Source organism: Poeciliopsis prolifica, unplaced genomic scaffold (genome assembly GCF_027474105.1).
Source record: "Poeciliopsis prolifica strain line A6 unplaced genomic scaffold, Auburn_PproV2 SCAFFOLD025, whole genome shotgun sequence".
Taxonomy (NCBI): Eukaryota; Metazoa; Chordata; class Actinopteri; order Cyprinodontiformes; family Poeciliidae; genus Poeciliopsis; species Poeciliopsis prolifica.
Window position 1 is genome coordinate 2,791,079 of NW_026562400.1, and position 60,948 is coordinate 2,852,026.

Sequence of the window (60,948 nt, forward strand, 5' to 3'; positions counted from 1 at the left end):
CAATTTTATTATTTCAACAAGTAGAGAAATTCTTGTAGCAAATACTGTAGAAGTACTGACTCATAAAACATTTCTTAGACTTTTATATGCAAAACATTTCAAAAGTCATGCATATTTTTTCTTCGTTTTCCACTACTTTGTGTTGATCTGTTATGTAAAATTTGCACTTACGTTAAAAGATATGAACACTTTTCGTTACTTTCACATTTTCCAGGTGACATTACATTCAGAAATAGATTTCAACTAACAGCTTCAAGTTGAGTTACTCAAGTAAAGTATGAGAGTTAATGTTCCTCATGAAACACTAAATTTGCAGATGACCATCCAACCTGGTTTTTAATTTGTAAAAGTAAGTCATAAATACTATGAAATCCAACAAATGAAGCTAAATTTCCTGACACACAAACATGTATGGATAGGAACTGTTTCTAAAGGCTGATAAGCTCTCAGTCAAATAAAATCCTTTGTCTTGATAATTTGGAAATTAAATACATAAATGTAGTTACCATCAAATTGGAGTCCACAGCAGCATTGAGGCCTTAATCTGAGTGAAATTTCCCAGGCCTGACCTCTGTGCTAAAAGTGCTCTAAAGTAGTTGGCAGAAACAGCCGCTCTGTGATAAACTGTAAATGACCGAGAGTTGGCTTAACCTAATCCTCTCTTGGAGCGGGTCGGTAAGTTGCTCCGGAGACCTCGCGAAGCAGTGTTCTGAGATCTCCACACCTCTGCACTTATCAAAGACTCATATATCAGTCTGTCTGTCAAACCCTCAGCTGAACTGCCCTGCATCAGAAAATGAATGATAAATAGTGGGCTCTGTGCACGCAAGCTCCTGCGGCAGGCCGGATTTGGTATAAAGTCCATTAATTCATCACACTTTTTGGTTTTGTATGCACGTGCCAAACACGGTATGATACAGATGTTAAGTGTTGGAAAAGGACAACAATTAAGAGGTAAATAAAACAATTTGTAAAATATTTAAACCGCTAGCTGTGCTAACTGTATGGAAGCTGAACTGAGTGAAAATTTGATTTTAGATACATATCTTTTTTCTTTTTTCATCATTTTGCAAAGATTAGCTTATGAAAAACAAACTTGTTCTTTGCTGCTACTTTTCTAAATTCCTGTTGTAGCTTGTTGTGCTGCAGTTCTTGCACCAGCTTGCGTGTAAATCGAAACAAGCAGAGATTTTGTTTTAGAAGTTCTTTTTTTATTTCTATGACATTTCTTTAATTAGTAAATCAGTTTTAGAAGCTTTCTGAGTGAAATGTGATGTGATGAAAAGGAAGAGAATCAGTGTTATGGCTCAAAAGCAGCTACCATTTCAAGAATATTCTCGTATAGGTGTGTATTTCTGCATACTCGAGTGAGAGTCTGTATAGAAAGTAGTTAAAGGTTCAAATAGAGTTTAATGCCACTTCTAAGTTTTGTCCTTATTTTTATCACAAATGCACAGGTTTTGTTTTGAAAATGTGAAGGAAAAAGTGAGTTGTTCATGAAAATAGTGGCTCCAGCTGCAGAGAGAGTGTGTGGCCCTCTGAGTTGAGCTGATTCTCTTCTGACTGTTGATTAACTGTGTTGTTTATTAGGAAAACACTGCAGCATCCAGGTATTGTGCTGCAGGATCGACACCAACGCTGATGGACGTTTCCAAGTGTGTGGTCGCAAAGTGTTTTGTTGGGAAAAGAAAGAAATATTATTTTAGTGTAATGTATAGTTTCTCCACTTCATGAGTTAGAAAAAAAATCCTAATTATATGCGGAGGAAACAAAATTGATTTTCAACTTTACTTGTTTGAAATTAAATTGATTGTTTTTGCTTTAGATTCGCCATCTTTAAGTCCATTTACTAATAATCTCCTTAGGGATGCAAGTTAGTTGATCTAAAATTGATTGATCTTATTGATGAAATAACAATTAATTGATAAGCGGCTGTTTCTTTCCATGACATGAAGGCGAAAATATTTCATCATATGCTGAATTAAAAAAAAATCTTCAAATTTTAACATTATTTTGTGTTAGTTGTATGAAGTTCTGACTGAATAAACAGAAATTGTGATTTCTCATATTAATAAACTTAGGCATATTTATAAAATACAGCAAAATAGGAACCTGTTAGGTTTATAAAATACAGCAAATTCACCCTGTTAGGTTGCTGAATTAAAAAGAAAAAATTAAACAACAAAAATATGTGAAATTATTCATAGAGAAGTGGTTGCTCTTAATCTTAAAACTTTTTCCCATGAATTTCATCAAGCCCTCAAAGTCAATCTTGTTTCCTGGCATCATATTTTTTCCCATCATATTATCACATTCATGTCTTTGTGGCACATCAGTAACTTTTGGTTGAGAATCTGACGCTGCTCCATCATGCAGCACCTCATCTGAATGAATGAATGAATGAATGAATGAATGAATGAATGAATGAATGAATGAATGAATGAATGAATGCTATAAGGTGAAACTTAAGGAGCTTCTAAGGTGTTTATAATTCAAAGCAGAACTGCATAAAGTTCATTTTGCATTCTCAATCAGGCCGTTTCTCTTCCTGTTCTAGTATGGTCCCCACCATCTTTGTTTCTGTATCAACTGGCTCCACAAAAAAATATGACCAGTGTCGCCCTCTTCTGAATGGCTGCCAAATTACAACAGTTGAAGAAGGTCAAAGTGGACATTATTAAATAACCAATTCAAACTTATTTCAATCTAATAAACCAGTAATTGACTATTAGCCACAAGTCAATCAATTGTTTCCATCTCTGCTTCTTAGCTTTTCAAGACTAAGTGTAATTAATCCATATTTTTCATAGCTGTTGTTTCAGATTTTCTCATGGGACTCAAGATAATTAATAAACGTTTAATTCTGTTATCAGAACAAAAATAAGAGTTATTAAGCATGGATGTCTTTTAGAGCATATGTCACATGTATTTAACTTTTGCTCTTGATCTGTAAATATATAGGAACAGTCAACATTTTGTGGTCTAGAAGAACTGAACCCCCCATGGGTAACTGGGTTACTGGGCCTGTATTTGTAAGTAATCTGAGTTATCCTGGAGGAGGGCACACAGATATGGGTCAGGAAATGTTTTTTAGCAGAATAGGCCATGAGGGGGGATTCGGAGAGGCCCTCCACTTCAATCGTGGTAAACGGAGACAAACAGGATTAAGGAGGAGGCGGTGGGCTGGGAGAGAGCGTGAGCTTGCCTCTCGACTTTCAACAGCTCTGAGCCAATGCTGCCAAAGCGCCGAGGAAGAATGGTCGGCCTTTCTCATTTCTTTAACTGTTGTACGTCCAACATCACTTTATTTTCATTGGTGGAGAGCTGGGAAGAGGCTGCAGCAGCAGCAGCAGGGGGTTTTAGGAACAATTGCGTCTGAGATTTATTTCTATTACCTGGATATACATGTAAATGTGGCCAAAAGATTTCATTTTGTGACATTAAGGAGGGTCTTGAAAAGTAAATTAAAAGCAAATGTGACTCAAGCAAGATGGCTGTTTCCCCTACAGGGTGACATCACATTTTTTAAAGCAGTGACTTTACTTAAATACGACCTCACACAACCTTTTCTAACACTGCTGCTGCTTCAAATGCGTGAGTGCAATGTAATCAGTGAGCCGGGGTTGAAATTCATGTCGTATCTCCAAAAAAAAAAAAAAACTACATGCATGGATTTATTGAGAGAAGTAAAAACACTTTAAGAGTATTTTAATAACTATTAGTTTGCAAAGGTTGATCACAATTATTAACTCCTCTGTACTTATTAACCTTTAAAATGTTTATTAAAAAAAAAAATCCATTGTCTTTACAAAGAAAAGTCAAAGTTTGAATGCCAGAAAAAATATGTGGAAAAAGAAAATATACCAAATATGTAAACAATTTTACAAAACTGCAGCATTAAAGTGTAAAGATAAAGGATAAACCTAAAAGAAAATGTCTTATAAATGGGTGTGTCAAAGATCTCTCCTATAATATGTAAAATCTAACCAGCTGCAAAAAACAATTTGATGATTTTACCATAAATTAGAAATTTTAAACATTTTTTGCAGTGTGCCTAATCAGTGGGACAGAGAATGTCATAGAGAAATATTAACTATTCAACACACTCTGACTAGACGGAAAATGTAAAACTCTGCTTACAAAAAGTGTTTAAAAAAAACTAAACATGATATTCTAATTTATTGAACTGCGACTGGCCACCAGTTTATTTTGCATGTTTTGCTGCTGTAAATGTTCAAATAATCTCATCTAGAGCTAAAATTACACCATTTGAAGCAAAAAGGAAAAAAAAAAAAAAAAAAACTACTTCCCAGTAACTTCACCCTTTGGTTGCATTTTATAAAGATGTTATAAAAATGGCCGATCTGGAAATTGTGTCCGGCCAGCTTACCGTTATAGCAACATTTTACTGCAGGAGCTTATAAATTGAATAACTCCCTGCCGATAAAAGCAATTGTACAGTTATTATCTTCTTAGGGTCCCATTTGTGTGGAGTGCCACTTAGAGCAGGATGGTCAGAGGGACTAATCTCATAGTTGGAATTCTTAGTCATCAGATTCGCCTCCGACGACCAATGTCACTGCGGCGCTGCAGCCCATTCCAGCCAGCGTGATGATGATGGGGTCGCTGTGACCTCCTGACTGATGGGTTTCTGTGTGTGTGTTCATCAATGGAGGTCACCATGGAGTGTGTGTGCAGGGACGCTGCCGTTGTGGGAGGTCATTTGGCACATTCTCAGGGTATGGAGATGTCAGAGGGAGAAGTAAATATGGATGAGATTAAAGTGCCGCCTGTTAAAACGCTGTGATTTGATTAGGCCTCAGCAGTCAGCCGATTTCATGTTACGAACACACAAAGAAGCCTTTACTGAAGTTAAAATACAATAATCAAAGTGTAAATCAATCTAGGATCAAATGGATAAAGTAATAAAGTAAATACATGTAAACAAAAAGTTTTGGTGACTTAAGAGACAAATGTTTAGACAGACTGATTTTACATTGTTTACATAATTGTAAATCAGAAAATAAGAAGTTTTTAATAACATTCAGTTAAAAGTTAAATTGCCAGAAAATACTTGAAGTAAGCAGTGGGCTGATTAGAGGAAACCAATGACAAAAGTTAAAAGCTTTCGTCTTCTTCTTTGTCATTTTTTCAGATCATCTTTCAGATTGTTGTTTCAGGTTTACACCCAGACGCATGGTTTTGACCGGAGGATCTAAAAACAATTGTTTACAACTTTTAGTCTTCAACTGATGATCCTCAAACTCTTTGTGTGAGTAACCAAATATGCACTCATTGTGTACATTGTTGTCTTTGTAAAGTAACACCAACATTTTAAACATGTTAAACTGCTGCTCAAACCTAATGAACCTAAAGTAAGGGTCTTCTAATCTGGGCCTCAAGGTTCAGTGTCAAGCAACAGAGGTCATTATCAGGATCCTGGAGAACCTGACTGCATATTCTGGATTTATTCAGTTCTCTTGTGTTGGACTTAAACATACTAAAATTGCAGGATAAGGACCTCGCTCAGTTCGGCTGAATAAAACAGCCCACACCACACTTGACATCTTTCCACGTCTGTGTGTGTTTTTTTTTTTATCTCACAACATTGTATAAAATTTAATGATCTAAAGTGTGAATAAGCGTATGAGTCATTTTGCAGGGAATTTGCACTACATTTTGGCAGCTCAACTATTCTGCTCTTCTTGGGTGTTAAAGATGAATCGGGGTGCGCTGTGCAGACGGTGGGTGTCAGACTAAATAAATGCAGGATGGCCGGGTTTATTTTCTCTTCAGCGTCCACAGTAGAGCCTTTTGTTTTTGATGTCGCTCTGCCAAAGACGAGTAGAACAGCAAACAACTCTGGCAAACTGAGAGATTAATGGTTAAAACATGGATTCCTTTAAGGAAAATGAAACAAACTTCCACACAGTGTGGGTGGGAGGTTTTTTGTTTGTTTTTTGTTTTTTAAATGGACACACAAAAACAAACTATGAAAAGCGCTCACGTGGGTTCCAGCCAGTATTGATCTTTTAACATAGGATTATACAGTCTGGCTCTATAGGCTCAGCGGCCTTTAATTCCCTCACAGGATAGATAGACTGACTTTGGCTCTATACATATCTGGATCAATGCAAATCTACTTTTGTCCCAGTGGTTCAATTTTAAGCGAATTCCATTAGCCATAAGTAAAATTTTTCTGGGGTAATGTGATTAGGACGGGCGGTGGAGGTCCTCACCGATGGAGTCTCTCTGAAAGCGGTGAAACGTTCCTGTTTTTCCTCTTCCTCCTCTTCTTCCATTTCACTCCCTCTTTGTCTTCTTCGCTGTCACAGGTCATGGTGGGGGTGGAGGTTTAGGGAGAGCAGACGGGGAAGTGACGATAACACAGAGAGACTAACAGGTTGTGATGCAAGGATGCGCGCTCGTTTGCAAGCGGACGCAGAACGGTTGATTGATCCTCATGCAGGAGGATTTACATTTTCCTGTCAGTAAAACTGCACTTTTAGACAGGCCAAATTTTATGATCTATTTGCATTTTTGTCTTATTTTTGAAGATTTTATGCTTCTTTGCGTTTGTTGCACAGTTAAATGTGATTTACAAAACAAATGAACCACTGAGGTCCAAAAAGCAAAGTAAGGATTCATTGGAAAAGCCATTAACATACAGACGGCTTGTAGCTTTAGCTTTAGTAATGCATTACTCTGCACATTTTGGTAAAAAAAAAAAATGTAAAAACTCTTCTTCAAATCTTTACATTTGTGATGGTAGGACAGATTATGTTGGAGTTTTTGTTGTTTTTTGTGGCACTCTTTCTAAATCACCTCTTAGCATGTATATAGTGTGTAATGGTTGGTTTCAATATTTTATTTTTTGCTTTTTCTACTCCTTGTACCTTCTTCCTCATCGTGTGTGGTGGTAAAGCAACTCTGCTGTGTTGACAGGACAGAGTAGCTGCTGTCTATCTGTCATTGTTCTCTTGTCAAGTTTAGAGACTAACAGCTAAAAGTAATGAACCAATGTGTAACGTCATGTTTATACATCCAAGGGGGAATGTATTGGATTCCTAACCAGAAGTTCCCAGAAGCTCTGATCGGATTCAGAAAGTAAAGTATAACTTAAAAATGCTTTAGTGTTAGGATTAGATTATTAATTCAAAAAGTAATGAATCGAATATAATAAAAAGAATAATAAAGCATGCACAAATATGTTATTAATAGCCTATGTTAACACTTAAAAGAAAAGTGTTAAAACTACAAAATGGTTATATTTTACCTATTATTATTATTACCATGTACCTGATATTGAAATAAAGTTCAATACTCTGGGTTAATCTTGTTCCTTTCTATGTTGCACGCAGAAGTAGATTGTTTGATCCTAATGCCTCCAGGAGATGCACAAGGCAAAACAACACAGAAACATCATCCCATCATCCGGAGCTATAAATACAGACTGAGCTCCCAGCAGGCCCAGCGTCCCACAATAACCCGGCTAATATTAGAACTGAGATTGCTCGTCTCTTTCACTCTCTGCCCTAAAGTGATTTTCTTTTCTTCACTGTGATTTGCTGCTTTCAGTGCTGTGTTTGGAGCAGCAGCTGTCTGCAAACACGCAGCCGACGTCTTTGTTGTGTTGACAGGCAGGAAGGAGAGGTCGCTGTCTGTCAGTCATTGGCTTTTGTTCTGCTGCTTTGACATGTTGGTGAAAGTGGAGCTCCACGCGCTGCTGATGGCTGAGTTTTCTTCCTGGTTTGAAAATCCCGTCAATTACAGCATAAAAACGTGTTTCCTCCATATGGCCTGCATTGACTCGTACAGCCGTTTCATTTGTTGTTTTAGATTTTTTTTTCCTTCATGAAAATCTCCTCTAAACATTTCTTTTTATCATTTCTCCTTTAACATTTTTGTCTGTTTGATTTTCTCCTTCTCAGCATTCATCTAAAGAGTAAAAAATAAATAAATAAATGTCTAACAAGCTGCTGACAGAGCACTGAATCAGGAGAAGAAGCTAAGAAAATTGTGGAGATGGATTTAAGTATGCCCCTCGTCATTAGCCTCAACATAATCAAATCATTTTACTCATTCAGAAGTTCTCGGGGCCGGCCGGGATGACGATCTCCGTTGAGAAGGCTTTGTTCCCCCTCAGTCTGCTGTGCCAGGAGAGCTGCCTCCTGTCACTGCTGCCAAACTGGGTCACTTAACGGCTTCTAATTGGTCCTGTCTGCAAAAACTGGAGGGAGAAAACTTGGTCAATCAGTCTGCTAGAGATTGAAAAGTAGATTTATTGTTCAAATTCTAAAAAGTTGAGGAAAAATGTTCAAAAGATCAGGAATCTGTCTCCAAAATCCTTTATCTTTTCAGCTTTTACCAGGAGTAAAATAATTTACTTTTTAGTCAATTTTTCACTGGTTTTGCATGTAGATGCTTCAAAGATACTGTTAAGTTCTGTGTAAATGTCCAATGAAGCCTAAGCCATCACTTGCAAGATTTACATTTTTATGAAAAACACCTAAAAAAAAAATTCCTTCTGCAATGCGTGCTATTGTACTTGAAGACTGAGAAATCATTTAATCTGTTTTATTTCTGTAACATTTTCCTAAAGTTCAGGAAAATCCAAAAACGTTTGCAACACCTGCATGAAATACATACAAGTACAGGAGAAATATCAATGTAAGCATCTAAATAAATGAGAAATAAGAAAGGGGATTTATCTAGATAAAATAGTAAATACCAAGTAAAAAAAAGTATTTTGGGATTTTTTTTACATGGATTAGAAACTTTTTCTAAAGTCATTTTGAGTAATTTCACAGGACAGTCTGGCTAGTAGTTTTTCCAAAAAGGTTAATTTCTTAAGATAATTTCTGTCTGTCATACTCTGAGGTTGCCGGGTAACATGTGTCTCTTACTCACAAGCAAGTTTATAATATTTTTTTAACAATATGCGTGCAATTTTTGTTCATTTATGTGCAGCATTTTGCAGAAATATCAAAGCTAAATAATAGAGAACCAGTTTGAACAACGTTTAAAATTGCTTAGTCGTTTAACTTTATTGAGGATGAAACACAAAAACACTTTTTTCTCTTGTGATTCCTCTATAAACTCATGTATTTTTCCTTTTTTGTGCAGAACTTTTTCCCCTGAAGGTCAGAGTGCTGTTAACGCTCTTATCTCCCCCTGGAGGTCAAGAGGAGAACAACACAAGTAGAAGTGCCAAACTGAAACTTTAACTTGAGAGCTTAACATAATTGTGTTTATTATTATTATTATTTTGGGATTAAAATGTGCAGTTTTGGGACATTTCAAGAAACTTGAAATGTCCTCAGCAGATGTCAACTACTGTGTTTATTCTTATATGTTGTGTTGAGGTTCACTGAGCTCAAAAAAAAGCCAAGTTTCATAGCCGTCTCTTTATCAATCAATCAACTTTATTTGTATAGCACATTTCAGCAACAAGGCTGTTAAAGGTGTTTTACATGATAAAAACACAAAAATACAAAGTAAAAGAAACACAGTCAACAATTGAAGCATTATATTATGTTTCAAATTAAACTCTGAACAGGTGGGTTTTTAGTTTAGATTTAAAGACACTCAGTGTTTTGGCACAAATCCTGTAAGAAACTATGGGATGACTCTGGAAGATTTACGAAGGTTGTGCAAAGAGGAATGGTCAAACTTCTCCATCTTTATGCACCAAAGACAGGGTGATATGTTTGTGTGTGTGTGTGTGTGTGTGTGGGTGTGTGTGTGTGTGTCTAAGGTCTCTGGGCCCAGCTGTTGGAGTTTGTTTGTGTTTGGTCTGAGGCCCCGGGGCCCGCAGCCAGCACAGTGACAGACATGCGCAGCTCTTTAACACTCCAGCCACCCAGCAATCCGTCCTTCCTCCTTCCCACCCCATCAGCCTCTGAGAGATATACGCTCCATCGCTGTTTGGTTCTCCTGAATTCAACTGTGTCGTGAGCCGCATCAATGTATCAACACTGGCAGCTGGCCGCCTCACATGTGGCGTCGCCTCAGAGCTCAGAGTGAGCTTGAGCTGTGTGCCTTCACAGAGGCATGGCTCTGCTGCCCTCTGTTCATTGTGCACATCATAAATCCTCCAAGTCCAGGACGCACGGCAGACTTCACATGAAAGGTTGCACATTGAAACTTAAATTATGGATTTTGTAGGCCTTGAAACTGAAACACAGCATCGAAAGTCTTCAAATCTTGATAAATAGAAGCAAAATAAAATGTTTCAGTCCTGCAAAAACAGGACTGAAACACCTGAGGCTTGTCAGGTGTGAATGGGCCACCAAGTGTCAAATTTAAATCCAAAAGATTTTGTCTCACATTTACTGCATTTCTCATCACAAAAAAACCCTGTCATATATTTGAAAATCTGTTATATATTAGCAAGTTTACACTTCTCAAAATTTTCACAAATCTAAATATCAAATCTACATGTTAAATCTCAATCCTAAATAATAAATCAATATCCTAAATATAAATATAAAACATTTAAATAAATTCTAGATATTAAATCTCTATGATAACTCTAAATCTAAATCTGAATGTTTTATTTTAGAGGTAAATGTTTAGAAGATATGCAATTTAGCCACAACTCTTAAAACAACTAATGTTGTTTTTTGACCTGAAAACTGCTTATAATCAATTAAATATTTATTTCAGATTAGAGCTTAAGTCTTTGATGGGATTTCTGTAGCTGCACAGACCACGTCATGTTACAACTTTCACCATTTTAAGGTAATATTTAGTGATTTAATGAAATAAAAAAATCTTATATTGCATTTGTCCAAAGACGTCTGGACCAAAATCTGACTGATGGTAATCCATTCTTGTTTTCTTGTTGCACTTTAACCCACAGCAGAGCTCCGGCATGCTGAAGAGTGAAAAAGCTGCAGAAGCTCAGATTTATTAGGATCACAGCTGCGATGAAACCGTATCCAAGATATAAATCTGTGTTAAAATAAATGTTCAATTATTAGTTGTCCAGCTCTGATATATTCATATTTCTTTGACACAGATGTTTACTGTAAAGCGGTGATTTGTCCAGCAAACAGTGGACAGTAGGGCCACATAATGAGACACAAATCATATGGGACAGCAAAGCTCGGCGTCGTTTCCACAGAAAAAGACTGATTATATAAAGAAAAGGAGAAGAAATGACATCAGTTAAGATCTCCGCTGATGATTCTGGTAAATACGCCCATTTTCCAGACAGCCAGTGATAAACTGATAAAGCAACACATCATTTGTTTCGCTGAGCCACAAGTCAGCAAATTCTTTACCGCCATGCTTTTGTAATCTTCAGGAGTCCTACCCGCATCATTTGTTCTGGAGCGGCTAAAAGCCAGTGATGGCAGCGTTTGATTTTTGGCCCATTTTCCTGATTAAAATCCAACCCAATGAAGGTTAGCATAGCCTTTGTTTTATTTATACAGATATATCTGTAAATATGTAATTATTTATTCAGATTAAGGCCTGAGACTTGGCCCTGTTGGTTAAATTTGGTTGTTATTTTTCTCTGAATTTATGGTTTTGTCATGTTTAACCTTTTTAGGCCTCATTTGTGTTCACAGTGTACAGCCGCAGATGTCACTAATTTCCCTAAGCTATCCTAAATTATTAATTGAACTGTCCAATTTTGCAACAAGAATCCAGTGACCGTAAGGAAACTAATTGTGAGGAGTTGGAACCAGTGTTTAATTGAAACCTAATGATGCTTCATTGTCCTTTTTTTGCTTTGTTACAATAAGGTTTTAACCAGAGATGCATTTTTTATCCAGAGAAAAAAGATTGCACTTTCATTCAACTCACTCTAATTACAAATGTACTAATATAACTCAGAAAAATAATTAACTTTAAAAATGTGAATTGTTGCAGATTGAATACAAATGGCTTGATTAAACTAATCTTAAAGAATCAGCCAAAACAAAATCCTTTCCAAAACATTAATGATCATTTGGGCCTCGTGTTTGTTATGAATGAAAGCTGTTTAATATCCATTTTAATATATTAATAGATTGTGTGCAGTGATGATTTGTCAAGTTGCTCTTTAGCTAAAACTGGGAGTCAATGAAGTTAATCCAGTGGATCCATCCTTCTCCATTAGCTTCCTGATCCATCCGTCACAGGGACCAAAAGCCTCCAAACTGAGATTTCCCGACAGTTTTTCAGCTTCTGCTTCTGCCTTCACTCAAAACAATCATCAGAGAAGATAAATATGCACCGCTATGAAACAGAAAAAAAAAAAAAAAAGCTGCCACTGTTCCAGGAAAGGCCACACTGATCAGTTGTGCTCCATCAGTCGCCTAGTTGACAGAGGAGCATTCGGTGGGTGGAGAGCTGAGCCACACCCACCGGCTTCATGTCTTGATGTCTTCCTGGACTCTCGGGGGGCCGCAGCTGCTCGTCAGGCCTCTCCATGCCTCCATTCTGTCAGTATCGGCAGCCAAAACTAAATAAAGATGTTTACTGACAGCCTAATGAACGGATGGGCCCTGGTGATTTAACCTTGATGAATGGTCCGCCCAGGTGTTTTCAATAACGACAATAAGCACTGCAAGCCGCAGGCCCACTGATACTGGTATAATGCATTATTAGGCCATTAGAGGCAGGCCAAGAGAGACCACTTATGCACTGGCCTATCAATAATGTGGTGTCCCAGTCCACATTTGGGCCGGGGGAATTAGTCATACTGATATTCTATTTAATAAAAAAATCACAAGACGACGCATAAAGAATCTCATTACATTTTAACAGGGTTACAGTAACCCAGGAGGACTGCGAGTTTAATTTTCATAAGAGCATCCATTCCTCAATTATGTCAAGCAGAGAAAATGTAAATGGCAAATGGAATGCTAACAATATCTAACCAGCGGCGTATTGGCAGGAAAGGAGACTAAGCGAGCAGCAGATCTGTCTGTGTGCTTGCAGAGTTTCTGATCATGCACAAAAAAAGGAAAAAAGAGACAACCTCACAATTTGCTGCATTAAACCAGCAACAAGCTTAGAAACAGATTCAGGAGTAAAGAGAACTTCATCTGCAGCGCAAAACATGCAAAAGTAAGAAAGTAATTTCAAAATCCCCTCATGAAAATTATTAACTGTAACATAAAAAAAACTGAAAAGTATCCTCGTTTTACCACAAAATATAAACACACACTTCCTTTGACAGAAGCCCCAAAATTGTAGAACAGCCTCCTACTGTCCCTCTTTTTATATCAATATTTAATTAATACAATAAGATCTGCTTAAATTGTTTCTCTGTCTATTTTTTTTATGTCATAGCATAAAATTTAGACAAAATATGTTCTATCTTACTCTGCTTTTGTGATTCGTTAAATTTTCTTTGCTTGTTTTTGTTGCAACCTGCGGCTCCAGAGCCACTTATGGCTGTTTGAGTCTTCAAAACTGGCTAAAAGTGATAAAGAACAAACTGATGTTCTTAAATACCAATTTCACTTTTTACGATGCAAGACAAACTGAAAACTGCTCTGTAAAAAAAGCCTTTAATTTAAGGTGACATACCAGCAGCTGTAGTAGCCAGAATTATATCCTATAAATTGGGTAACATTTGGTATAAACATGGCTATTACAGTAAATACACAAATTCTGAAGGCTAGAGGATTTTACTGTAAACAACAAAATACATTATACTGTTGCCAGAATTTTACTGTAAATTAGTGATGTTTCTTTTTTTAGTGTAATCATTAAATCTTTATGCAAATGTATAGATCTGAATGTTGTTTTCTACCAACATATGCATAAGAAAGGAAGGAAAATACATAAAACACATTTTATCCACTGACACGCTAAGAAAGAGAATATTTAAGTGATTTAGGGCACAAAGTACTGAAACACACACATGCATCAAAACTCAAACAAATGCAAATATCATTTTTGGTCAAATTATTCCGAGTCTTGTCTATAACGCCAAAGACTATTGTTGAAATGTGTCACTCTGCACTCTGGCACTCCATCTCTCTCACACTCACAAACACACACACAACTCATACACTGTCAGTTATTGTATTGGCATGCGGCTTTCAGCACCGGGGGGAGGGGACAGGGGGTGGAGGCTTGTGAAGCCGCGGGCCCCTGTAATAATAAACTGCTAATTGAAGGACTGCAGTAAGCAGAGAGGTGTGAGCGGGGCTTCCAGCTGCTGAAAGATCACTGCAGCACGCCAGCCTGCCAAGGCGTTGAAAGAGCCTATTAGAGCTCACCTCTGTACCTGGATCTCATAGTGAGGGGAACACACACTCACACATGAAGGCTGGAGGAAACATAAACATCATTCACCGGACCTCACGTGCTGCATAGGAATACTGTAAACAGGCAGCTGACTGTTGCGAGAGTCTTGGCTTTCAGCTCCGGACTATAACTCAAGCTCTCTATTCAAATTTATTTTTTTCACGTTTTTGTATTTCATTTGCATCTCAACAGCTTCTAAAAACAGTCCAGGTGCTTAAAAACACACTTATATGTTTGTAGCAGTCAGTTAATGCTTTTTGGTGTCTGGAAACTGAGTCGTTTCAAAAACCTCCCGGTTGTTGAATCACATGGCGCCATTAATTAGCAACCCTGCCAATCACCTAGCAACCAAAGCAGATCGTTAGCATTTGAGTAAATTATGTGATGAGCCAGAGAAGGCCTTCAACTAATGCAGAAGAAAAATAATAATGTTCTCAAAACTGCATTAGACATCACTTAATCAGTAAACAGAATCCAATTTAGATTCATTATAAATGAAAAAACTCATTTTAAGGTTTCAGATGGTTTGTTAGTGACCATTAGTGATCATCATTAAGAATCACTCATTTTTATGGTCGAAATACATTCACGTTAAAATGGCCCAGTCAAAGTACACACCTAGAAAATTTGGCAAAACTTGAAAATGGCCGCTTATGGATTCTCTTAATGCAATCTGACAGAAATTTCAACCTCTAACTGCAAATTTGGCAGGAGATTCTCCAGAAGATTTCCAGCAATGAAAAATATTTCTGTAAAGTACTGATTTGGGAAGGCAGAACACAAGCACACCACACTTTTCAGATTTTTATTATTATTTAAAAAAAAAAAACTGAATAAAATAACATGCTCATTTACTTTCACCCCCTAATCATTGTCCTCCTTTATGTTGCTCTTTCACATATTGTGCCAGTAAAATTCATGTTTGTGATTTCACTTTGATTAAAATTGAAAACGTTTAAGATGCTAAAACACTTTTTCAAGGCAATATGCAGATATAGTTGTTTCTGCTGTATCAAGTGCAACAGTGAAAATCTCAAAAACACAAGAAACAAACACAGCAGCCGCTCTGATTTTCCTTCACATCGCAGTAAATTTTTGAAAAAGTACTTCTGACACCAACATCCCCTGCACATCTGCATCCCCTCTGTGTGCCTCTCTTCCAGTCAGCCTTCACCTCATCCCCTTTGAGAATTGACCAAGTTGCCACTAGTGAACAAACCCCTTATGCTGTGTGCAAGAAGCCATGAAGAACACTAGTAACCTTTTAATACTCGCACAAGGCGGAAAAGATTAAACCGTCAAGGTGTTGACAAGCGACAGGGGAAGCTTGCCGCGGTTGCACGAACGCGTACACTCACATAAAGAATCGCAGGGCATCTTCCACCGTTATTAATTTATCATTCGTCCTTTTGGTTTTTCTTCTTTTTGTTTTAAACATTTAGTTTTCTTATATTTAACAAAGAATCTTAATGGGTGAAAATGTAATTCTAGACATTTTCTCCCCCAAAAGGAATCTTTCATCATTAATTTACAGCTCATGCTATGTGTTATGATAATAATTGGGGTTGGAAATTATGAGAAAAATACATTTTGGATGTTTAAATACACTTTATGTAGGACTGATATGTTGTGAGTTGTGTGAGATATTTGGAACTAAACTTCCGATTCAGCACCTTGCAGGTTTTTGGTTTTGTTTTTTCTTTGTGCTTCTGTCTGACCACAGATCGGACATCATGAACTGGTCCATTATCTACAGAGTCCCAGCTGTGTGACTCTTTTTCTGTTATTGAAACAGCTTGAGGGTGTGTATGTGTGCATGTGTGAGAGAAAGAGTATGTGAGAGGGTACTGCAAAGGGAGAGCTGGGCCTCTTCAGCATCGTGTCGGCTCTTTATAGAACGCCACTGATTTAGGCTAATATAAACCCAGTTCAGAGTTGCTTAGGTTGACTCATATCTGTATACACATTTGTACAAGTTTCAAACCTTGCAAGTGAGATGGATATAAAAAAAAATAAACGAGTTTTTTTTGTTACCTAAAGCTGAGAAATGAAATGCATGAACTCTTGTTACCAACAGCTCTCAGTCCTACGAGCAGCCTCAGTAGCTAAAGCCCTCGTGTATTTTCCTCGTTGCAGCAGCTAATCCGCTCTGTGTTGGCCTGCCAACTTTGTCATTGCTCTGCTTCATTTATCTGCGCAGCCAGCATGTGACTGCACGCCCTGCACATCGCCTAATCATATGGAATAGATGATCACAGGACAGGAAATCGCAGCACAGCACCAAAGGAAACAACCTTTCTGCACCGACTTAAGCCAATCATGTCCTCTCTCTCAACTCACTGCTTGGCCTCTCGCTTGCCCTCCCTCTCCTCTTTAGTCTGTAAGATCACTTAGTTAACTCTGCTTTCAGTCGCAGCTTTGATTACCTTTGTTTTTAACTTAAGCATCTAGATTATTTTAGGTTTTTAGAGCAAAATGTTTCAGACTTGAAGCCATCAGGATGTTCCGCTAACTGCAACTTCTGCCAGATCTGATTGATGATTTGGCGGCCATGGAAGGACGCCGCTGCCCTAGAAAATCTGCAAAAACATTTTAGGAAACAATGCTGCTGTGTGTGATGTGGAAGGTACTGGAAGAAAAAAATGTCTTAATAATCAGCTGAGAAAAGGTCAGAAATACATTTCAGAAGAAAATCATTTATCCCACTAGGAGTTTTGGAATCAAAGTGATATTTGTTAATCCAGAAAGTTTATTTTAAATAAAATAAATAATAAATCATAATGAAAATACAGAAGTAAATTTGTAAAAAAAAAAATAAATAAATAAGTTTTCACATCTTAATAGAAAATCTCATGTAGAAAATTAAATAGGTGAAAAAAACTGGAGCCAAACTTTTACATTTGCTTTCTAAGTTTCCACTGGTATTTTGGAAACGATGGGGAACGAATTTGGAAGTGATGGGGTGAAAGTATTATATTAAATTATTATACTCAAGTTCAAACTCAACTCCAAATATTAACATTATTATCAGTCATAAAGATTTACCAGAGGGCTTAATTTCAGGCTTAATTATTATCTCTAAATATGAATACAGTTCTGCTATAAACATTCAAGAACAATTAAAAGTGAAAGCAATGGATTTTCAGTCAAAGGATTATTACAGCTTTAAAGCTTTCAGAGAAGAGGTCACATCGCTTTTTTATGTTTTTAGTAAACATTTTATAGCTGATTAATTTACACAAAGACAAAATGAAAATAATTCTCAATTAACTTGACATGCAGCCACATGAAGAAATTCACCCCAGGGGGAATAAATCTCTTTCCTGCGGGTTTTAGTCATCGCTTGTTAAAATACAGAAGAATCTGACGTTCTGCCTGGTTCCTCGTCCTCCGTTTATCTCTCCATCGCGGCGCGGCAGGTGAGTCTGGCTGTCAGCTTTGTCCCAGGAAGAGGGGGATTCAAACGCACCAGGTCGAGGTGCGCCGGTAATCCAGGCAGCTGTGTTACTGGGATTAAGATCGGTCCAAGGCCATCAGTGTGTCCAAGTAAAACAGTGTTTCCATCACAACGACCAAAGGGTGAAGGAAAGGTCCTGGAGCACCTGTAGGAGCTGAAGACAAAACATCCAACCAGGAGAGAAAAAGTCAGTCATGCAGTAAAGATAATAAAATGCTACTTACTGCTCATTTAAAGATTTAAGATTTGTTACATGAGAAGCTTTATAACCTATAAACTATTAACTATAAATGCAGAAGAATCTTTTTTGCCCATTTTTTTAGTTTTTTTAAATCAGAATGTCAAAGAAACTTATAATTTATTAAGTGTTGAGTTTACCCAGGATGCAAATATGACCTAACACTGAGGTTCATGTCGATGGCCACGTTAGGAAACCCCGTTTTTAAAAAGTTGTGTTCTGTTCCACCAGCTTTATTTGTGAAGATACTCCAAGATGGATATGTTGAGTCACAAATATTGTATTTAAGTTTAAACTGTTGCGTTATTTTACCCATTAACTGGTTAGTTTTATGATTAAGGCGATACTTTTTTACATTGTAAGTAAAAAAAATGTTCTTTCAAAATGGTAAAGACAAGAGAACATGCCTTTCAATTTTGACAAATTATGAAATATTTCCTAAATTTGCTCACAAATCTGCTACAACAAACATCTTTATTATCTGTTTAGGAGGCAAAATCATTTGCATACTACCATCACAAATAGAAACATGTAAAGTTTACTTTAATAGAAGCCCTTTAAGCTTTGAGCAACAAACACTCAATGTTGGTTCAGATTAATTAGGATTACAGGAATGTGATGATAGGCTGGGTAAAATTATCATCAAAGCATATTGCAAAAGTGCAACAAAAAGTCACATGTCAAAGTCAACAAGTCTATAAAAATAACCTTCTATTTTATTTTTATCTGTAGACAAAAGAAAGTTTTTTTTCTTTCTTATGCCATAAACGGTTAAAAAAATAATAAAAAAATAATTTTATAGGGTAAAAAAATGTCAGGCTAGGTAGAAAAAAAGATGCTTTCTTTCTTTGCATGACACTTCTTTTGCATAAATAGCTATGTAGTTTTATAATAATGAAGCAAAAGACACGTCAGACATGTAAATGTAAAGAAAAATTTAAAAAATATTGTCTATCTGCTACATTGCTTTATAATGAATAGTTGAATAAAACGCAAATATAATCTTAGAAATTCACTGAAGATATCTCAAAGTTAAATGTAATCATTTGAAGTTTAGCCTACTAGATAACATCAACACTAGAAGAAGTTGATATTCTGTCTAATCAGCACACAGGACTCTGAAGAGATGGCCGCTCAGTCCTGTGGCCTCAGTGAGGTGGAGCTGAGGGCCCCGGGGCCCCGTGGCCCCTGGAGATCTCTAATTGAATTGCTTTCCAGACAATACTGATGGGCCGTAACGTTGGGATAACTGACACTCAGACAACAAGCGAGCATTGGCAACATATGTTCCTGCTTCATAATGAACATGTCACAGCGACAGGAGCGGCCAGCTGGCATGAAAATTGATTCACACATCCTGACTCTGCCTCAGAAACACACACAGACGGCATTACATCAACCTTGCTACTCAGTTGAGATTTACAAAGGCAGCGGGAGACATCGGCTTTTCAATAAATTAGAAGATGATCCAATGAAGCACTGATCCCAGCAACAGTCCACAGCTGGTGAATCTTCTCCAACCTTTTGAATAGGCTTTGGTTCTATTATTGAATGCTCTGATTTTGGCTGTTGTTTTGTGCAACATTTTCTACTATACTTTTTCTTTCCGCCAAACTTTTCATTTATATGATTGCATGCAGCACTCTGTGCATTGACCTTCTGCGACTTACTCACCGCAGCTGAATGGGCTTTGCTTCAGTCCTTTGACACGGCGATAATTCCTGTTGCTTTGTGAAACTTTCTCCTTCCACTAAACTTTCTTTTATATGACTGAAGGCAGCACCTTGTGCAATGACCCTTTATGACTTACTCCTCATTGTTCAGTGTGCAGGTGACTGTCCTCTGGTCTGAAATAAACTCCTGTTAATGATGTTGTGATTTATGTAGAAGTTTGTCTGAGTTTGATGTCAGGCTATTTTTAGACAAAATCTCTAGTTTGACCAACATATTTCATGTGCATTGATAATTTTAACAAGGGCACTTGACAATATGTAATGTCTACCACTGGTTTTCATAACTGCTGCCATAAAAATACATTTGACTGATAGATTTTGATTGATAGCTGTCTTAAAAAGTATTTTTTAAGGCACAATTTTTTTCAGTTTTTTTTTTTTTTTACTTTTGTCGAAATGTAAGTGTTTCAAATGTCTTAGATTATAAAACAAACATTAAAGTAGGAAAAAAACTGAATTGAAATCAGGAGTTTTCTAATGTTGATTTCATTCTTTAAGCGAAAATTGCAATCCAAACCAAGAACTGTTTGGACAAGATCATTTTCACCTTGCTAAACAATGAATTATCTGTAACTAAACTACTTTTTTTAATATTATGTGGACTAATTTGACTAAAGTTGAACTTTTGGGAATGTTACTTAAAACTATTTCAGAAATATAACATCATTCTGCCTGTCCAACATGCTGGTGAAAATATGGGGTTTCCTCAAGACCAGGATGTTTAGTTGTGATTTTTGCTCTGTGCACCGCAGAACCTTAAACCCAATTACAGTTTTTTTCTACAGCAGGACATTGATCCAAAACAGAAGGACCAATACTGAATGATTAAAAAAATATCACATTTTGTCGTGATTTAGATAAAATCTGGATGTAAATCATCCAATAGAAGAATGACTTACATAGCGTTGTTCACACTACTGACAGAACTAGAAACCGGTGACAGTACCCGCCCTGCCATTCTATGTTTTCTGTCAAAACAAATCTCATCAGTGTAATCCCAATCTGAGCGAACGGCTAGCAATATCTCATCCCTCACCAGAGTCCCGTCCAATGACACCTCCTGTTTCTGACAGCCACGGCAACCACTCAGCCACAGTTATTGTGTTTCTGTTTGAGCTGGCTGTTTTGATTCTGTGGGGAGTTTGAGAAAATAGTGTTGTGGTAGCAAAAAGCGGCGAGGAATCAGCCTCCTGGTGGGATGGAATTAGGGCTGGATGATGAGAGATGTGGCATGCAGGGAAAGATTTTTTTCCCATGCGATGTCTACATGTGTTGGTGGTTTTGTAGGGTTGGCTTTGGACAGAGGGAGCGGCGAAAGGCACAGCGCCTGCTGCTCCAACAACAACTGCAGAGGGTGTAACAATAAGCAAAGAGTCAGATGTGTGTGGGCTGAGGGAGCGCCTGTTTGACCACGGCAATGATACTAAAACAGTGGAAGAGACAGTACAGTCTCAGGGAATGCAGAACAGTGAGACAGATCAAATTAGTCAGGGAATAAAAACCATTTGTTTGCATGTACATTTTCCCACTTTATCAAAAAGATTTATACTTTTAGCTTTCCCGTTAAAAAGTGTGAAAATGTCTTGAGACTAGAGACGATGACTGAAGCTGATGATTTTCTTTTTCCTTGGCCTTGACTTGACTGACAGAAACCCAAATATCGGGAATTTTTCAACCCATCAGTGAACCCGCCACATGCAAATGCTAACAGGTTGTGCTAAAACAATACTCTGTGGAGAGGACAAAGTTAGAGAGTGAAAACTTAAAGTTATGGGTTTTTTTTATTCTAAATTAGATATTTAAAGAGGAACTAAAAGGAAGACTATCATATAAGCATATAACTAAATAAGTACCGGTATTTGCTTTCTCTGACTCCCTTTTGGATAAAAAATTATAAACTTTTATTTTATTCTACTGCACATAATTTGAATGACAGAGAATTTGAATTATTTTACTTTGTTTCTGTTTCTTGCTCTGTTTCCACATATTCACTAACACATACTGCATGCTTTACTCATTCGTCTAAGAGGAAACTGTTTTTTTCACTACCTGTCCAGCTTGTGGCTCATTTAAGCTGCAACGGAGTGAAAGAGAGTGAGACTTTCAGCAGGTAACAGGAAGGTGTGAGAATTATCCATATTTGCTCCTTTCATGTTAGATTTGGAAATGTTGGAAGATTTTTGGAAATCTTTGTTGATATAAGACGCTAATAACATTTTGAGTAGAGAAACACCATTTTGCTTTGACAGCTCACTCAATGTGCAGAATGAGAGAATATCTTAGCATGAAGGCTCAGAAAAAACACTCTAAATATTGCTGTTTTAGCTCTTAAAGGGGATTCTGAAATTACTTAATACTGTCATGAAGACTTATCAAAAATTTATAAATAAATAAACATTGGAAATCTCAAAGAAACAAGCTCAGAAAAACTATTTTTAGTTTTCATCTTCCTTCTTTGATTTCTTGCTATTTATGGAGATAAAAAAATCTATCTGTGCCTGATGTTTGAAAAGTAAAACATTTGTTCAAATTAATTTGCATTAAATGGTTCGTTGCTTGATAAACAAGTTCATCTGCACTGTATATACACATGCATGCAAGAAAAAAAACGTTGGCATTTATAATAAGGAGTTTGTTGACAAATCTTAGGTAGGCTATCAACATGAATTTTCTATTCTGTCTTTAGTTTGACATCAAATTAAGCTTCAAGGCTGTAACAAATGACAGCCTTGTGAATGAAATCTGATATCCAATTTCAGCACAAAATTTTATCCTATGACCATTAGTAAAACAATCTATTTTAACACTTTTTCAGTCACATTACCACTCCAGTATGTGGAGTTTTTATGCCAAAATTCCACGTACCGTTCTCCAAGATAATGAAAAAAATCAGATGAACTCATATTTTCTGATCTAAGTCTGAGACCAAATAGAACAATTTCTAAAAATCCCAGCAGTCTCAAAAAAAAATTTTTATTTTATTTTGTATTTTTATAAAAAGAAAAATATCAAATCCTGTCAACTTAACTAACGTACAATCACAACTATTGCAGAACAGATTGTTATTCTGCAGCGACACCTACTGGTCAGATTTGCTACTGCCTCGTGTTTTAGTTTCTTTTTTCTTTTTTTTTTTTTACAAGTGGAAACGTTTTATATTCTTCCTAGATTGTAATAAATGCTCTCACGAGGAGAGACATTTACTAGTCAGAAATCTTCATTCGCTCCTTTAAAACGTAATTTTTCACATTATTTTTAACAGTTTTTGGAGGTTACTTTTTCTGCCTTTTCTTTCATACCTCTGCTCTCCTATGTGTTATTTTATTTTGTTTGTAGTGTTCTTCGCTTGGTTTCTAAATGTAACCTGCAGAAAGATGCACAGCATTTATCCAGGAGCCTGCGCCTTTGCGTTGCCATAGCTACACCTAAAAGCTTATGTAGTACGACTGAACCACCAACAGGGGGCGCGGTGTAATAACACTTGTACGAGGAGTCAGTCACAGCATCACTCAGGTAGTAAACCAGATTGGAGGGGCAGATAGGAGCGACGGTGGAGCTGTTCAGCGCTCACACCCCTCGGCTCTTTCAGCTCGCTCCCCGAAGCTCCTCTCCTCACAGTCATGGTGGCTAAAACCAGGAAACAGACCGGGAAGAGTCCCGGTCAGACCCAGACTCTTCATAATATTTCGCCCCACAGCAAAAGTAACATTAGGCGACCCGGCAGGGACGTCAAGGCTTTCTCTCACGCGGACGGGCTGTCGATAATCGGACACAAGCTCGGGCTAACTTCGCCGTCGGTCTGCAGCCTGGCTGTCACGGTCCTTCTGGGTAAGTTCGGAGCTGTATCCCGCTAGCATGCCGATAAAACCCAAGCTAACGGGGGCTAACGCTGTTAGTAACTGGTGCCGTTACAGTGGGAAATCAGGGACATTATCTCGGTTCACCATCACAAGGCTAACCGTTAGCTTACACAAGCGCTAGCTCTCCGGTAGTCTGTGTGGTTAAACTCATATAAATAACTTCCGCTCCGTTATAGTTGCGTTAGTCGCCGGTTGGACACGTGTTAACAGCTTTCCGCATTAACTTCACTGCTGGATACCCATTTATAACAAACCACCAGTAAACTGATGGTTCAGCGATCACATTTGAGTCGTGACCTGTGCGGTTTTACTGGTGTTTGTGTGTTTGCTGTTTACTGCCCCATTTTCACCAGGTTCACAAAGTTTTCGATCTCTCTGTCCGCAGCTGGGCTGACTGGATATCTGCACTGGTGAGCTGCAGCAACAACACTGCTGTGTTACACACACACACACGGTTTGCTTACTTTCTGCTTGTTTACACACTTCTCCTCCTCCTGTGACCAGGTATCATCTGTCTCAGCTCTTTGAGAATGACAGACACTTTTCACATCTGTCCAACCTGGAGAAAGAAATGGCTTTCCGAACAGAAATGGTAAGCAGTTGCTTTCTTTTTATCATAAATGCTTTAACAGCTGATGATGACTTTTTCCACAGTTTTGTAGAACATGCTACTGTTTGAATAAGTGAGGAACGTTGTTTTTTTAATCCAGTTTAAAGGTGCATTTAATGGACAATGATTTATTTAATTAATCAACTAAAGGGATGGGGAATATACACTGATCAGGTATAATATTATGACCATCATGGATACCCTGCCAAGGCTTTGTGTATTTTCTAATTTACAATGTATAGAGAAGTAAGCAATTAAAGAGTTAGTTTAATATCAACCAGACCAGATGATATTGGGAGCCAACCAAGCAATATCTTGAATCAGATAATTATATGGAATGATAAGTATCAAACTGCCTGAAAACACAAGTATGTATCTGGTAATGTCATCCAAAAGCTCATGGAAGAAAAGGTTATTAATGTGTTGTTACATTGTTCTCTGATGTGCACAGGAAAGTAGCTGTTGTGTAGTAACCACATTTTTTTTACCACACTTTTTACTTTTGAATACAAGTTCTAGTTACCCTACAAGTCAGTGTTGGCTTACAAGGTTTTATGTCATGAGAATTGCCCAAATTTGGTGTGACGTTATTAATTTATACTCATTTTTTATTGTACTGTTCTTGAGTTTTATATTTTAAAAACTGTCCAAAACTCTGCATATTAGAGAAGGTCACTCTAAATTGCTGTGTACCATGTTTGCATGCGGATATTCTTCTGATATTCATTGTTCAATTGTTCAAAATGTTGGTGTTTATGTCGATCACTCAGTTGACATTTTATTAGGAAGTGCTATGAGATTTTTATTTGTTGTTTGCAGTCTGGTTGGTATTCATAACTAATCAAACTGAAAATGAACCATGGGGCTTGTAACATTTGTTGTAGAAGAAAGTTGATCCATCCTTAAAAATGTCCATTTTGTCCCTTATTTTGTAATGGATTGCAGAAGCATTTTTGACTACTTCTCTCTTTTATTTCGTTATGATGTTGCCTGACTTAGGCTTGAGTCATAGTAAAATCCTTCCTGCATGTAGTTTCCAAATTGTCCTGTACTTGTGAGGTTGTCATGCTACATTTAGTTTTATATATGACTCTAAACATTCAAAGGAATAAAATGTTCAGAGAATTCCTGCCATTGTGAGTCCTCAGCTGATCAGGAAACATTTATAATTCTATGCTGCAAATTAATGTTATTTAAACAATATAAATACATAATAGTCACATTGATTTTAGAAAGTACTGATTAGATTAAGCACACCACACAGGTGTTCTGAACCACCTGTTCAGAACACCGCGTTCTGAACAGGTGGTTCAGAACGCGGCGGTCCTGTGCCTGACAGACGGATGTCATGTTTTGAGAGCGGAAATTAAATGGATGTTGAGCAACAAGATGAAAAGGTCAAGAGTCAGTTTTGATGACAAGGCAGCAGAATTTGTCATTTCCCAACATTTAGTTTTTGGGTTTTTTGTTGGCTCAAAGGTCAACTTTCACGTTTGTGTACACATACCAGAGATGACCCCAACCTGGTGTGCAAACATAAAAAAAAGAGTGTTTTCTCAGGGATAAGTCTGTTGGGTTTAACTTTCTCTTGTTGTTTACCCTGCTTTTATCGTATAGATTTTTCTTCTTCTTCTTTCATTTTGATTCCAGGGTCTGTACTATTCGTACTACAAGACCATCATCGAGGCTCCTTCGTTCCTGGATGGACTCCACATGATCATGAACGACCGATTAACCGAGTATCCTCTGGTCATTAACACTCTGAAGAGGTTCAATCTCTACCCAGAGGTAACTTTAATGTTTATGAACACATTTTACATGTTGCAGTTTTTCTATATTTCTCTTTCCATTCACTGGGGATGTAACACTTGTTGGCATGTAAGACTTTTTACAACCAGTTTTGTCCATACATCTTTTGTCAAACATTTCACTTGACTGGAGAAACCAATTTTTTGTCCTTAATGTATTTACTATAAAATTATTATCTAGAACCCTTTGCTGTATGACTTCTAATTTAATGTTTAAGATTAAAATAAATTCAAATATTGATTTTACAGATGCATAATATATTGTAGTATCATCTGCATGCATTGTTAAATTTGCATGTGAACACATTCCAGTTGTTATAAGCTGTTGCTCTGACTTCTGATTTGGGGATGTTTCTTCATTTCCAGATTTAAATTGTGCTGTTTTGTCCTAATAATTAGAAAAAAACTGGTCTTTCTGTCTATTCGTTTATACCTGAAGAAAACTGAAGGTCATTAATTGTTAATAAAAATCACTTAGACAGTCTGATTACCTCTGTGAAGAGTAAGAGAAACCCAGAACCCTGTTAAGAGCATAACACTGTTTTGATTATTCCTCTGAGAGGAGAGAGAAAAGCCTTTTGAAAACGTGTTGTTCAATCAAGCTTTTCACTGCCTCTCTCTTCTCCTCAGGTGGTCCTGGCCAGCTGGTACCGCATGTACACAGGTGTTATGGGCTACTTTGGGATCCCCACTAAGACGTGTTGGTCCATTAACAGAGGAGAGGGACTCACTCCTGTGGATAGCTGTGAAGGTATTTGGTTGCCATGGAGCCCCATCCTGAGCTACCTTTCACTCTTACGCTCAAATACACTCACAGAAAATCTGCTGCATTGCACTAAACTACGTCATTTTTATTTTGAAGGGTTAGTTTGTTTACTGAACTTCATAGTTCATTTTATTTATTTTTGGTTTGTTCATTTATTTTGGATATTTAAAGTGTCTTATAGTTCCAGTTCTTTAGAAATTAGTTTTGCCATTTTTATGCTGTGAGAGAATATTGGTCTCCAAACGACAATGTTATCATTTATTGCAATAATTTCTTGGACTTATCACCCAGTAAAATTTCTCATTTGATAACAGCTGTCTGTGGTTTATGATGAGGAGCATTTTTTGTTTTTCCCTTTGTCCAGTAAAAAATCTTCTGTTTAATCATAACAAATGTGCGCATCCTTTTAGTGTGTTTTTTTTTTAATAAGCCTCCAGCGATGAAGAAAATCTTAAGAATTAATTTAAATGTGTTGCTGTCAGCAGCTGCAGTCTCTGTTCTGCTTCTGTCTCATTAGTGCAAGCAGCAGGGCCTTTGTAAACAGTCTGTTTTCACAGTGTTTACACAAACCTGGTGCACAGCCATCCTGCGTTTCCTGTAAAAACTGTCACCTGGCGTTTTCATTTTTGTGAAATTCGTAGCGACACGACAGAAAGCAGTGAGTATGTGTTCCATATTTAGACTAGCTGCTGTTTTTTCTGTGATTCACAGCCACACGAGGCCATCGAAGGATCACGTCAACACACATACAACCTGTTAGTCATTGCATCCTCAATAAGATTCACTGTTTTGTTTCTCTGCTAGGAGCCTTAAGAGGAACCGATTTTAACAGTGCTCATTTTTAGAATCGTGAAATATGAGATTGTGCTTATATTTGTATACAGCACTCACAAGATAACATCCTGTATAAGCAGACAAATATTTATCAGCTTTCCAAACCTCAGAATTAAAAAATTGCACCCATTCGTCTTTGTGAATTAGTTTCAGAATCAGTCAGATTGGATCTCACAACATCTGTGTCAAATCAATTATCAATTATCATTTTTTTCCGCATGGGAGAAGAAGAAGCATATCTAAAATATTTAGGACACTGGCTCTTGAGTACTGAACTTGGTCGCTTCCATTGCAGTGCTGATTTAATATTAATTTTCAAGCTGAAAGTATAATTGTCCATTTTGTTGATAAATGAAATGTTTCAAAAACAGATGTATAGTGCCTGAGAGTGATATTTTTACCAAAACATCTACTGCAGTGAATCAGAGTGTGCCTTTCCTCATGGGAAAAGCAGAGCGCCTCACATATATTATCTTTTTTGTGAGCTATATGTGCCTGACCTAATTTTACCAACCTGAGGAGCTTCTGATCTTACAGAGCTGAAAATGTCAGCAGTTGAACTTGAAGTAGTTTTTCCTTCCCACTGGCCAAACACCCTTTAGCTGCAAATGAATCTGTTGACTGTAAAATGTGACTCTTTATGGTTTTTTTGGTGTACATCAGGACTGGGCGACCCGGCATATTTCTACGTAGCCTGTGTCTTCCTGCTGAATGGCGCAATGATGAGCATCTTCTTTATTTATGGAGCTTACCTCAGGTGAGTTCATGTTTGCCCTGAGCTCTGCACTGCAGCATCAGAGAAAAGGAAAGATTTATGTGTCGAGTGATCATTTGTTTTCTGTTTTTGACCATTCTTTGAATTTGAAACATCAACTAGAAAACTTCTTTTCCCATTTCTCGTCTGCTGTCCCTGAAGCTTTTATATATTTCTTTCTTTTTCTATCCAGTGGAAGCAGACTGGGTGGAATTGTCTCAACATTGTGTTTTTTCTTCAATCATGGTGAAGTGAGTATGTTTCCTTTAACATCTAAAATACAACACCAGTTACTCTGAGCAGAGCAGAAATTAAAGTTGGAAAATCAGAGATCTGCTTAGCTGCAGTTTCCTTATAAACACGCATAAAGTGACATGTTTTCTACTGCATATGCCAGATTGAATGGCTGTTTTTAGGCCAGTACATGAAAACTACCTGCCTTCTGTTTTTTTTTTATATATTCATAAACTAATCCATCGTTAGATTGTCCTTTATTTTCTTTCTGTATGAAATCAGAGCACTCGTGTGATGTGGACTCCTCCTCTGAGGGAGAGTTTTGCGTACCCATTTCTAGTCCTGCAGATGCTGCTTTTGACCTACATCCTACGGTAAATGCACAAATCAATCGTCATGCTAACACTCACCTGTCAGTACTGTACTCACATAGACATTACATTCAATGATTTGACCATAATTTTTCTTTCATTTCGTCAACTGACCTTGTATAATGATCATCTCCAGACATTCTTAAACTGCTATATTAACATTTTGCATCCATTATAATATTAATATTGAAGTATTCCTACATTTTTTGACATTAGATTACAGGGTGTCTGTGCATCATTAAAATGTCTTACATTCATGAATCTAAAATTAAGGTCTTAAAATATTTTAAATTCATTGGAGAAGAAAAAAGGTTGACCTCAAGTACGTTAATCACATATCTTAAATCTGGTTATTGCAGGACTATTTAAACTCTTAATTTCTTTACAGTACTTTCGCAAAACTTTGAAGTACGCGCAAACATCCTCTCTGCGTTCTGTGACTTGAGGTGTTAACTCACTGCTAATAGCCGCTAAAACTAAATAATTCTATCATGGTGCAAATTAATCACCAGTTGGTTGGATTATTTTCATCTTTCCCACTGGCTCACCTATCTTGGCAACACATTCAATTTATTTAGTTTTGTTGTGTTTTTTTTTGTACATTTATGTTATAAAACAGGTTATGAATTTCATTCATACTGGTCTTAAAAAGTCTCAAGTTAGACTTAGTGAAGCCTGCAGCAACCCTGGATTAAAAAGTCCAACATCCAATTTTTTTATAAGTTCAACTATATTTAGAGTTTTTTTCCAGTTCATTGTGTCTTGCATGTTAACAGTGAAAGTTTATTCTTTCTCTGGGGTCAGAAAAAGTTCAAATAAAAAAGGAACAAGCAAGTATGATTTGTTTCAAGGAGAAAATCTCTTTCTCAACTGAGATTATGGCAGCTCACTGACATAATCCACCACATTCTCCAAGCTTCTGGTTCATAGGATGAACTTTTCACCCATTTTGAGTTTGTCTTTCTTGAATATTTAATGACTGTTGTGTGCTTTTGTAAACTTTTGGTCAGATTTAAATAATTTAACCTGGCAAAGACCAGAATTTTATTTAAAACCCCAAAACAGAAGGAGAATGTCCTCCTTTTAGGGATAATTTCATTAATACAGAGATGTTTCTAATTAAGCCGTCAGTGTATTCTCAAATAAAACCCTTTGTGTAATTTGTGTCGGTAGTCTATAGCTATATAACTTCTTTTGTGCTTTGACGAAACGAGGTTCTGCTCCGGTTATCAGCTAAATGGCACTCTGAAGGAAGGAAGCTCGAGGAGCTGCAGCACTTACCGCAGTGAAACATTATCCTGTCATGTCGTATCATCTTGTGAATAACACTTTGTTCTGGGTGAGACCTGTTAGGAAGCCGCTCTGCATCGGCTTTTCGTTAAACGGAAAAGGCTCTCTCTTGTGAGTGGCATTATAGATAATGAGGTTCAGTGTTTTCTTTTCTTTGTCATTGAACGTGTCTGTTTCTCAGGCATCTTAATATGGCTCTTCTTATCTCCTCTAGATTCTCAGCTCTGAATTATGTTTTTACCTCCTCCCTCTCTCTTCTTCCGCAGCGTACGAAACCCAGGCAGGACAGCCATGGTCGCTCTGGGCATCTCCAATTTATGCTTCATGCTGCCTTGGCAGTTCGCCCAGTTTGTGCTGCTCACTCAGGTAAACAGAGCCAGGGATTGTGTGCAGGGCTGGTAGATTAAGGATATAAGCTGGGAACAAACATCATACTCTGGCAAGGACACTGCTGACAAACGCTGTTGCTGAGCATGAGAGAAGCAAAGCAAGAAGACAGCAGAGGAGTCGGGAAGGACAGGAAAACGCTTCAGTGTTACACTGGTGGTGCACTCCATCCTGCTTTTGTTTCACCTGCAAAAAAAGTCCAGTGAAAGCCTGGCTGAGCTTTATATTACACTCTTTTGATACATTCTAAGCTTTGTCCTCCTGGACCAAGTAATCTAGATTTGTACAAAAGCAGAATTATCACATTTAGATAAAATATTAACCATTTAAACCATCCCCTACAGGGGACCATCCCCTACAGGGGACTTTGCTTCTTTGAAGAGGTTAGGAGTGGTATACAGGCTTTACAAAATATTTTCCGTTACATTTTTGGCACAAACTCATTCTTAGATAAGGAGATTTTAGTGCTCAGTTCTGCCTGTTTTGAGCTCCTTTCAGGTTGAGCGTCTTTAGGGCGTCTTGTCACTATAAAGCCAAGTAAAGTGTTGCAGGCCACACCCCGCTACTCAACATTCGCACCATTTTCACATGTGAAAATGGCTGCAAACAGACGTGCAATTATGCAAACATACATCTTTGAAAAGCAGAAGTAGAGCCTCCTGCACAACCAACAAGAAAGCAGCAGATGGTTTCTGAATAATAAGTCAACAACAAAGACTTGTCAGTGCAAACAGCAGTAAAACCAGCTGCGCAAACGTGCATGACCTCCGCAAGGACAATCTCTCTGATACCCTCGTGTAAACTTTCCAGGGGAACCTAAGGAATCTGATTGCTGCAGCTGTCGGCTTAACCTAATTGTACCAACACGGCCTCACAGAAGCACAGATCATAACTAAAGACAACCGAGCAAAATCTGACAGAGCTGCTGCACACTTTCTATACCGCTCTATGCTTAGAAACCACTCCTCTGCGCTTTTCCTCAGCTGACTCTCAAAAAGTATGAAATTGCTCTTTTTGTAAGAGTTATAGTTTCCACCAAGCCATTTTTCTTCTGCAGCCCAACTGTATCTAATTCATCGCCCAATGTGTGGAAATTAGTTTGAAAAAGAAGTAGCCAAACCTCTTCTCACTGCATCTTGTTTCATCCTGACTCCCTGCAGCCACAGCTTAAACTGATTTGCATCCTTTGCAATGCATCCTTGGAAACATGTCCTTGATCGTGTGTGTGCGCGCGTGTGTGTGTGTGTTTTTCTCTTTCAGGGTTTTCTTTTTTGTACTACTTCTAAATTCCAGGCATCTGTTAGCACTGGGTCAGATACCTCTTGAATTTGTTTTTAGATCCTCGTGAGAATTTCATGTCTCAGTGGAATAATTTAAAATGTTTACATGACACCTGACACCTCTGGTAAACGTGCGATCATTAAAACATATTTATCTTTTATTCATTAGCATAATTTCACGGAGAAAACAATAAATGAGTTTGATTGTTGAGAGATCTCTGCTGTTAAAATTACATTTATTCTTTTGTTTTCCCAATACAACCAACTTAATCTTCACAGATGGATGAATTTTCTCATCGATTCACAAGAGAAAACGTTTTAAGAGTCTTTGTCACAGCTTGAGCTGTTTTAAACTTTCAAAGATGTGAGTAATTTTAAAATGAAAAGCTGTTTTATTTCTGGTTTATGAGGCTCAGCCTTACTTGAATGCATGTTGTCTCTTGTCTTGGTTGCTAACGAATGGGATTCTGTGCCACATCATATTTGCACCTCAGGTGAATAAGAAGTAAAGCCAGAATTATCCAAATTTGTACACATTTCAGCAAATAAAACATTTAGAATTTTTTCAGTGTGAAATTGTCCTTATAGAACAATAAATGGTTTTTTTAAAGGCCTTTTTAAATGCAGAGTCTGCTGCACTAGAAGTTGTTGAATTAATGTTTTGTCAGACACATTGTAGATTTTCCTCCCTAAGGTTTCTGCTCTCTATGTTCCAGGTGGCTTCGCTGTTTGCATCCTATATCCTGGGCTACCTTGCTGCTGCTAAAATGCAGTCCATTCTGGTCACTCACATGGTACAGCAGACCTACATGTCTTCATACATTGATCAGTAAACATGTTGATATTATGCTTCCTCCTGTCAATTCTGCACCTTGACAGCTTGGATTTGTCAATACAGGCATGAAAGAAACCTTTTCTGTATTTTGCATAAGACAAATCTATTCCCAGCTGATTGCCCCTGAGGTGTGACATGTTGTGTTATCTCTGAAAGTAATAGCTGAAAGAATATCGCATAAGACAAGAGAACAGAAGCGGCAAATACAGGGATTGGTTTCTATGACATTAACAGTATCACTTCTCATGCACCGTTCCCTTTTACCACAAAATACGGGAATGTGACCGTTTGTTCCTCTGGTCCACATTCCTGTCGCCCTAATCCCCGGCTTGCCTGGCTCTCAGCTGCAGTCTGTGGCCGCAGCAGATAAGGAGAAGCTCCTTTACGGGAAGATTGGGACGGGAAGGCATATGGCTGTGCATAATTTAGAGAGCTTGGCGATGACTTTGGCTTTGTCTACTGAAATAGAAGTGACACAGTTTTGACGTGTGTGTCCTCTACCACATGCAGGATGAAACGGTTTGCGCTTACCCTCTTAGATGTTTGGTTTATATAATTAAGAAGTAAGTTGGTAGGAAAAAGCTGCAATTTTTGAATGCTAAGAATGACAAAAATAGAAATTGATCTAAATGTTTAGCTTTTATGATAATAAATCAGAGGATAATTGAAATATAGTTCCTTTCTAGATGTTTTTTTTTTTCTTAAAATAAAGCATGTGTGTATCAGTTTTCTTCTAAATGCAACATTACCAGACATTCAAATGTTGATTTTTACAATAAAATTGCATAAAATCAAAAACCAAACCAGGTGAAATAACCTATAGAAACAAACCAGTTACTTTAGTACTGTGACCATCTTAGATCTTTATTTGACTTGTCACAATAACAAATTTTGATGGATGATAAATGGTCCCAGAAATTATTGTGATAAAAAATAATATTGCCATTTTGAGATAATTTTCAACTAATGTAACAATAATATTTATAAGAAGGAATAGTGACATATTATTTTAATCCACTCAAGGATTAAAAAAACATTTTACGCTGGAACTGGAAGACATTATAAATAAACAAAACAACTGAAACAGCATTAATTAAAATGGATTATGACGCCACTGTAAATAAAATGACACTTCAATAAATAATAATCATTTAGCTGAGACTAGGAAAACAGGCAAAACAACTACATACTCTGTCGATTTTTTGCTTTGTCTCTCAAAATGCCAGCTAAACGATATTAAAGTGGAGTATTTCTTTAACCACTGTTGTCCAAGTGGAAATTATTTTAATTTATCATGCAATGAATTGATTTATTGCTTATTGTGACGGGCTTAATTGGATCATGCCGTTGCTGCACCACCATGACGAGACTCTCCGCCGCCTCTCAAAGGTTTTTCTTTGGGCTCTGGTGACTGTCACTGTCGTCATGCATGTCATACAGATGTGTTGACTGTGGCACTTTAATGAAGAGGCCCAACCCGTACACTACATCTGCCTCTGTGTGTACAGCTTTTCCCCTTTTTGAAAAACTGCTTCAGTAATCCTACTCTGCTTTATCAAATACCCACTGGCAACAGCTGAAAAGCCCCTCAATCCTGAGCAACCCCAGTTGGTGATCAACGTATGCACAATGGAGAGGGATTCGGTTTTCCACACTTCACTGGGATTAAGTATTAAGACTTTATTGAATGGGATTATTTTCTGCTTGTGGCTGTGAATTCCCATTTTAATGCATTGGTTAGATCTATTATTATCACTTAATGCAGATATCCCAGACCACCCTGCTGCAGTACTCAGACACAGATATTATTTTGCTTTTTATCTGTGGCCAAAGGAAACGACTGGAACTAGTGGAGAATATAGTAAAGAGACTTGATGTGCCACAAAAATCTTTTAAAGACAGTTGAATAAAATAAAGCATAAATCAAGCACCAACTTTTATTATTCTGGCTATTATTCAGATAAATTTAAGCTATGATGAGCTATAATTGGTTTGTCATTTTAGTCTGATGATTTCCCTTGTGTTTCTATTTCTGTTGTAACTACTCACAGAGAGTGATTGTGATGTTAGTTTTTCATTTGACTGCAAGGCAAATTTTCCCTAAGGGTGCAATTAATAAAGTGATACTGTATCAGATCACTGCCATTGTCAGCCTCTTAAGTGTTATTATGATCATTTACAAACATAAAGCCACAGATTTCACACTGAGAGAAAACACTTCTTCTCCTCTTTTCTCAGATCACACTCGGTGTCTGCTTCGTCCTGATGTTTGGGAACTCCATGCTCCTCACGTCTTTCTATGCTTCTTCGCTCATTTCCATCTGGGTGAGTTTCTGAAGTTCTTCATGCAAATATCAAGTTAAGATGTGCTTATAAGAATCTATGTCTTTTATACAGAAACATATTAAAGCCAGTGTTTAATTGTCTTTTTCCTGTTTAGGTCATCATTGCTTTAAGGACCCAATTCATTCAGGTGTTCAAACCTGGCGTTATCCTCTGGGTGAGAAGAAATAACCTTCTTTCATTTCAAGAATGTACTGTGGTGATACTTTAGATGTTGTTATTTTATGTTTGCAGAGAAAAGAACAAACAGAAAAGCTAAAGTTGTAAAGTTTTCTTCACAAATGCAAAATTATTTGATAATATCAGGTCTTGGGTAACAGTTATATTCTTATAGTACACATGTCTGAACCTCTTGTAACCTCTCGTTTGATGCACTTAAATTCTGAATACTGCATGAGTATTATAGTTAGGGATTTAAAATTCAGTCATTCGCTTTTTATGTTTTTTTATTTTTTTATTTAAGGAGCAAAATGACAAATTAGGAATGAAATTTAAGAGCTCTTAAATCCCCCCAAAGTGATGAGGTTACATTAGCCAAAAAATAATTCATGCCTTAAGTTGGACTTTCAGTTTTGAGCATCTGGCATTCCACAATAGGCTAACCTTCATCGGTGCAGACAGAGCGTTTGCATAGTGTTACATGGGTTTAGTAATGCTAAGCTCAAGGCAAGTATTCAATAGTGTGACAGAGAAAAGTTTTGGATAAAGAGACACTCAAGATGGATCTTATGTGAAACTACAATAAATATTTCACACCTTACAAAAATAACTTTTGGTAGGTGTGGTGAAGGATGAAGTTTTTTCTCAAAATGCCTGGGAACCATGAGCAAAACATCATAAATGAGAAATACAAAAAAAATCTCCCCTACCTGTAAAGTTAGGATTGACGTAAGTGTGCCATTAATTGTGGCACTCCTGCTGTGTCATAGCATGTTTTTCCCCTAATAAACATTTTAACTCAAATTGAATATTGTATTTGTTTACAAGGGTGTGAATGCAATCAAATGAATTTTAAAAATTGTCACATTGTTACAAAATATTTGTGGAAATCTCTGGACTCTTGCTTCCTTCTGGTAGGAAATTGGATAGGATATAAAAACCATATTTAAAAAGCACTGATCGAAATATCTGCCTGGTGATTTAGTGCAAATACCAGCACTACATGCAGGAAGTCACAATATTAGAGTCACATCTATAAATACAAAATGTTATTGTAAAGGCAGCTGAAGGGCTGCATGGTTGTTGGGACGTTTCAGCAAGAGGCTCCTGGGTTTGGATGACCTTTCTGTGAAGCGTCTCCATGTTTCTTGCAGCATATTTAATGAAATGTGTTGGTAATAATTAGACCTGGGTTAGACAAGTGTTTTTCCTGCAACAATTTTTCATTTTACAACAGTTTTTTAAGTTGATCCCAACTTCAAAATGACTGTTCTGCTCAGGCTTTACCTTTGGTTCTCATCTGACTGACTTTTATAATATATAAAATTAGCAGAGATTTTTTTGGATTTGTTTATAGGGTTTGTTTTATATTCACAGAATTTTCTGGTGTGTTTTGTTGCTCGCAGCCAACGCTTGTGTGATGAAACGCAAAATCAAAAGAGTGGGAGGTGAAACGCAGATAGCATTTAGGATAGAATTTGTAATTATAGTAAATTATTTATTAGCTTGCTCTTGTTGCTTTTTACAGAAAGGCTTTGATTGCATGAAAAATAATTCATGTTTTCATTGGCAGGTGATCCAGGGACTGGCTTGGGTTGGCTCCACAATTCTGCTCAAATTTTTGCTCTCCTCTGTGTTTGGTGCCTCTGATGATGTAAGATATCAAGGTTTCATGTTTCAATGCTGCCACTTTTCCATGTGATGGTAATATTCTGACTCTGCATCAAAAGATTAGAGTATCTTCAGAAAATGCTCATGTTTAGAAGTTGTAAGAAACAATAAGTAGTAGGAACAAGAGAAACCGTAATGCTTGATGTCAAAATTGGTTAAATTAAGCCACTCTGAACATTTTGCAACCTACTGAAATTATTAAACCACATGTTGGGTTCCATGTTAGGGCAGAATTGGCACTTTGTGTTTTTATTTTTTTCCAGGCTCACATCAGTGGACTGATCAAGTCCAAATTCACGAGTTACAGAGACTTCCACACTCTGATGTACACCTGCGCTGCCGAATTCGACTTCATGGAGTTTGAGGCAAGTCAAACTCACATTCATCTTTCTGAACATCTGATCAGTCGCATTCAAGTCTTTACAGCCAAAATGAAAGTCTAAATTGCTTTTAAAATGTCACTTGGTTATCTTTTTAGATGTCAGACATGTTGAAACTCCCACTGCTTTGTGTCAGAGTTCAGATGGAACCAGATTTGTGCTGACAGGGAACAAAAACCCTCGCAGCAGAACTTGACAGCTGATTCAGTCGAGCTTTGTGCTGCACGCTGACCTGACTTAATGATTTATCTTGAACAGAATATGAATGAAACCACACTGACTACTGGCTACACATTTAGTCTGCAAATGTTTGCAATTTATTGTAATTCCTTCCTTTGACATTGTTTTTGGTTTGTCATTCTTAAACAAACTTAATTTCAGAAGCAGGTGTTTTTCACTTGCATCTGTATTTTATGTACTGTGTTACTTCATTGTTAATTAGAGGTTAACATTTTTTCCTTTTTCTTTGGTTTCTTATTTCAAATTATTTATTGAACTTCATTTTTCTGAATTAATTTTTTTTATCTAACTTTAATTTGTTTTGACCATATCACCGTCAACATTCTGGTAAAATAAATCTGTCTAATTAAACTGTGGAAACCGACCGCAGAGAATCGTTTCACAGTCTCTTTGACTTCCTTCCTGTGTCGCTCTCCCTCAGACGCCGGTTCGTTACCTTAAGACGTTGCTGCTGCCCGTCAACATGCTGGTGGTTGCTCTCGTTGCAAACAAGGTGAGTTTTCTCACATAAAATAAGTAAAACTTAATGCATAGTCCTCTTAGGAAAAACCTTCACGTTTCATTATGTGTTTCACTCTAAGTCAGGCTCTTTTTTTCCTGTTTCCCTCAGTTCACTTTAATAATCTGAACTAATAAAGCTCAGAATGATGAGCTAAAGCTTTCAGTTTTACCTTAGGAGGTTTCTAGAAATCATTATAACAAGAGGCTGATAGAAATATATTATAGCTGAAATGTTTGACAACATTTATTCAGATTATATTAAAGCTGCTGATATGCATTTATATTGTAGCAGATATTATATGTAAATATACATTCTTTATCTATTATTTTAATAATAGATTGTCATTTTGAACTTCTTATTTTACTTTAAGCTCAGAGGAGATCCAGTTAGGAAACAGCAGCAATCATGCTGGTAAAAACTTGGCACATGAAGGTGAATTAAAGAAAGCAGAGATGGAATAAAATAATCATTGATTGATCTGAATAATATTTATTAATTGCTGCTTTGATTTGAATGAAATGTGTTCATTTGACACCAATTACCAACCGAAGTGAAAGAATTTCTAAATTAAATGGTTTCAGTTTTTATATTCAAGGAAGGAAACTGGGATATTATTTACGTTCAATACACACAGTAATTTATTTCAAGTGTTTTTTTATGTAAATTTTTATTCTTATCGCTTAAATGAAAAACTGAGCATTAAACTAATTTTTAAAAAAAGCATTTTTAACACAGAAATGAGTAAGACCCTGCACTGTAACATATGTGCATTCAATACTCTGTTGTGCCTTTTTTTGCATGAATTACTGGATCTGCGTTGTGGGCAGTTTTTCCTTCCACTTAACTTTCCATTAATATTCTTCGAAATGGCATTCTGTGAACTGATAGTTTCTTTAACAAAGCCTTTTCAGTGGCATTTTACAAATTTTCTGATAGTTATCCGACAGTCATAAATGAAATTCTGATTTGTTACATTTATTTAATTACTAAACAAAGTCATCTCTTTAATATTTTGCTATTTTACTGAGATGCACTGTTTCCTGTTTAGTTTTTCCCATTCTAATCCAAGCAAAACAAGCGATTATCCAAGGAAACCAAGAGATTCCACTGAATCTTTCTCCACCTTGATCATTGTTGTTGCAGCAGACAAACCATCTGCTGTATGTTTGCTAGATTATGTGTGTAATATCTCCATTATTAACCAATTAGTGAACAAACTCTCACGAAGGTAGCTAAAATCTGCTGTAAAGTCACTGAGATTATAAAGGATTATTAAGCACTTCTCTTCAGGCTTATTGAATTTCCCTGCATGGCGTCATGAATTAAACATTGAGACAGTCAGAAGGTTTCACTATAAACCCGCTGCTGTTCTGTGCAGCCCTGCATGCTGTCAGGCATAAAGATGAAATCGCTTTTTAAACCTCGGAGCTCTTTTTATGCATCAAACACAAAGCTGCTTGCAGACAACCAAACCAAACTGCTGGGATGAAGGAAGCAGGTTGCATCGCTTCAGTTTTAAGAAGTCTACATGAAAATGTTTTCTCTCCTGCAGCTTCTACACCTTCTTTTTCATCTCTAAACCGAGAAGTAAAGAAAATAATCTATTATTGCAAGGATCTTTCTTGCCAAAAAATATGAGAGAGAAAAAAACATTTGGTGTTTAATCTTTTTATGCCCAACCCACGCTAAGCTAAGAATACATGACTCATTTTTGGCAGAGCCCAGGAGGCAATACATGAGCAAGCAGTTAAAGGAGTATTACCACTAAAAACAAAACAAAAAAAATCTGTGATGACATCAAAGATCCAACAGTCCTTGCTTTTAATCCTAATCCTAATTTGTCCTCCTCAGACGGTGCAGGATCTGTTTCGTACTCTGACACAAAAAGCAAAAACGTCTCTAAACACGGAGGATGGTGATGAATTCACAAGGTGACTTCTTCTTTCTCTATGCTTTTGTTTTTATTTAAAAATATTCTAAATAGTTTTTCTTCTCTCATTTTCTAATAAATAATTTTGTCTCTTTATGTTCATCTGTTTTGTTCTGCAGGTCTGATGTCGCTGCAAAAGGAGAGGTAAGGAAATAAAGTTCCTTTATGTTTTTTAATTGTGATTAAACTGATTAATTTCTCAGATGCCATTGGCTGCGTCGTTCCTCTGATTTCAGAATATTTCTCCTCTGTGTTGCAGTCGGTTTTGTCTCCCTAAGGGATTTTCATCCCTCTTGTCTTCCCAGAAATGAAAAGCAGTTTGTGCTTTGCTGTGAAATCCCACTCTTCTTGCTTTTTTCATCCCTCTCTCAGCTGTCTTGTGTAATTTTCTGTAACGCTGTTCACCCACCAGCAGCAGATTCCTCACATAATAGCTTTACTTTTTTGTACAGAACTAAGTGACACATAAATTGGGTTACAGATGCTAATTTCAATATGCAGTCTTTATAATGGTGAGAAAAAGTGTTTTTGTGTGTATAAGCTCCTTGATTTTAAGTTAGTTTTATAATATTTTAAGTGTACTAAAAATGTTTGGACAGATTTAGTGTTTTGGGAATAGATAATCTTCACAGTGAAATGAAAGACCAGCCTATGTAACCTTTAACCTTCATGTTATTCTAAAATATACTGTAAATAATAAAGTTCAGGTAAATGTCACACCCGAAAGAACTGAGTTATTGAGTTACATCTTTTAATATATTTCTAATAATGTATCTAAAAAAGTCTTAATAAAAGACATGTGGAGCGCACCAGTTTTTTAATCCGATTAATTGTTGCAATAATCGATAGAATAACTGATTTCTAAAATAGTAATTAGTTGCACCTCTATTTTTTAACTCTCCAGGAAAGAAATAGACATTTTTCCATGTAAAGTTATCTAATTTTGTTTCGATAGCTCGTAAATTTCCGTGAGTTTGCTCACTAATAAAAAGTTGTTTGTTGTCATTTTGGTAAATTCAACCTTCACAGAAAATATGAATGACACCCAATATATATTACTCCTGTTCACAGAGTGTCTTAAACTCTCCGTCCTTTTTATTGTGTGTGCTGTGGAAGCGTGAGAAGTTGTGAATGTCAGCGTAAACTCATGCATTCCTCTGTGTGTCTGTGCAGCTGGTGTACCACAGCCTGCAGCTGGTCGCCTTCGCCGTCCTGGCCATCCTCATCATGCGCCTGAAGCTCTTCCTCACTCCGCACATGTGCATCATGGCGTCACTGCTCTGCTCCCGACAGGTGGGCCTCAACTCCCAAAGACACGACAAACTGGGCTCTGAATACTGACACCGATTAGAACAATACTAGCCCAATTAAATGTGGGAATTGTTACTCTTAACCCTCCTCTTGTCTTCGGGTCATTTTGACCCGAAGACAACAGGAGGTTATTCTTATTTTTTTCGTCAAGTTCACATTTGAATTGCTCCAGCAGAAAATTCCATCTGAGTTGTGAACACTGTAGGTCTGATTCAGGACTGTTAGATTTCAAGTTTCTGTATGCAGTTGCAATTAAAAAAATGTTTTATAAGGGCTTGTCCTCGGGTCATGTCAACCCGAGGGCAACAGGAGGGGGGGGAAATTTGAAAAGATATCAGTTTTACGGAGATCAGTGATGCCATTCCATACTGTTTGCCTGTCCAGCTGTAATTTCCTTAGTCTTCCGGTCAGTCTGACCTGAGGCCTGGGTTTGGTTATCTTTATTTCTTTTGTAAAGTTCACATTTGGATTGCTTGAGCCTAAACTTCCCCCTGAGTTGTGCACACCATAGTTCTGACGCAGGACTGTTAGATTAAAGTTTCTGTATGCAGCTGCAATTGAAAAACATATTTTTTAAGGGCTTGTCCTCGGTCGACATAAGCCGAGGACAACAGGAGGGTTAACTAACTTCTTGATATTTTCTGCTGGACAGCTTTTCTATCTTGCTCCAACACAGATTTTAGTATGTTTGAATACATAGCAGTGTGTTACCAAAACATCTGCAAAAATTATTTATTAAAATAGATTGCATATATAATTTGAGACAATCGGAGGTATTTTGAAAAACTCAGAATTAGAACTAAACAAGTGGAAAGCCTTTTCTGTTTATGGAACAATCAGTCGAAAGACACAAAAATAGTAGATCAGTTTTTAATAAAATGTAATGTAGGTATAATGAAGTTTATTGACTCTGCAGAGTGCTGCATCATTTTAATGCATGTTGTGCGTCAAACATGTCCGCTGTCCGTTCCTTTCCCAGTTGTTTGGTTGGGTTGGTGAGAGGTTCAAGCACCAGGCTGTAGTTTTCACAGTGCTGGGCATGATGGCCGTGCAGGGAGTGGCCAACCTGCAGGCCCAGTGGGCCATCATTGGAGAGTTCAGCAACCTGCCGCAGGAGGAGCTGCTGGACTGGATCCAGGAAAACACCCAGCCTGGTGAGTCAACAGCTTCACAACACAAGAAATACAGTTAAATTCACTCTGAAAATCTCATTTTGGCACATATATACAGCAGCAGCTGTGTTGCTGACTGGTTCCACTGGGTTCTGTCGTGGTTCTGTGTAGACTCTGTGTTTGCTGGAGCCATGCCCACCATGGCCAGCGTGAAGCTCTCTGCTGGCCGGCCGATCGTCAACCACCCCCACTACGAAGACGCTGGTCTCAGGTCAGTTGAGCTGCTATGAGTTTTTCAGACTTTATTGTGACAACGAACAAATTTTCACATTACTGGGCCGTTTTTATGGATCAGCAGACAGCCGTCGGTATTTAATGCAGGGTTCGTACAGGCGCTTCAAATTAGGGATGCACCAATTGCAGTTTTTTGGTCGACATCTTATTACCGATCTTTAAAAATCCTGACCTGCCAATTCCGATTTTGGCCGATTTAAGTTTTTTTTGTCTGATATTTAACTAATTACATCAAAACAGTTGTTGAGTTGGTGACTGCTGTTAAGTGTAGACATGACCAGGGGAACAGTTTTTATCAGTCAATTTTCTCACAGGAACACAGAAGAGATTTTTAATAAGGTAGATGAGATGGAAGGATAAGATCTACTTCACATGTAAGTATCGGCCGATCACCAATCTCCCAAAAGTAAGGTAATTTGCACCAATAAATTGGCTGGCTGACAAAAAGCTTGAATTTCATTTAGTGGTTTTCATGGTTTGGAAAGTGTTTAATTTCTGTATGACGGCTGCAGCCTCCGGCACCCGTCCACCCTGGTCTCATGTTGTTTGTCTTTTTTGGACGGGCTGTGCCGAAACAATTTTCAGACGTGAAGAAAGTAGATCGGCGCATCCCCATTTAATGGTGAATTGAAACTGTCTTCTTTTGTTCATTTGTTTTGTCTTTGTCTCCAAAGTGTGGCACTTGGAAAGTGCTTGACGAAAAGTGTATAAACTCTGTTAACAGTAACGTTTAAATCCATGCTTCTTCACAGAGAGAGAACCAAGCTGGTCTATTCCATGTACAGTCGCATGTCTGGTGAAACAGTTCAACGAAACCTGATGAAGCTGGGGGTGGACTTCTTCATCCTGGAGGATTCCTGGTGCACCAGGAGAACCAGGTAAGCCCAGCCCAGACCACTCCTCTCTGGTTAGGGCTGTGGACTTGTCTTCATCCCTGTCTCTGTTCTTCAGGCCCGGGTGCAGCATGCCAGAGATCTGGGACATAGAGGACCCTGACAACGTCAGGAAAACTCCCTTCTGCACTCAAATGTCCAACGACCCGTGGCCGTACTTCTCGGCTGTCTTTTCCAACAATGTCTACAAGGTTCTCGAAGTCCCCAAAGATCTGAGATAACAGCTCTGGGGACATGGGGCCAAACCAAATTCATTTCAAGCAAACTTTTTTATCCTGGTTTCACTCTTCTCTTTCTTCTTTCCACACTTGTGGTGTCAGTATTTAGGACACAAAAAATGTCATAAATCCAGCCTGAGTCATTGCCCACACAGCCCAGTATTTGTGACTTTCTAGTATCTTTTTTCTGATCCAGAAATGCCACTGTGTTCAGTGTCCAGATATATGAGAAATCCAAAAAGTTTCACTGTTTCTCTGTTAGCTTGTTGCTTTGGCTCTGGTACGATTATTCCTTGTTTTAAAGGATTCATCCCTTCTCTCATTCCTACATTTGTAACTTTATCAGTGTCGCTTCAGTCAGAAACTGTCAGTGATGTCCACATACTGTGAAGCAATACCGTTTGCAAACTTGACAAAAAAAAAAAAGCTAACTTTCTCTATCGTTATGCACAGTGAAAAGGTTTTTCTGTAGTACAGTATTTTTATAATTTATTTCTGTGAGCAGTTTTATGCAACTTCAGGATCTTAGGATGTCTCTGTGTTTGGAGGTTTTTTTAAAGCTAATACATATCATACAGTGTTGAAAGATCTAGACAGTTTATCATGAGAAAAGAGCCCTTGCATCTTGTAATTTGGAAGCTTTTTTAGGGGTGAAGATGGTAAGAAAATGCAAATATGTCTTCAAACTGCCCTGGTACCACTTTTTATATGATTGTTTTGTAAAATACCGATGTTTAGCCTTTAAAATTGTGTTTCTTGAATTATTGTTTGTTGCCAAAGGAAGTCTTGTTATTAAAACTACATATTCAGGGTACTTTAACTTACACGTGTCTTTACTAGAGTAGGGATGCCCAAAGTACCAGTGTGAAGTAAAACTGCTGATGCAGGACAGGATTGTGGGTGATTATCTGAAGCAGATATACATTGGCCACATCAGCAGCAATTTTATTCCAAATTGAAGCATAGATACAACTTTATAAAAGCACCAAAAACATTAGTTCTGCATCAGCTCTGATCCATTTGTAGCATTGATGTAGAATGTTTCCTTGTTGGCTACATTATGTTCCTCCACCCAAACAGACTCCATGTTAAGATCATGTCAAATTTTGTTGTGATGTTTTAGGCTACATAGTTTAGTTTTGGAACAATGTTTTAAAAATTTTTCTTGCAAAGCCTCAACTTGACAAATTTGCAGAATAAAGATGTAAATATGAACAGTCTGACCGTTTTGGAACCAGGTCAAATTTTTGCTTTTTCATTGGGACATTTTCTGAACGTTTGATTTTACAGTTTTGAAGTACAAAAAAAAAAATGTACTTTTGCATCTCCTCATTGCTTTTAGCTGAAGGTTATTTCTAAAATAAATGCAGCAATTGAAGAGTTTTTTTTCTCTCACATTTATATGGAACAATTCTGTAAAAAATTTCCAAGAAAATGCAGATAATGAAGCACATTTACCTTCTCACAGCAAAGCCGATTAAGTTCAGAAAGATTCTGCCTCTGGCAAAAATCTCTCCTATTTTAAACCCACAGTGAAATACGCCCTGCTTACTTCAGTTGGGAACAACCTTTGGCCAGGGCGGGTACATTTTTGACAAATTCACCTAAACATCACAGAAAAACAGAGGCATAACACCATGTCCTCCACCCAGTGTTCAATCAATTTGAAATTATCTAATCCAGCTTCAGAAACACCTACAGGACAAGAGATGACCTTACTTAAGGATGGAGGTCTAAAAAGCAAAGCTGCAGTATTTTGAGTTTTTGTAAAAATCCAGGATTTAACCTAAGTGATTCTGGTACTTGGTGTGCTCCATTTACCAAATCTCCCTGTTGATTTTTTCCAAACTTTACACTTAGAAAAAACAGATTAGATCTGCCTTTAGTCAATCTTGAGTCAAGTTCGTTATTAGCACCTGTCTGGAGAACATTACAGCTACAGCATAATTCAAGTCTGGAAGCAGAAACTTCAACCTTGCAGAGTCAGGTACTCTTGTCTCCCTGGGATGACGATGTTCACGAAACGTCCTTCCATCTTATCTTGTTCCATCGAACTCAAGAACGGTACCGCCAGGAGGAACCAAGACTACAGCACACCTGGAAAAGAATCAGTTTGGTTTCAAGACAGAAGCTGGGACTGCAAAAGTTTGATTTTTTTTAGAGCATCATTGTCTCCAGATGTGGAAGAACCTTTGACCCAAAGTACCAGAATCTAGACCCTTCAATTTAGTGTTTAGGACACCTGGAGTTTGAGTTGCCATTGTTGTCGAGAGATTTCCCGATGCGGATCTGTGTGCCGTTGCGTCATTGTTGGAGAATGTTCCGATTGACAATTTTGACAGAAGACACTTTGTGGGTAGTGCGCAGGTCAAGTCGCCGTCGGGTTCTGAAGTCCTCTAGTATGTGTGCAAGATGCCTGGTCCCAGATGTTGTTGCGATTGTCATCAGTGGCGTATAGCAACTCAAACCCATACAGCGAACCATGGACTCGCCATCAAATCGAAGGTTCTCACCTGCAAAGAAATGTTTAAATGCAATTTGTAGCCAAATATAGTCAATGCCTCATTTTCACATGTTTAAAGTTAAATCAGTGGGTAAGGAACCTACAATTTTAGAAGCAGCTGGAACTTCAAGTTCTCATTTTACTTATACTTTGCTTATCCTGAAACGGCTACTTATAATTAGTACCAAGACTGAAACTTGTACTTTAGGACTGAAGATTAGATCCTCTCCCTGGTTTAATGCACCTGGGTCCAACAATGGCTCGTTAGATGACCTAAGAACATTGACATGCTGAAAAGGTTGGTACTACCACCAGGGACAATAAAAGTAATTTCTATCTCCAGCTTCAGTAAGTTATTTTAATAGTAACGACTGAAAAGCATATTAAATTTTAATATATTCATATATAAAATATCATTTAGAAGTGTATTAGATGACATTTTTTGCTGTGATTTTTCCATTTTTTTCCTCATCCTTCTGATGTACCTCTAGCGCCCCCTGGCGGCTCCCACTTTGAAAAACACTGAGCTATCCCACCTTACTGACAACTTTGATCTGCCAATAAACCAGCTTTTATCTAGTGTGTTTGAAATGTGATGTACTTTGTACAGCTTGGAGGCAGAAACTTTCACAGGACAAAATGCTCAGACAACTCAAAGCAAACATGGAGTAAACGGTATTAGAGTAACTTCTGCAGGTGTGTTCACTTTTCTTTCTTGCCTGATGAAAGCTCATTTCACAGTTCCCTGCTCATTTCTCACTGCAAGAACTCTCTCAGGTTGACGTTCATATTGAGAGAACTTTACATGTTTTCAGGTGCATTGTTGGGTTTTCTAGCTTCCTTCCACCACCCAGTAGCTGTTATGTAAACTGGTCACTCTGGTCATGGCCAGCAGCTGTGTTGCCGTGTGATTAAGTGGCAACCTGTCAAAGGCGTTTGCTGCTTTTTGCATATTTACTCTTGAAAATCTGTCCCAGTCTTCCTCCTGTTCAGCAGCAAATAGTTTTCACAAGGTAAGAAGACTAGCATTCATATACTTTATAAATAAGTGTGATTAGGAAGATATCAAATGTCACATTATGGAGAAGGTAGTGTCTAACCACTGGTGAAAATGGAATCAAAGCTGCACCATGTTAATATTATTATTGTTATTAAGTCATTGATAGGGACAGACACACATCGACCTAGATAAACTGAACAAAGCTGAAGTCCCATGTTTGTGTCATAGTGCAATAGCAACAGCCAATTTTCAGCTCTAAATGGGCTTTTAAACAGCACCTCTAAAAAACTGAAGTGATAATCATTTAAAACAGCACAACATAATGTTGACAACATCTACAAACAAACAGTGAAACATAAAAACATCAAAAATGGATACAGTTGACATAACCAGAGTTTTGTTTGCTTTTTGAACGTGCTAAAACTGGTAACAGACTTTAAATCAACAGGAAGTGAGTTCCAAACCGCAGATCTTCTCACGGACAGGAGAGCACTTTGACTAGAAGTGGTTCTTCGAAAGGATCCTTACAGTTTCCATCTGAAGCTGCTCTAGATCTTGGATCACTTATCATGTGTACAAAGTATATTTAGTTAGTATGGATACAATTTTATTTGTATTATTTTTCTCTGTTTTGTGATTTTGCATTGTGTGATGTTTTGTTGTTTTCTGAACAGGTTGTTGTTGAAAATGAGAACATTTCCTTTTCACTCTGTGCCAAATTCTAAACAAGTTGGTTTTGGCTGTTTTACAATTTTCTGGAAGTTGATTCCATATTTTTTATATATATGATGTGCCTCCAGCTCGCTCCCCCCCTGCTCCAGGGGGGCCGCCAGTCAAAATTATTTTTTTGATATCTAGAATGTAATTATGGATGACAAAAAACAACTTTATTTACATTGAGTTCAACATTTCCACAACTTAACCCTTTTTGCATCACCAAAAGCAGATACTTTATCATTATCAGCATGAAGTTCTTGCATAAAACAACCAAATGAACCATAATTCAGAAGATCTACTGTCCATGGTGTCAGAAAACCATGAAGAACACACATGACTCATGTGTGTTTACTTAAAGTTTTACTTTCTAATTTACCGGGTTAGTTTTCATACTGCTTTACATACAGAGGAAGGAGAATCAGAATAGCAAATCTCCCTAACAAACTTAGACTGTTGCAGCTAATATATAGCCTTAGGTCACTCTTTGAAAACCACTGATAATACTAAAAACTGAGCAGAAGTGAATTATTATTAATTGCTTTAAGGTGTATTGGGTGTAGCAAGACTCAAGACTTCACACTATGCAAGTTTCTTTCATCTTATTATAATGTTATAAACTTTAATATTGCTGTATATCTTATAACTTCTTTATTGGCACCTTTAGATGACATCTATGTTTTCTGTGAAAGTCATGACAATTATGAAAACATTATTATTATGATATCGCACCTTAAAGGTCAGTTTCTGTTTTAAGCAACCGTCTCTAAAATTGAAAACAAAAGTAGCCATCCAATTTGCTTTTTATGTGTTTTCATAACTTATGAACAAAAAGAAAGACAGAAATATTCTATTTGTCTTTGCAGGCCGGTGTTCTGGTTATCTCTGTGTGCATCAGCACCAGTACGTCTCATTTGACACTCCAAAAACCTGGAACGAGGCACAGAGCTAAGAGAGACATGCATTGACCTGGCCACCATGGAAGACATGAAGAAGATGGACATGGATCTGAAAGCTGCTGGAGACGACGGCAGTGATGCAGGGTGGTTTGGGCTGCAGAGAGGCAGCATGAGAACATGGCCCTGGTCTCTTGGAGACAAAGATTTCTACAAGGAGAGAGAAGACATTTATCTCCAGTTTGACTCAGAGAGTGGGTATAACTGTGGCGTTCACAACAATATGTGTGGTTGCACAGATTACAGGTATTCGGTCTGTTTTGACAGTAGGTGGCGTTTTCCATCAATCAACGAGAGGAGTATCTGTCAGGATGTTCCCCCCACAGCGTGACATGTTCCAATTCATATGAATTTTGAAATTACGGTTCGTGCCAGCTTAGGTCAAGATGCTTTACTCCTATCTGGTTTTTCAGGCAGCAGCAGAACACTTCACTGCACTTCTTTCCTAAGAACTCCTTCAAAGAAGCCATTTTTGATCAAATTATACAAATAAAAGTTCCAATAAGTGTTAAGAAGTTTTTCTCCTGATACCAAATGTGATGAAACCTTTGGGTCTTTCTAATATTGCAATTACGTCTCTATCAATTAGAATAATCACATTTTCATAAGCTGATAGTCATAATCATCATAACCCAAAATAGCAGAATTAAGTTTCTGATTTAATTATATACACAGGTAGCCAAAAAAAGTTGCTTAAAATTTTTTAAAAGGAGGTATAAATGTCAAAACTAACTTAATTTACTATTAACCAAAATGTTTGCTGAATATTATTTTCATTAGAGCTTAATTTGCTCAGAAAGGGAAGGTGATTTATAGCAGATATTTTATAAAAAATAAACATTGAACTGATCTCTTAGCTGGTGAGATTTTGTTTTGCCTGGAGTCATTCCTCAAAGCTGGTTTAAACTGTAAAACTTGACTTCTTAGGAACAAACCATGGAGTGGATCAGTACATCCTCAGTCCAGAGTGAAACAGTTGGACCGCTGCTCGGGATTTCTGCAGGAAAAACTACACAGACCTGGTCAGCTTGAGGAGTGATACAGAATACCAGACAGTCCTGGAGGAAGCTAGTGGAGAGGTTGTGCATGTTGGGGTATTCAGGGTCCAGCAACAAAAAACTCTTCTTTCAGGTGCACAAAAAATTCTGCAGAGTTGAATCAACACTATGCCAAGTCTATTTGGCATAGTTACATGCCAAATAGTTACATTAAAAGTCTGTTAAAAGTGCCAAATTTACATTAAAGTGTGATTATATACAAACCAGCAGAACGTTATATATATCAGCATTTTATTCATTAAAAATGTGGACGAATAATAATGACTTTCAAGGCAGTATTTATTATTATTATTTATTGCTTCCTTCCTGTTTACATGCCAGTTATTGGGATCTTACAGCCACAACAAGATTATGTATTTAGGCCAAGAGGTTACCGTCATGCTTACTGTGAGGCAGCAAATATGCAAATTGCCACGTCAACGTTTCCTCAGTGTTCCTCCATTTATGCAAAGAAAATAAAGGAGGAACATTGCATTTCCTGGCCTCAGGTCAAGAGGTGAAGCACTGCATAAATAAACTAAAACAAACTGAGAAAACTGAGATAACGCTGAATGAATAAGAATGAATTTATGTAGAGCTTATAGGCAATCACAACATTTATTGATTAAACTGTTTCAGAAACAATTCTATCAAATTCTAAGGAAAATCAGATATTGAGAAAAAAAAAAGGTTGTATCTTTTGAGACATGTAACTATCAGGTTTCAACATTGCAATCAAAAAACATATGCAGTTTGTTTCCTATACATTAGATTGGCTTGAAAACCTGAGACTCATTTGACCTATATATAATAAAAACTGTTGCAATTTTATCTGCTTTGTTTTTGTCTTGTAACCTACAGCTCCTATTCTTCCACATATTTTAAATCAAGAGGGTTTTTAAGGAGTTTCCTTGTCAAAAACGTTCCCGTCAGACTGCGTCCTCCATCGCAGCTGCACGCCCTCGGCGCCGGTCTTCCTCACTCTCAGTTTCATCTGACAGGGAGACAGAGTGACGTTCACCATTCAAGCCTGTGTGCATGCAGTGTTTTGTATTGCACACTGAGTGCAACTGTTTCAACTCTTACCTGCTCCAGGATCCCATCTTGCACTGCTGGATCATTTATATCTAATGCTGAGTTCTGCATGTTGATTCTCACTATGAAGTGCATATGTTTGTTTTCTGCAAGCATATATGTGCATTCATTTAAATCAGAACACTAGCATGTTTTTTAAATTTAGAATTGTTCCATTATTGTAATAAACACAACATATGAAGCTACAAATTGAAATGATTTGGGAACCTGGGAGGCAGGAACAGAGGAAGGGGTGCGTCTCGGTGCATTTCAGTGCTCCCCATCTGCCGGATTCGTTCTTCAGCAACGCCCCACAGGTGTCAGAAGAGGTGCTCCACACCGACGTCCCTGGAAGCCAGTTTCTCAAGGACGAGTCGGCCTGGTCCGACCACACCCAGGAGTCCCTGAAGAGACCAACCCACACAGAGGCATTGACGGCTAAACTCTGGATGATCTCCAGCTCGGCGTCGTTCCTCACGCTGACCAGGCCCGTGTAGCTGGACTGGCAGTATTCCAGAGCGTCAGTCCAGCCCATCACTTCATCAACCATAACATACTGGTCCGGACCTTCTTTTGTGTCTAAAAACAAGAAATAAAAGTATTTAAGCCCCAAATATAGAAATAGGGTCAACATGAATTAAAAGGATTTAGCAAAAACACTTTTAAGAATGAAAATGTATCTTTCCACTCTGATAAAAAGTATGGAAAAGATATATGGAAGAAAATGTTATTACAGCTTAATAATCTCACAGTGAAAGTTTTTTATTATCCTAATCTTAGGTGTTATTAATGGCCTGCATTATAAAATCTCGAACTAAAATTTGACTGCAATTGGGTCTTTTTGTAGGATAATGACACAAAACATTACAGAATAAAAACCAGGCAAATTGACTTAATCTCACAGCTCAGATGCTCAGAGCCACATCTTATTGAAAACACAGAATCTTGTAGAGAATCAGAGAAGAGAACATGAAGAACCAAGGATTCTGAGTTGGTCCAAATAGTGCATGCTTCAACCTTCTCAAATGTTATGGAAAACATTTAGGTGACGCCCTATTGGAAAATGGTCATAATTAGCATTTTCTTCACATCATTACATCATGCAGGATCCACAAAAATAAATTTTTACATTAATTTTTTTTTTCTTTTGTACCTTTTTTAGATTTGTATCTGCCCAAAAAAATCATGCAATATTTTATGGAAATAAACAAAGTAACAGAAACTGTAGAAAAAGTATTTTAAAATAACTTTGAATCCAAAGCATTAATAAACAAAGTAAGGACAGGTGTATGATTTCCTCATTTATTTGAGGTAGAAGATTTTTCCCAGTCTATGAAAAGTAACATGAACTGAATGTGGGTCACTCATTCTTCTAAACTGTTTCCTAGTTAATTCAATTTATTTAGAAATCTACTTTTGAGAAAATATCACATTTAAGTGTGTCTAACAGTCTTACCATCAAAGCAGAGGAATGGGAGCTTTAGATGACAAGCACGTGTGTAGAATAATTTCTGCTCGTAATACCCACAATGGTAATTTGGAGAAGTACCCCAATTATAAAAATTTTTCTCTCCTTCCTTGTAGAAATCTCTGGCAGTCAGAGACCAGTGCCAGATCCTCGTTTTTCCTTGGAAAAGCCCAAACCATACATTGTCTCCTTCACTCTCAATGAGCTTCACGACTTCATTCATCTCCTCCAGATAGTAGATGGTGGCCAGATCCAGACAGTTTTTCCTGCAGTAGATTTGTGCATCGTTCCAAGTTTTTGGAGTGGAGAACAAGACGAAGCGGTACTGAGAGGCACCCAGACACAGAAAGCACAGGCCTGTGGCACAAAATGGCATAAATATCTCATTTCAGTGCTGTCTCTTGAAATAAATGTTTCTGATAAGAAAAGTTTTGGTACACGCTGACCTGCAAAGAGAGTTAGGGACATGAACTTTTCCATGGCAGCTATGAGAGTCTGCAAATGGGGGAAAAAAAGATTATTTCTGTATTTGGACACTAAAAAACACTTTTCACATGAGAGTCAGTAAAGAGTATTACTATCATTGAAGACAGAAAAACAAAAGGAGGAGTAAATTTTAGCCAAAACATTTCAAAAAGTTTCTAGAAAAAAATCTTGGAATTTTCTGAATTTGGAAAGTTGAACATTTGCTATGAAATAACTCATAAATTTTCAAATTAATCTCAGAATTTTTCAAGAAAAAAAAACTTGGTAACTTCTGAGTTTGAAAAGTTGAAAAGGTTCAACTTTTGACACGCAGAAAATTTCCAAAAGTCATTAAAACTCAGAATTTCCTTGTATTTTCTGAAATGTTTCTGAGATTAATCTCAAAATTGTTTTCCAGCAAGTTTTCAACTTTTCAAACTCAGAAATGTTCTTAGTTTTCAAAGAACAATTCTTAAGATTAAAGTTGTTGTTTTTTCTTGCCAATTTTTGACCTTTCAAACTCAGAAATTTCCTTGTTCTTTCTAGAAAACTCTTTTTTCTATCTACAACGACACTAAAACACTGTCGTATCTGTCTATGGGATTTTTAAAACATTTCTATAAATACACAGTAAAGACTTTTTAAACAAACATTTGCATTTGTATACATTGTTGTTGCAGAGATAATAAATGAGTCTTACCATGTATCTGGTGGAGTTTCAGTTGTTTCAGTGCTTTCAGCTCAAAGCTGGACAGAGGTGGATCTGTGCAGCTTTAAAGCTGATATCTTGGACCAAACAGGTGATTAAGATTATGATGTTTGCGCTACGTGGAGTCATATTTTACCATTTGTTCTCCTGAATATGGAAAATACATGAAAATCCAGCAGTAAGACAGATGCAAACTTTGCTAATCCCTTTGAAAGGTGAACTAAAGACATAACCTCAATCATGACAGAGTGGATTTCATACTTATTTAGGTGGAGACAATTCATCTAACTGATTTAATGAACTTTAATTGTACACATTACTTTCATTAAAAAACTGTTTTGATTTATTTTGGGCCAATTTACATCAAGACACGACCACATTCAGACTTGTAACAATAATTGTCAAGAGTATTTGACTCTTTCAAATACTTTTTTACTCACAATTCTGCCCTTTTTAAATCAAAATTCTAACAATTTAAGAACAGTTTGAATTTTGAGATTAAAGTTTGATTTTTGCTCTTTTTTTCCCTTAATCAATACTGTATACCTGAGTATTTGCATACAATAAATACCTATATGAGAGACAGATGAATAATTATTCTATATCAGTATTTACATTTTATTATAAAATATCTGAAAGTAATATAATATGATTGTCTTTCTGATTATCACTGCTGAAGGATTTTGTTTATGAATGAACTTTCCAGAGGCCCGTGGATCTGATTATTTTTCCAAAATACAAAGGGGTGATTTAGTTGTGTATACTCGATAATACTGAGTTTTTACTCCTCTGTCGCGGCGCCACACACCCCTCCTTTCAGGTGGAAATGGTACATTCCACATGACAGCTAGCCCAGAGCTAGCATAGATACCCGAGCATCACACTGTCAGAGAGAAGAACTGCGGTGTTTGCGTGGAAACTGGTTGCTATATTAGTGTCATTTCTGTTTTATTTAAAAGTGTAAACAATCACTATGTCCACCGTAAAGAAAGGAGACTTGTCTCCAAACGAAAAGGAGTTGTTTAAAGTTATTTCTGCAGGTAAGCCTCCTCGGCTAACGCTAATCCTGGCTGGTTAGCTTGTATGATACAAGCTGCACGCCTACAAATTTAGACCCATTTAGACCATTATAACCAGCTATCTAGAAGCTGGCAGCACTTTATTTTAAATAAAAAGTTGTAAATTTGTTGTTTCTATCTTTACCTTTATATTGATTCGAACATGAAAGCTAGAAATAAGTTTGAACATGCCAGTTGAATTTAGATGTGCTTGTGAATTTGTTTCGTATATTCTGGTAAAACTTCAATGTGAAAATGTATGAAAGTGATAAAAAGACAAGCTCTCCTTCTGTTTAGGGAACGTCCAGGAAGCCTCCAGGCTGCTGGGCTGTAAGGATGTTCGAGTTAACTGTCTGGATGAGGTAGAAAACACAGCGACACTGATGATTTTATCCTGACATGATTCACTTATGTTTCTCTTGTAACCAGCTTATTAAAAAGATTTTATGTTTTACAGTTGCATCTCTTCTTTTTACCTAAGTGAAATTGCAAAACAATTGCATGTACTGTTATATTAATACAATATAGATACAATATAGAGCATTAGCTGTTGCTTTTTTGTATGTCAACTTTGATGCCTTCAAGGTCTGTAGTTTTTTTTGTGTGTGTTTTGTTCGTGAGAAGCTTTTGGATTTTATATGAGGAGTTGAAAGCGATCTTCCCTCTCAATAACTGAGTGTTATGTGAATTACTTTTGTTTACCTTAAAGCAGGTAAGGTCCTAACCCTGACAAGGGCCGGCATCCTGCATGTTAAAGCTTGAAGCTTTTTGAGGCTCTCCCTCCACTTGTCTGATCATGTATCCTATATATTTTGAATTTATTGCCCTGACTATATATGCTTTAATACTGCTGTTAAAGCCAGTTTGCTCTGTCAGCTGTAATATTTCTACTCCACAGTCGATGTAGTTTTAGGTAGAGTGTGATGGTTATGTCTATGTTTTGTCTCACCTGCAGTATGGAATGACGCCCCTCATGCACGCTGCCTACAAAGGGAAAGCAGACATCTGCAAGTTGCTCCTCCAACACGGAGCTGATGTAAACTGCAACCAGCATGAACATGGATACACGGCGCTCATGTTTGCTGGCCTGTCAGGTAAGTGTCAGTGTTCGTCGTGTGGTTTGGCAGGTCCAAACGGCAACAAACAAATACATCTGAATATACGATGTATTAGAAGTTTTTCCTTTATGTCTGTAGGAAAGACTGACATCACTTGGATGATGCTGGATGCCGGGGCGGAAACAGATGTGACCAACTCTGTTGGACGGACCGCCGCTCAGATGGCAGCTTTTGTTGGTTTGTGACCATAATTTATTCTCATTGCATTTTTCTAAAATCTACAAAACCTTAATCATAAGAAATATATTTTTTTCCTGGTTTGAATAGAATATAAATGTCCTTTGTTATCCCCAAAGTGGGGAAATTCCAGTGCAACAGCAGCAAAGTGACAGGCAATCAAAGCCAGAACATAAAATATGTAATAAAGAATAAAATACTTCAAATTAAGGGGAAAATGTCAACATAAATATTGTGCTGTGATTAAAAGTAGCTACTCCAGTCCAGCTTAATGTACAACTGAGTGGGGTAATTTTTTTTAAAAATTACAACATATGTCAACGAGCATAAAATGAGACTATTTACATTAAGTAAGTAACTTCTGTGTGTGCTTGAAATAAGAAAATCTCACTAAGACAAAATAAGTTCTAGACTTGAGGTTTTCTATGTGAATGTTGATATTCCAGTATCTATCATGTACTCATAAGTAATATTTTCTTAATATCAAGCTTTAATATCTTCCTGAGATAATTAAGTAGTAAAACACTTAAAATAAGAAAAATAGTCTAAGATAAAAACCTTTCTGTGAGAAGAAGTATCTTGTCAGAAAGAAAACAGGCATAAATCTCCTTAATTTAAGATATTTAATCTTACGTAGATTTCAGTTTTTGCAGTGTAGCAATAAAAGCTGTTTTAAAATCGACATTCAGTTTTAACTCCCCTCTACTTTTCATCCTTAGGTCAGCACGACTGCGTCACTGTAATCAACAACTACTTTTCTCGAGCCAGGCTGGATTACTACACAAAGCCGCAGGGTTTGGAGAAGGAACCAAAGCTGCCGCCCAAACTGTCCGGACCCCTTCATAAGATCATCATGAGCACCAACCTGAACACGGTCAAAGTAGGACTTCACTGAACGGAGCACGTTCAAAGACCCAGATCATCTTCCAGCAGCCTGAATGAACCTTAATATGCTTTCTGTTTTTATGTTAGGCGTCTGAAACACAGTAGATATCATTTCCACCGTTTTTATTCAGTTTAATCATTAGTGTTGGTATCAAAAAGTTGTAATTAAACGTGGCATCAAAGTGTTAATTATTCCTAATAGGAAGAGAAGGGCAGCTCTACCGGTTTAGCTAACACAAATAAAAATCAAAGTTACCATAGAATATTGCATCCATCACATTATTTCTTACATAATTTACTGACTTTGTGTGGATATAAAAGCTTTGTGACACTCAACAGCCTGTTCAGTGTCACAAAGTGTTAGTGTGTCAGGTGCACCTTCTGCAAGAAGCCAACAAAATACAAGATTTACGCTGCCAAATTTTAAAGAGTCTGCATTGCGTGGTAAACCTTTTTTTAGCTTACGATAATTATTTGTCGATATAATCTGGATTTTAGCTCCGAATTTTCAGGGAGCAGCTTAAATAGTTACATTTCTTGAGATTGGGCAGAAAATAATTTAACATTTCTATAAAGACTTTTATATATTTTCTAGATTCTCTTTTTAAGTGTTCATTCACTTTTTAGCATCTCCATCAAAATCTTGAGACATTTCCTAATTTGAAACACTTGAAATCAAATTAATTTATTTTCATATCAATGTCTGATACAATAAAAATTTTAACCTGGCAGCTTTCGGGTGAATTTTCACATTAATTTTTTCTCATTCCACGTCCTTTTCTCACTGCTTAAATTAAAGAATCCTCACCAGTAATGTGATCAGAAACAACTGGGATGGCTCACTCTGTGATTTTGCTCTGCTGTTTCCTAAAGCAGCGTCTAGAAAACCAAATCATCTCCTTTGTTGTTTGTTTTGTTTTCCAGTTGGTGATGCTGGTGAAGGAAAACCCGTTGCTCGCCGAGGTGGAGGCTCTGGACAAATGCAGAAGAGTGATGGAGCTGATCTGTGAGAAGTGCATCAAGCAGCAGGACATGAACGAGGTTCTGGCGATGAAGATGCACTACATCAGCTGTGTGCTGGGAAAGTGTGCCTCCTTCCTGAAAGACCGCGAGGACAAGCTGGACGGCCTCATAAAGAGGTGGGGACATAAGTGAGGGAATGGGTTTAATTACGAACAGAACCCTCCACATCCTCCTGGTAGAGATGTGTAAAAACCCCTAACATTAATTAATTTGTTATTAGCAATAAAATTTGGAGAATAGAACTTTGCTCTTTAATTTATCATGAAAACAATTGGTAATTCCTTCTCTTGTACCTGAGGTATATCACAAGATTGTATTTTTTTTTTGTCCTGTTTAAGTCGATAACACTTCAAGCGCTTTCTGCCTGTTTCTTTCTGCTGAACAACATATTTTGTCGTGTCATTCACTGCATTTTGGGCGCTTTCCCTTTCTTGTGTCCTCCAGTTTGCTAAAAGGTCGTGACAGCGACGGATTCCCAGTTTTTCAGGAGAAGTTCATCAGAGAATGCATCCGAAAGTTCCCGTACTGCGACGCCACGCTGCTGCAGCAGCTGGTGCGGAGCATCTCTCCTGTAGACATCGTAAGTTTGCAAACTAATTTAATTAGACTATTTCAATAATCGATTCATCACGATTAATCGTTTCGGCCCAAACATTTCGCTGCCTCCCAGAACCACAGGATCTGAGATCAATTCAGCGGCTCAGAAACTGGATTCAGAAATCTGTGTTTTCGATAGCGATATCTGATCAGGGTTTTTTTGCCCTCCAGGGTAACGACCCCACGGCGCTCTCGGTTCTGACTCAGGCCATCACAGGGCAGGTCGGTTTCATGGACGCAGAGTTCTGCACCACGTGTGGAGAAAAGGGAGCTGAGAAGAGATGCTCCATCTGCAAAATGGTGAGCGTTGAAACCACGGAAATAATTATCGTGTGAAGGATTTCACTGACAGTTTGCTCTGTTTTCAGGTCATCTACTGTGGACAAGCATGCCAGAAAATGCACTGGTTCACCCACAAGAAGGTTTGTAAGAAGCTGCAGGAGCAGCGAGAGAAGCAGGAAGCAGAAATGGCCAAACTGAGGACGGAGCAGAGCAAAGGTGAATCAAAACTGAACATTAGTTCACATATTAGGACAAAACTTCATTATCAGTTCTGCATCAACGTTCAGCCAATGTCAATAAAACACAATATTGTCTGTGTTTCCATTGTGGTTCTCAGATGCAACTTTACAGACCTCAGCTACAAAATAAGTCTTTTTTGTTTGAATCAATCCAAAGCTGTTGAAGTTTTTAATTGTACTTTTATACCCTGAAGTTTCTAGAGTCTGAAATAAATCTAGCAATTTTACTCAAGCAAGAGTAGAAATACTTCACAATAAAATTACCCAAGTAAAAGTAAAAAGTACAGCGTAGTAAAAATACTCCTAAACGTACTTTTTTTTTTTTCCACCAAAAGATAAATGTAATTGAGTAAATGTATATATTTACTCCCCAACTCTGAATGGCAGCTTCTAGAGCAGCTCTTTGGAGAACGGGACTTTTTAAGTTTTGATTTGTTTTAATGACTGTGAGGAATCTGTTTTGTTCTTTTAGATTTTACGTCAAATTAACATTTTTAAGCTAATTTGAATTGTAGCATTTTGTGGTGACGGCTGGCTGTAACCTGAAGCGACTCTTGTGTTTTCAGAGGAGATTAAATCCGTCCAGGATGCTGCAGACTCCATGCAGGGACTCTCTATGGAAACCAAAAGCGAAGAGACGCCTGCAGACGCTGCTGCTGCAGAAACATCAGACTCCACTTCCATCACAACTGCTGACAACTGAGGAGCATCCTGACATCCGGGGCACAGCAAGGAAACAGACACTTTCACTGGGAACCAGACAGACTGGTCCAGGAATATTTATTAACATCTGAGCCTGAACCACGTCTTTTTGCCCATTTCCTATTTATAAATGATAATGCTACATGTTCTGGTGTTTGTAGAAATGTGGACGAGCAAACGGAGGGCTTCGGGTTCACAGCGATGATGAAGATGCAACGTTAATCTGCCTTAAGAATCTGTAGCAAACAGAGGATGAAGTGGCTGTGCCGCCTGCCATTTGTCTGATTTATTTTTGTACCAACAGTCCCATTTTGTGTGTGTAAGGTGAGGCTGCTTAATGCTGACCAAAAATCTGAGGTATTTTTAGATGTGGATGATGTAAATGTGAGTTTGTCTTGGTGAACTATGGAAGAAAATGTTGGAGACAGAGCAAGAAAACTGTTTGTTAATAGAAAAATAAATACATTTCCATTGAAAAAATTTACTTCTTTTTCCTGATGAGACAACCCAAAAATAAAAAGTTTAATTCAATTCAGGATATTTATATTGTACTGATTCTCAACAAACATTTAATTTCTATTTAATAATAGTCAGTTTAGTCCACATATTTAGACCCCCCTCCCCCCCAAAAAAGTTAATTACATACATTTCACTCAAACTGTTGGTGAAAGTCAAACACAATTTATAATACCAAATAATACAGGAGTGAAAACTAAAGCTGTGCTTCTATAAACTTCCATGATTACGAAGTTTAAATGGTATTAAAAGTGTAAGTCAGTTCTAAAAAGACACATTTTTATTTTTTATTTCCCATTGGGTTAATAATAAAAAAAGTCCCTCAGACATAATTTTTTTGTATTTTTACTTAATGAGGGTTTTTTTCTCAGTAATAAAGCATGTTTTGATGCATTCATGTCAAAATTAAAAAGGGTTTTATTTCTTCCACTCTCTCCACTGATCTGAGTGAATTTTCTGTAAACATGTCTCACAAAACACATCTAAAGGAAATTATAAATATTAAAACAGCTTAAGATTTATATTTTTATCATTACATCTGTAGTTTTTAAAGATGACCACAGGGAGGCGCTGTTCTGCCAGGATTTAAATCTCCCCTGATTTCGGCTTAATTGTGAATGAACAAATTTTTTTATAATTATTTTCCTCCGAGACCTGAT

At 37.3% G+C, this 60,948-nt stretch overlaps 3 protein-coding genes across 3 annotated transcripts; 2 read left to right on the forward strand and 1 right to left on the reverse strand.

Annotated features, from left to right (window-relative positions):
* Positions 1-23,166: 23,166 nt before the first annotated feature.
* dpy19l1l (dpy-19-like 1, like (H. sapiens)) lies at positions 23,167-45,146 on the forward strand. Its single transcript, XM_055047293.1, has 22 exons — positions 23,167-23,512; positions 23,930-23,954; positions 24,049-24,136; positions 25,805-25,942; positions 26,593-26,713; positions 28,226-28,319; positions 28,510-28,567; positions 28,833-28,924; positions 30,478-30,577; positions 32,595-32,672; positions 34,952-35,038; positions 35,154-35,213; positions 36,789-36,869; positions 37,150-37,251; positions 37,928-37,999; positions 39,860-39,939; positions 40,058-40,082; positions 41,112-41,231; positions 42,229-42,403; positions 42,533-42,632; positions 43,408-43,533; positions 43,607-45,146. The coding sequence occupies exons 1-22, from the start codon at positions 23,305-23,307 to the stop codon at positions 43,767-43,769; spliced, it is 2,193 nt and encodes a 730-aa protein (XP_054903268.1). The 5' UTR covers positions 23,167-23,304; the 3' UTR covers positions 43,770-45,146.
* Positions 45,147-50,787: 5,641 nt separating this feature from the next.
* LOC129370847 (secretory phospholipase A2 receptor-like) lies at positions 50,788-52,998 on the reverse strand. The gene is made up of 5 exons (XM_055047063.1): positions 52,965-52,998; positions 52,507-52,875; positions 51,279-51,629; positions 51,063-51,157; positions 50,788-50,970 (listed from the first exon to the last, which is right to left on the reverse strand). Exons 1-5 carry the CDS (start codon positions 52,996-52,998, stop codon positions 50,875-50,877), a joined length of 945 nt encoding a protein of 314 aa, XP_054903038.1. The 3' UTR covers positions 50,788-50,874.
* A 1,546-nt stretch (positions 52,999-54,544) lies between these two features.
* Positions 54,545-60,395, forward strand: ankmy2a (ankyrin repeat and MYND domain containing 2a). Its single transcript, XM_055046985.1, has 10 exons — positions 54,545-54,732; positions 55,048-55,112; positions 55,706-55,844; positions 55,947-56,045; positions 56,765-56,925; positions 57,855-58,069; positions 58,398-58,533; positions 58,722-58,850; positions 58,919-59,048; positions 59,638-60,395. The coding sequence occupies exons 1-10, from the start codon at positions 54,666-54,668 to the stop codon at positions 59,772-59,774; spliced, it is 1,278 nt and encodes a 425-aa protein (XP_054902960.1). The 5' UTR covers positions 54,545-54,665; the 3' UTR covers positions 59,775-60,395.
* The last annotated feature ends 553 nt before the right edge of the window (positions 60,396-60,948 follow it).

Coding starts and splice junctions, on each gene's coding strand:
- dpy19l1l (XM_055047293.1), top strand. CDS start 23,305: ATGGTGGCTAAAACCAGGAAACAGACCGGGAAGAGTCCCGGTCAGACC. Junction 32,673..34,951: donor CCATTCTGGTCACTCACATG/GTACAGCAGACC, acceptor CTCTTTTCTCAG/ATCACACTCGGTGTCTGCTT. Junction 35,214..36,788: donor AACCTGGCGTTATCCTCTGG/GTGAGAAGAAAT, acceptor TTTCATTGGCAG/GTGATCCAGGGACTGGCTTG.
- LOC129370847 (XM_055047063.1), bottom strand. CDS start 52,998: ATGGAAAAGTTCATGTCCCTAACTCTCTTTGCAG. Junction 51,158..51,278: donor CCTCTGTTCCTGCCTCCCAG/GTTCCCAAATCA, acceptor ATATGCTTGCAG/AAAACAAACATATGCACTTC. Junction 50,971..51,062: donor AAGATGGGATCCTGGAGCAG/GTAAGAGTTGAA, acceptor TCTCCCTGTCAG/ATGAAACTGAGAGTGAGGAA.
- ankmy2a (XM_055046985.1), top strand. CDS start 54,666: ATGTCCACCGTAAAGAAAGGAGACTTGTCTCCAAACGAAAAGGAGTTG. Junction 58,851..58,918: donor GATGCTCCATCTGCAAAATG/GTGAGCGTTGAA, acceptor CTCTGTTTTCAG/GTCATCTACTGTGGACAAGC. Junction 59,049..59,637: donor GAGGACGGAGCAGAGCAAAG/GTGAATCAAAAC, acceptor TTGTGTTTTCAG/AGGAGATTAAATCCGTCCAG.